General features: G+C 36.0%; 1 long non-coding RNA gene across 1 annotated transcript; it reads right to left on the bottom strand.

Annotated features, from left to right (window-relative positions):
• Positions 1-31,868: 31,868 nt before the first annotated feature.
• Positions 31,869-61,619, bottom strand: LOC103103445 (uncharacterized). Its single transcript, XR_008917576.1, has 3 exons — positions 60,078-61,619; positions 56,547-56,596; positions 31,869-36,806 (listed from the first exon to the last, which is right to left on the bottom strand). It is a non-coding gene; the product is annotated as an uncharacterized LOC103103445 (long non-coding RNA).
• Between the last annotated feature and the right edge of the window lie 10,470 nt (positions 61,620-72,089).

Genomic DNA, 72,089 nt, shown 5'->3' with positions numbered 1-72,089 from the left:
CCTCCTTGGACTGTCCAACTTGTTGAAAAAAGCCAGATGATATGCATATTAATCAATCTATAATTAGAAAACATTATTTTCAGTCAGTTAACAAGCACTATGCTAAGCTATAGGCAACTAGATGGTGCAGTGCACCTGGAATCAAGGAAACATCTTCCTGAGTTCAAATCTAGTCTCAGACATTTATTGACTGTGTGAGATGATTCAAATCACTCAACCCTATTTGCCTCAATCTTTTTACTGTAAAATGAGCTAGAGAAGAAAATGGCAAACCATTCAAGTATTTTTGGCAAGAAAACCCCAAATGAGATTGTGAAGAATTGGATCAGATTGAAAAGGACTGAACAACAAATTCTAAGCTATGAAGATCATTAAAAAACAAGTCCCTAACCTCAAAGAGTTTACTTTAAAAAAAATAAATGTACAATTGTGATTATAACTAGTTGTTTGATTGCCTGTCCTCCAATCCTTTCCACAACCCCTTTGTAATCTGTGTTTTAATCCCATTTTTCTATTAAAATTACTCTTTCAAAGGTTTCAGAAGTTTTTTTATTGTAAAATGCGATTGTGTTTTCTCTGTGTTTATTTCCTTCATCCCTCAGAGCCGTTGGATGTGGTTGATGATTCCTTCTTACTTGATACTCTCCATACTTGGCTTCTATAAGATCACACATGCCTTTCTGTTCTTAATCCTCTGACTGTGTTTTCCTCTAACCAAAAGAAACAAGTATGAGGAATTCAGAGAAACATGGAAAGATTTAGATCATAGGATCATAGATTTAGAATCAAAAAGGAACATTGAAAGTAATTTAGCTCAACCCTTTCATTTTACAAATAATGAAACTGAAATCATAAGAATTTAACTGAATCAAAACAATACAATATCAGTAAAGCTAAAGATTATAATGTGCATCATGACTACAACAATGAAAATGTAGTCAAAACCAAAGTAATTAGAATCACCAGTCTCATAGATTTAGAGTTAGATGGGACTGTAGAAGTCATTAAGTCCAACCTCCTTTTTAAAAAAAATGAGGAAATTGAGGTATACAGAAATTAAATAATTTATGTAGGGTTACACACCTTGTACTATATGATGTAAAATCTGAATCCACTTCTTCCTGGCTAAATCCAGCACTCAATATACTACATTATGCTGGGTTTCTGCTATCTCAGTCACCATTCTTCTCTAAATACAGATTTGGGAAGCTTTAATCATGTAATGTGATCAATATAGGATGCCATTGCTAAGGGTGTCAGATTGGCTTGAATATTTTTCTTTGTAAAAAAGCCCTATTAAATGGTAGATAGAAAGATAACTATCTATTTTTAGCATCATTATCTTTGAACTGCAAGAGTGGGCTATGTAAATGTTGTCATAGATTCTACTTATAGGCTAATATGCATTAATAGAAAGTTTCCTCACTAGGAGATCCTTATAATAATGAAATTGAAGGTTGGAATGCACACAAACACACATTTTGTCTTAAGGGAATTAAGAAGGGTTCTAGATTCCAGCCAATAAAGTTAGTTGTAATGACTATGGTGGAAAAACACAAAGCATTCGTTTTTGTTTGGTTGGTTTTTTCCCAAGGAGCACATTGCCATAAGATAATGAAAAGGGCCTATAGTTGAGGTGTTCATGTGTAGCATGAGATGACACTACGTATGTCATATAGGCACTGTGATACTGAGCTGATTTTAAAATTATCTGCCAGGAATAAATCTAAAAGGAGTCTTTTGGGGGATATACTCCATTTTATTTATATTTTTAGTTATACCAGTTTATTGCAAGCTCATAATACAATACCATGAAAAAAATGCAGAATAGCATTCCATGGCCTCTGAATGGTTCTCTGAGGAAAAGAGATAGAGGATGGGAAAACATCTAATAGATTATTATATCAGTATGAATTTTATAAGAATCTCTGGGAGCAAATTTTAGTAAGGTAAATAGAATCACAATATGAAGGATGCTTTAAAATAAGAAGGAAAAAAGATTGGTGGGTGAGGAAGTACATCATAAGTTTTCACAGAATCAAAAGAGGCATGTTGAGCTTATATGCTTCCATAAAGAAACATCTGTTTTGGTTTTAGACCCTGGTAGTACACCTTGGGTTTACTTGTTTAATATTGGAAGGGTTTTCCATTCAAAAGACTTCAGGCAAATGAAGCTAGTCATGGTTCTCCAAGAGAAAACAAGAATTTATCTAAATAAATATTTTGGTTTCAACTAACAGAACTTCTTCATACTAATGTCTCCATATTTCAAAATAGTTGCATTAATTGTCATGAGTCAAAGTATCTATTTGAAATGTGGTCCACTCTTTCAGTGGACTAGCTAGGATGATTAAACTGAGGTTCAGAGATATCAAAAGACTTTCCCAGTTTTCAATTTGAACCAAGACTCCAGCTCCACTGACCTGTACTTTGCCATCTCTCAGCACCTCATTTCTCTATAGTCTCTCAAAGATCCCTAAAGGGAATTCAACAATCACATTTATCAGTTCTCACTGCAACCAAGGATATATTTCATCTGGTTCTGGTGACTCGAAATGATAGAATACATCAAGAGAGTGTGACTATCTCCCCACGTTCCTTGGGTAATTGATCCCTGTTGATAACTGATACATGACTGAAATGGCTGAACATAATAAACACAGAATGATAACATGTTTTCAGATATAGTCAGTACATTAGGGTGTATGAGTATTCAGGGAAGCACCTCTGATGTTAGGAAGAGAGTGGGAGGAATGACAAAGAAGCAGCTTGTTACATGATGTTGTAACCAGCAGAGGAGCAGATAAAGTAGAGTGAGTCCAATCCAGTTTCTGCTTTTTATAAAGAAAGGCATTGGGTGGAGTTCCTTACTTTTCCTTCATCCTTTCATTCAGAAAGTACAGCAGACTTAGGGAGGCAGTGGCCATCAGGATTTGAGCTAGAGGCAATAGTGATAAGATTAGAAGTGAGGAGCTTTTCCTGACAGGGGCATCTTGTTGCTTGGAGTTGAAACCAGAAAGAGTAGCAGATGAAAAGTGGAGGAGCAGATGCTTTTTCACCATAGATTATAAAGGGATGATACTGAATTTAGGAAAATGAATTGTTAATGTCTTACACAGTGAGCGAAATTTGTTATAGCATTTAATGAAAGTACAGATTTTTTAAAAACACATCTCAGTTCATGACATTGGCTCAATTCTGTTTTGATACTGCAATACATCAGGCACATGTGAGTCACAACAGGAAAGATGTACCAGAAAAGATGTAGTCTCAATGAAATTAATTAATTTTTAAAAAAGTTTTATAGAACTGTGTAAGAATAACTGCAAATTAAGTAGTTATTATGAGTAGAATTTTTTTTAATTATTCTAGTAGGTTTACAAGCATAGAACTACACATGAAATTCATTCCCTCCATCTCTCATAAGAAAGTAAAGAAGTTGGAGTCAGAAATGTACAAAATGCTACAAGAGGTCATCGATGTGGTTAATTAGATAGAAACAAGGCTTTTGTGGATTCGAGTCTCCATAATGGGTTGTAATGAGATGGGGAGTGACCATGAAAATCTTTTGTACTACATACATACATAGACACTCTCTGTTATCTTGGAGCAAAAAGTTTGAGAGACTTGTCAAGTTTGTGGATATTAGGCATTCATCTTTTACAGAAAGACAAGTTTTATCAACTTGCTGATCTTTTTTGGTGATGACAAGTGGCTGTCAGGAGTATGCTACCTAAAAACATTTTTGAAGAAAAACAAACATGTCATCACAGAAAAAATAAAGTTTTAACAAAGGAGTTTTTGTTTGAAAGAAATGTAATATGAATAGAATAGTTTGAAATTTTCAAATTTGATATGGTTTTATGAGTGGAAATTACATTAAAGTATTCATTGCCATCTATGTTTCTGTTCCTGCCTAAGGGGCCATAAAGTCTTTCTATCAGATTTGCAATTGAAACCTTTATTTGTTCTCTCCTCTAATAGAGGGAATTCTCGAAAGCAGAGATGATCTTGTTGCACAATGGTCATGTAATTATGCTATTGAAAAAATATAAACATGTAATCTATAAGACATTTCCTATTTAATACTTTTAAAACTTAGAACTCTCTAACCTGTTCTAAACGAAGAGCTTTAAGTGGTGTTTGAATCCACTCATTCACAATATAAAATTGAAAAATGTACTGAATAGTTTGCAAGAACAATTGATTGACATAAGGGAAGATGAGGATTTACTAGCTGGATGGAATTTTTTAAAAATGAGCATCTAATATCCACAGCCAATGTTACACTTCTTCAATTTGAATTTACGTATCTTTATGAGGTACATTTTTTTCTGATGAAGGATAACCTTTGTGAGTTTAGGGACTGTCATTTTTTGTCTCTGTCTCTAGTGACTATCTAGCATGATGTCTATTTGAATCTATTGATTGGTTGACTAAATAATTGTTATAGCAGTCATAAAAACCAAGAATTAAAGTTAGCTGATATTGAAACTAACATTTCAGATCACTTAATCATGGTATTAAAACAAGTTTTTAAATTACTTTAAAATAAATATGATTTTTAAAATGTTACATGATCATAGTTTCTTCCAGTATGTCTTGTCCAAACCTTTCCCAAAGAGCCTATATTGTCCTATAAGAAATTGTATTTTTAAAAACAAAACTGATTAGTACATCAAAAAAGTCTGAAAATATATTAATTAAGCAATAGCTTTAGATTTCACACTTGCAAAGGAATAGGGTGATATGTCTTCATATATCCCTTCTCTCCAACCATGATGGATTTTTATAATTTGACAACATTCCTTTTTAACTTTTATGTATATGATTGATCTTACTATTTACATTGTTATAATTATTGTATATATTATTTTCCTGTTTATTATTTCTGTTTCTATCATTTCTTAAAGCACGCTACTATTCTATTGCATTCATGTACCCCTAATGCCTTATCTATTCCCTAATCACTGGGAATCTATTTTGTTTCAAATGCTTTGCTCTCACAAAAATGTTGCTATAACTATCTTGGATCTTTCTGTATATGGGAACTATATATGGGAACTTTCTTGTTATCAATGACCTCATTGGTATATAAAACTAGTAATGATATCTGCAAGTCAAAGGTTGTGAATATATTAATTATTTTAGTTAGTAATTTAATTTAAATTTACTTACATGATTTTAAGCTGTTTTCCAAAATGATTGTACTGATTCATAGTTCCACCAACAATGCACTAGTGTGTCTATCTGATGATTGCCATCTTTTTTTTCCTTTTTAAATATATTTTATTTAATCATTTCCAAGCATTATTCGTTAAAGACATAGATCATTTTCTTTTCCTCCCCCCCCCACCCCCCATAGCCGACGCGTAAGTCCACTGGGCATTAGATGTTTTCTTGATTTGAACCCATTGCTTTGTTGATAGTATTTGCATTAGAGTGTTCATTTAGAGTCTATCCTCTGTCATGTCCCCTCAACCTCTGTATTCAGGCAGTTGCTTTTTCTCGGTGTTTCCACTCCCGTAGTTTATCCTTTGCTTATGAATGGTGTTTTTTTCTCCTGGATCCCTGCAAGTTGTTCAGGGACATTACACCGCCACTAATGGAGAAGTCCATTACGTTCGATTATACCACAGTGTATTAGTCTCTGAGTACAATGTTCTCCTGGTTCTGCTCCTCTCGCTCTGCATCACTTCCTGGAGGTTGTTCCAGTCTCCATGGAACTTCTCCACTTTATTATTCCTTTTAGCACAATAGTACTCCATCACCAACATATACCACAGTTTGTTCAGCCATTCCCCAATTGATGGGCATCCCCTCGTTTTCCAGTTTTGGGCCACCACAAAGAGCACAGCTATGAATATTTTTGTACAAGTCTTTGTGTCCATTATCTCTTTGGGGTACAGACCCAGCAGTGCTATGGCTGGGTCAAAGGGTAGATATTCTTTTGTCGCCCTTTGGGCATAGTTCCAAATTGCCCTCCAGAATGGTTGGATCAATTCACAACTCCACCAGATTGCCATCTTTTATCTTCTTTGCTTATTTGCTAGGTATAAGGTGAAATTTTAGGTTTCCCTTCAGGTTTTGATTTTGCATTTTTCTTATTAGAACATTATTATTATTATTATTACTATAACATTCTTTCTTGTGATTGTTAATAGTTTACAAAGCTTTTGAGAATATTTTTTTAAAATCCCCTTTAACCACTTTTCTATTAAAGAATGGCTTTAAAACACATTTTCAAAGGTGTTGAAACATTTAATTATATTGTTTTCACATATTATTCATAATTTAAAATTTTTAAATTTTAAATAAATTAAAATTTTAAATTAAATTTAAATAAAATTTTAAATTTTTTAAATTAAAATATTGTAATTTATACTTTAAACTTATATTTATATATTTTATAGTGTATATGATTTATTGGTAGAGCAATGCATTTATATAATTTAATTTAATTAGATTTCTGTAGAACACAGTCCCAGTTTCTTGTAGATGAATCCCCTGACTTCTTAGAGTTTCCATGACCAGCTGCAGCATCCCAGCTGTAATACTGGCTCCAAAGTCATCACTATGGTTTGAATTCTCAGATCCTGAGGATCACTTACTTCAGTCAGGGTAAAGGAGAGAGCAAGGAGATGAGCACATTTCCCCTCTCACTGGTTCAGTTCATGGCATATGTGGTGAATTGTTTAATCTTCATCTTTTGAATTCAGCAGATTTGGAAGTGACCAGTTTTGTTTCGGTAGTTTCAAAGACCTAGGCAACCAATCAAAGTATACTACCACCACCTACATGGTAGAAAAATTAAGAGGATTCATTGTTAAGCAAGTCCCAAAGGCCCCTCAAAGATGCCTCTAAATTAGGCAAATTGGGCATGCTCATATATACCTGGATTTTACACATGCACACACTACATACATACAAAAATATATATGTATGTGTGCTCATAAATATATCCACACATTTCATATGCATGCATATATATAGTCTACAGAGTATTAGACCTATAGTCAGGAACACTTGAGTTTAAAAAAAAAATCTTCCTCAGACACTTCTTTGGTGTCTTATCCTGGATAAGTCCATTATCTCTGTCTGCCTAAATTTCTACATCTGTAAAATTGAAATAATAAAAACTACCACTCATAGTTCTACAGATAAAATGAGATGTTAGTTGTAAAATACTTTGTAAAACTTAAAGCACTATATAAATGTTTTCTATTACTATCTATTAGATATAATCATATATATTAGCTATTATATATAATATACACACATATCTATAAGCTCTTGAGGAACAACTGATATAATTTCTAACATACACACATATATAATTTATATCACTTGCTCCTCAAGAATTTCACTCTGGTTGAATACACAGCCATTTGGGATTTCAATATCTGATTGTCACAGAGTCAGTGACAAGAAAAGTTTGTAAACCTGAGATAATGTTGTCCTAAGGGGGATTTTTTTCCTCCTTCAGAGGTTTTAAAAATAAATTATAAATGGAATTGCATTCAGAATTTTTTCTGTGTGTAACACTTTAAGATAGACTGATAAAGAGGAAAAGCCTATAAAATTAGATTATCAGGATGGTAAAGGACCTCAAGTTCATGACAGAGAATTGTTTGAAGAAATTAGTCATATTTAGTTTGGAGATAAGTGAACTGGAGGGAGGCAGAGTCCACTTATCAATTTCTTCAAGTATTTAAAGTACTATTCTGGAGGGAAAAGGTGGATGGAGGAAAGATTTAGGTTTATCCTGCTTGTCCACAAAAGCTGCAAAACTAGGCTATTTGTTAGTGGAAATTTCAAAGACTACAAACTGAAGCTTGCTATAAAGAAAATATTTCCTCCAAAATAGTTTTTCACAAATGGCTTGGACTAGAGAAGGAAACTGTCTATTTCCCCTCATGGTAGGTTTCCTCAACTAAGGCTGGATGACCATTTTTTTTTAATGTTGTAGTGGGAATTCTTTAGTCGGGTATAGGTGGAACCACAGAGTTCCTGAACTCCCTTCTGGCCCTCGGATTCTGTGAGATGGAAGTAATTCAAAGGATAGATTTCTTGGTCCTCATTTATTTGAGGGTAACTTAGATCTTATTTAAAGTCTAGAGAATGGAATAAGTAACTTTTCCAGATCCTTTCCAAGTCTATGATTTTACAATTTTATGACCAAGTTCACAGAATTTCTGATCATTCCATCCTTGCTGGAAACAATGTAAAGACTGCCTTTCTTTTTCTGTTGGCATTTGTACGTCCAGCTGGGTTGAAAAGCACACCAACGCAATGGCAGCTGTGTAAATTACAACTGCCAGAAAGGTAAGGAAAGCTCTCACATTCCTTTTGAATCTCAAGGAAAGGTGCTGTACAATTTTGGTTTCAGGCCTGGGAGGTGTGAGGGCTCCTATTTCATTGGGATCACTTTGCCCGCATTTAGCAGTAATCAGGGAAGGGAGAATACTCTGCCAAGTGGAAAACCCACTCAGACCTTGTGGGATTTGAGTTTAGCTCTCATAAAACAACATTTTGATGAGTTGTGTGTAAATGAATCAGAAACATATGGATTCAATTTCCTTTGAAGTGCATGTGGGTTGAAATTTTTTTAATGTGTGTGGTGGTTGGGTATGTGTCAAAGCTGAAATGTTAAAAAATATATAGTCTACGATGCTTTGCAGAACATAAAGCACCCCTTGGTTTTCCCCACCAGAGCAATTGTTGCATACTGGGAAGCCAATTCAGTGATCCTAAAGCCAAAAGTATACAATGGATCTGGCCCAGCAGAGCTGGGGTCATTGGGATATTATGGATACCCTTAGAAAAAGGACTTTAAGCAGGCACAACATTGGAGGGGGAAAGACTATACTATGTTGATGATAACAATTAAACCATCCATTCTGCTCTATGGACTTTTAAATGAGGTATTTGCACTCTATTTTGAAACTAATTTAATTGCACATAGAGGACATTCTGCAGGTCTTGGCTTAGTTAAGGACTCTGTCTCCTCTCTTTTACATTTTAAGAGCCCTTTGGGGACAGAGTTCACTGGCAAAAAAAAAAATAATGAAAGTGATGCTTGCGGTAATTGAGGCTTTGCTAGTGGATATTGAGCCAATAAACTCTTTTGGGGTGGGGTAAATTGCCTCCCCCTCATCACTGTATATTTCCATAACTGCTGGAAAGAGTCAGTGTACTTCCCAAAGTGAACATTTTCCCCCTTTACTTCCCAGTAGGATCAGATCTATTCATAGTCTCACCATACACATTGCTCAAAAAAAGGTTATACTCTGATATAAACCAGGACTCGGTGGCAGGTTGATTGAGATTTACTAGTTAATTTTGAAGTTTTACCTGCTTGATTTCCAAGCTGCCAGCCAGCAGAAGAGGTACCGTCTCCCTATGACACCTCCCCAGGACTCTCAATGGGGAGAACATGGTTGGCCATCTCTGACTTTCCCTTTCTACTGCAGCTTACAGGGTTCCCAAAAGGAGGGGAATTCAGCCAACTCTGAGCAATTCTCCAAAACAATCCAGGCTGATCTCTTCCTCCTTGTTCCGTTCTGGCCCCAGTTCATTTTCTATCTCATCCAAGACAGATGTATATATTGATACGACAGTTCAAAGGAACATCCATCCAACTGAATATCAGAGAACAGACAATTAGCATTCTTCATCCAGATGTTTATTTTTTGTTTTATGGATAAATAGGTTGAACTCTTTCAAATGATTTTGTACATTATTAAATAAACTTTGTAATATGCCAGGGCTTGCTGCCATCAACACTATGTCATCTATAAACAGGAGCATCTGTAGGACTTCGCCCTCTTTGAAAAGGATCTGAGCATTTTGGAATACTACAAGCTCAACATTAATCAACAGGTCCTTCTACCATGTGAAATTAGTACTGGCCAGCTTCACTATCAGGGGCAAACAACTTTATATCTCCCTGTTCCATTCCTTGCTTGATAGTTAGAATCGGAGGATCATGGAGGAAGGAAAGGAAAGGGAACGAGCATTTGTTAAATACCTACTATGTGCCAGGAACTGTGCTATGAACTTTACAGATATTATCTCATTTGATCTTCACAACACTCCTATGAGGTAAGTTGATTCCCATTTTACAGGTGAGGAAACTGAGGCCAAAAAAAGATTAAATGACTTGCTGAGAGTAATTAAGTCAGCAAGTATATATGCTAATATTTGAACTCCGGTCTTCCTGATTCCTAGTTGGGAGCTCAATCCTGCCTTGGTATCACCATTATTGCATCTTTCAAGAAATCTTATATGACTGAAATATATACATGGGAGATGCTTCACTGAAGAGGAGCCCTTAAAAATGATTCTATGTGTTCCTATTAAATCATTATCATCATTACTAGCATATACATATATATGTATATATATATATATATATATACACACTCTAATTTTTACAAAGAGTTTTACCTATATTGCCACATTTGAAACTTACAACAAACCCAGAAGCAAGACACCATTATTATCTTTTGTGGATGAGAAAACTGAAGTTGAGAGATAAAGTGACTTGGTCTGGGTTACTCTGGTAGTCAATGATAGAGACAGGATTTTAACTCAGATCTTTCTGACTCGAGGTCCAGTATTCTATTCATTATAGCAACTGAGTGTCTTGGTTTTTTGTTTAATATGCAGTGAACAATAATAATGGAAAGTTCCATTCTTCAGGCAGTATACAATGATGATCCGGTCTTCTACAGAATTTAATTTCTTCTATTTCCTCATGTAGCACAGAGGAGACTGTGACACTAAACTTGAAATGTAATGATTCCATTGTTGTTGATTGAGACAAGGTTTGTTATAGAAATCTTTTTTCCCAGTTTCATCTGTTTCTTGTGCTTGAATGTAATCTTTAAATACTCTTGGGATGACTTGCCTTAAATGGCGTCTCTCACTAAGTTTTCTGTAAATTTGTTTTTCCTTCTATTGCTATTTTATGAGGTGATGTTAGTCATCATTTTCCCAACCACCACCCCCAACTAGTGCTATTATTTCTTATAAATTCCTATTTGACAAGATCAGGCATGAGGAAATGCATTTTTTATATTATCCAATTTTTGTTATGTTCAGAACATAGTGACTTCTCTTCTTGTAGAAAGTATTCATGCAATATAAGAATGAAATATATTTGTGGTCTAGACTTCTTTGTTTCTAAAACCTGAATAATCTTTTCCCAAACATTTTGAATTGTCCTTCTCTATTCTATCTCTGTATGAAAACCACATTTAAAGAATCTCAATTGAATTTGGAAAGTCTTGGTTTTTTTCTACTTTTCAGAATGTTTCTACCTCCACATCCTCAGGTTCTGAAAGACTTGGTAAATATAATCATTGAATCATTCTCAGTGGCGGTAAAAAGATCATAGAATGCAAGAGATGGACACCGGATTAGAAACAGTCAAATTCCCAACTTTCAAAAAAAGGATGAAATTGGAATCTGGAAACTCCGAGTCAATAAACTTGACTTCTATTGATAGAAAAATTTGAGGACATTTTATTAAACGGATAATGAGAGAACAGATGTAAAGTAAGTGATCACAAAAAGCCAAAGTGGGTTCATCAAGAACAAGTCATGTCAGACTAACATTATAAAAAACAAACAAACCTTACCTTCTGTCTTAAAATCAATACTGTATATTGGTCTCAAGGTAGAAGAGCAGTAAGGGCTAAGCAATGGGGGTATCCTAGGGGAGGGGGATCAAAAAACTTGCCCAGGTCAAAAATCTAGGAAATGTCTAAGGTCATATTTGCACTCAGGACTTCTTGTTACAAGGTCTGGCTTTCAATCTACTGTGCCACCTCGCTGCCCTCATAACATTGTGCTCTAATACAGAGTACCTAAATGCATAAGTTAAAGGAATACTGTTTAACTAGATCATTAACCTAGATTTTAGCAACATCTCTCCTACTATTGTACTGAACAAGATGTGTGTGTGTGTAGACTAGATGACAGATTCAGAACCAGCTGCATGGATAGATCTAAAGTATAGTCACAAATTCCTTGGTATCATGTCAGAAGGAAATCTGTAGGGGCACACTGACAGCATTTTCAACTGCTTAACCTATTTATTCAGAACTTTTACAAGGTCATATACAAGGTGTTCCTTTCAAATCAACATATATCAGAAAGCTACTACCATGGATGATAAAGACTGAAAAGTATCTTGTCAATCCTAGAACACTTGGGAAGAATCTAATCAGATAAAATATACTGGGGCTCATCAAATCAATGTCGCAAAAACAAAAAAGAGGAATGATTAGACAACAGTTTTAAAATTAGTCTGAGAGTTGTAGAGGACTATAAACATGTCATTAGGCAACAATATGGAATGGCAGCCAAAAACCTAGTGCAATCTTGTGCTAGATCAAAAGAGATACTGAGTGCAGAGGAGTCATACTTCTGCTATACCCTGTTCTGGTCACACCACATGGGGGATCGGTGTTCTGGACATCCTATTTTTAAGAAGGTACTTGTAAAATTAGAGAGGGTCTAGAGTGGGCAACCAGAAGGGTGAAAAGTCCTGAAACCCTTCTATATAAGGATCTATTGAACAAACTGAGAATGGGTGATCCCAATGGGGAGAGGGACATGGAAGCACTCTTCAAGTATTTTAAATGTTCAAGTATTAAATATGTTGAATCTGCTCTACTTAACCTGAGAGGGTAAAAAAAAAGGAGCAGTAGGTAGAAGGAACAAAGTGACAAATTTAGATTTAATGTAAAGTAAAGCCCTTTAACTATTTCAGCTCTCTTTAAGTAGAGTGGGATTGTCTTAGAAGGTAAGGGCTTCCCCACTTAGTGGAGATATTCAAGCCAAGATTTGATAGATATTCTTGTCCAGGGACAGGATGTATGAAATGTCTTATGAGGTTTCTTATAATTCAAATTCCACAAAATCCTTTATTTTCCTCTCCAAGGAGAACCTGTGAACTATCTTTTCATTTAGTTATGATTTCCCTTTGTCTTTTGGTTTCATATATAGCAAAAATGTCAATATTGATTTGATTTATTTCCTCTAGTACTATGCCACCTCATTGGTCTTTGGGCATGGTTCTCACTTGGGAGATAACAACCTGTCAGACTTGACAGGTTATATAGAATTCAATCCACTGTTGGATCACCCGACATGATAAGCAATAGTAATGAATAAGCTTCATAGGGCACACAAATGACAATCTGACGACTCATGCATTGTTATCCTCCCTTATATAGTGCATTCTGGGAAGGCAGGCTTTTGAGGAGGTAAAAATAACAACACATATGATTCAAAGGTAACAACATGTACAATTCAAAATTAACAACATATATTCTTCAAACTAATTTTGTTAAGTCTATTTGAATTTCTGTGAGGTAATTATATATTGATAGTACTATATTTTTAAGTTTAAGTATTATATTTTGAAAATCTATTTTGAAAATATTTCTGACTTTCCCCCTCTACAATATTGTGTTCTAGGTGAAACCAACTTTCTATATTTTCAAAAAAATCCCTGCTCAAGAGCTTTTGCATTTAAGTATTACAAAATCACAGGATTCTTGACTATACAGATTAGTTTCCTTTTCATTTGACCACGATTCTTCTTTCTGACACCAGAATCACTTAAATTTCTGTCTTGCTATGGTAAAAGTTATTCTGGAGATGATAAAAAGTTTTATGTACTTCTTATATTTAGAATTTTAAAATGAACAGAACACCATACCAAGTAGAAATATGTGTAGATTTTTTTGTATTTTTAAAAGTAACTATACAAATTCTTATTCTTATTACTTTTTAATTTTTTATATTTGCTTAGCATATATCAAGGATGAAAATTACAATCCAAGCAATTATAATATAGGCATATGACAAATTAGGCATACTTGAGAGATATTGTAGGTTTTGTTCCAGACTACTGCAATAAAGTAAATATTACAATAAAATCACACAAATTTTTTGGTTTCCTGGTACATAAAAATTTCTGTTTATACTATGCTATAGCCTATTAAGTATGAAATTGTATTATATAAAAATGCATATAACTTAATTGAAAATAAGTTATTGCTAAGAAATGCTAAACACCATCTGAGCCTTCAGTAAGTCATAATTGTTTTGCTTGTGATGGGTCTTGCCTCAATGTTGATGTATGCTGACTGATCATGTTGGTGGTTGCTGGGGGCTGGGGTGGCTGTGGCAATTTCCTAAAATAAGACATAAATGAAATTTGCTGAATATCAATTTCTACTCTACCTTTCACTTAGACACTTAGAGTCTATTGTAGAGTTATTAATTGGCTTAATTTCAATATTGTTGTATCTCAGTAAATAGGCCAAAGGAGAGGGAGAAAAATGGAAATTATTCAGTAAAACAGTCAGAACACATATAACATTTACTAAGTTTTCCATTTTACATAGGCACAATTCATGATATCCCAAAACAATTATAATATTGACTTCAAAGATCACTGACTAGAAATCACCATAACAGATATAATAATAATAATGAAAAAGTTTGAAATATTGTTAGAACTACCAAAATGTGATGCAGAAATAGATGTGAGCACATGCTGTTGGGAAAAGAGTACCAATAGACTCCATGATGCAGGATTGCCATAAACCTTCAATGTGTTTATTAAAAAAAAAAAAAGCTCAATATCTGCCAAGTGTGATAAAGCAAAACAAAATAAAATTAGGTATGGCTGTAATTGGGAAGTTGAAGGAAACCTTAGAGATGAACATAAAAAGAATAGTGTACTCCTAGAAAATACAGAGACAATTTCCAAATCAAAATGAATATTTGTAGAATTAATATTTTATGTTTTCCAGGTTAAATATCAATACAATTTCTTAATATATTTATTTTCGGATATTTTGCAATCCATGTTCTCTTTCTCCTCCCCATCCCTCCTTCTTCTCTAGGAAGGCAGGTAATATGATATAGATTGTACATAAATGATCTTATAATATGTATTTTCATGTTTGTTAGGTTATGAAAGGAGACACATATTGCTTACTTTAGGGAAAAATTCATGGAGGAAATAAAGTACAGAATGGCATGTTTCAATTAGCATTCAGACTCTGTTCTATCTAAGGTGGTGGATATCTTTTTTTTGTTTTTGTTTTTGTTATGAGTCTCATGGAGTTGTCCTGAATCCTTGTCATATAGAGAGTGCAGAACTAATATTAAAATAATATCTTAATCTTACACATAACAGCACTCAACTCAGCAGTGCAGAGAGCAACCTATCCATGTCTTCTCATCTTGGGCAATTCGTGTGTTCCCAAATCCTCCCTGGAAGATCATCAACTCAACAGTGATAGTCTTCACCTAAGTCTCTTACATTCCGTGGGCATTAGTATAACAAAAAGGTTGCCCTTTTTTGAATATCATTCTACTATTTTTCCTGATCTTAAATCTCATAGATACTATTATTTGAACCCTTTATGTGCAAGTGGAGAGATGAGATAGCTAAGTAGTAAACTGGCTTACAATACAAACACAGTCACAAAATATTACAGAAACAGGGTAGAAGACTGAAAACTGAGAAGAAATGTGGAGAGAGAATGAATTTATTGAAAGCTGCCTTGACATTATCCCATGAAGTTTGTAGATGAAACTGGGGGTGGGGTGGGCCAGGTGGGAAAGAACTTAATAGATAGACTTAAACAATAAAATAATTTGCTAAAATTTCCTGAACTCTTGATGACAGTGTTACCTAACAGTCCCTGATATGAGGAGGTAAAAATGGCATTTAAAAAATGAATCCTAAAATTAGCTAAACCAGACTAAAATATTCACAGGTAAAATCTGTTCTGGAGGTGAAACATTAGAAAATTTTCTGTAAGCCTGGCTAATAAATTATTCCATCAAAAACCTTTTATACCAAACTAAGCATATGTCCATTTTATTGTGGGCTCTGGTATGATGAAAGACCTCTTTCTCCATGGTTTCCTTTAGGTAAACTTCAGAATTTCTGTCTGAAAATCCCTTCTAACCATCATTTTAAATTTTTGTCTTTGACATACGTTAGGCAAATAGGAAAAAAAATTAAAAAGTAATGAGGAGGGTTCCCAACAGCTTTGAGAGAATTCCACATATGTGCTAATTAGTGATTCCATCTGAAAATATTCCCAGAAAGCTGGATGGGTAGAGCAGACTGGGATAAATAATGCAAACGCCCTATGGCACTGTCACAAATACCCCAATCAGTGCTGTGTGTGATTTCAGTGAGACTCTCCAAGTTCTGCACCTGAGAATAAAACATTAATGAAGTAAAGCTGTAAAAAACAAACCTCTGGGTCCAATACACCTTCACCTCCTCCCCAACTCCCACCCTGACTCTTTTGGTTCAGGCTGAGCAGTCTTTACAGGGGTTAGATTCCAGGTGACATCCCTCCTCCTCCTACCTACCACCCACCCTCCACTGCGCTCTTTCCTGCATTTTTTATAAAGTGAAATGGATCTTATATCTAGGTTGCTGATGCGGGTGAAATTTGCAATTTTCATTCAAAAGTTTGTCCAGTCCCATAATCACAAGTCCTTGATTAGTTACAAGAAGAGGCAATAGCTCGAGTCTCAAATACCAATAAAGTACTCTCAGATTACAGAGACTGCAACCTCTGGACGTTCCTTTTGTGAAATGACAAGCCTGCTGCTTTAGTTTCCTGACACAATGCCCAACTGTGAGTATTTTTTTTCCTTTTTTTAGTACAATTGAGTTTCATCAGACAGACCATAAATACTGTGGATTGAATTGCATTCAGTAAAATCAATGGAAAAACTAACACCAGCTCCCTTCATAAATGAGGGGTAAATAGCACTATTAGGGTAATTTCTGGTTTTAATGCTCTCAGCTAACACCTGAAGACTATGATTTGAAAGTTGCAGTGTAGATATTAGGAGAAACACCTAGATGCTTTACTGAGAAGTGCCATAGAAATGACAGAATAAATTGTCCAATTTTCCTTCCTAAAAACACAAGCATGAATAGTCACATGAGCACATTTGTGATATGTGTGACTATATTTTGTTAGAGATATTTCTGCTTCTACATCTCCTTTAGAGCTGTAAAAGTGTGCAGCAAAAGAAGAGGAAATAAGTGGTCTATAATCAGGAGGACAGTATTGCTTAGTCAATAAGAGCACTGAACTTGGCATCCGGAAGATTTAGGTTCAAATCCTGCATCTCTTGCTTCCTGGCTATAAGACCATGAGAAAAATCACCTAACATCTCAGACCCTCATTTCACCATCTAGAAAATGTTTCTAGTAATACCTGCTGTCCATAGTTCACACGATCTTTATAGAGCAAAAATGAGATCATATAGGCAAAAGACCATATACATTTTAGTAATTATTATTAAGTCCAAATGCTTGAATCAACATAAAGAGAACTCCTTAAGAATTTAAAGCTATTGGAAATGGAACTTCATCAATTCCCTGTCATTTAATTAGGTTCACACAGAATTAAGAATCTAAAGTTACAACAACAGTCATCTAATCACATTGGGAGTATTGTGGACGGTTCTATGCATTACATTTTAGAAAGGACATGGATAATAAACAGGAGAGAATCTAGAGAGCAGCTACTAGTGTGTTATCTAGAGTTTATGCAATGGGAGGAAGGGTTAAAGGAACTGGAGGTATTTACCAGAAGAAGAGCAAACTAAATTAGGTCTTGTCATGTTTCTACTCTCAAGGAATTTACATTTCAATAGGGAAAACCTATAAATTAAGAATAGTATATGACAACTAGAGATGAGATCTAAATAGATTCTTTTTTGCTCTAGTGAGAGATTGCTAAAAATCTCAGCACTGTCATCTTTCCAGTATATAAGTTTTATAATTATATCTTTATTCTGAACTGCCCATTTCTTTTCATTCCACATAATCCAATAAATTTCCAAATCTTGCCATTTCCACCTTAATAGTATCGCTCACATCTGACACAGCTACCACCTTATTTCATTCCTTAGAATCTCTTACCTAAATTATGGGATGATTCTCCAGTGGTTCTCCCTGCCCTAAGTATATCCCCACTTCAGTCTAACCTACACACTGCTGCCAGTGATTTCATCTAAACTGAAATCTGACCACATAATTCCATTACTCAATAAAATCTAGTGGCTTCCTATTGTTTCTAGGATAAAACGAACTCCTTTGTTCAGCTTGGAAAGCCCAATACAGCCTACTTCCAATCTATCTTTCAATCATTACTGGACATTACTTTCCTTCCTGCACATTGTGATCCTACAAACTGCCCTATCTCTTCTTCACTCATCACCTTCATCTCCCTTCTCCATGTCCTTTAACTGATATGCTAAGCATGTACTCTCTCTTTCCCTCTGCCTCATAGAATCCCTCACTTCCTTTAAAATTGAGCTCAGGCACCTTCTTCTGCATGGTCTTGCAAAGATTGGCCATGTACTAGGTCATAAAAACATTGCAAGCAAATGAAGGAAATAAGAAAAAATAAATGTAATTTTTCAGACCACAATGCAATAAAAATGATGATCAATAAGGGATTATGGAAAGGCAGATTTAAGATTATTTGGAAACTAAATAATCTAATTCTTCAAAACTGGTGGATTAAAGAACAAATTAAAGAAACTGATTTCATTGAAGAGAATGACAATGAGGAAACAACTTATCAAAATCTATGGGATGTACCCAAAAATAGTACTCAGGGGAAAATTTATGTCCCTCAGTGCATATATCAACAAATTAGAGAGGGAAGAGGTAAATGAATTGGGCATACAACTTAAAAAACTAGAAAGAGAACAATTTAAAATCCCCAAATAAACACTAAATTGGAAATCATAAAAATCAAAGGAGAAATTAGTAAAATTTAAAGCAAAAGAATTATTGAAGTATTGGTTATTCTAAAAAAAAGAAAGAAGAAAACTAAATTAACAGTATAAAAAACAACAGGGCAACCTCACCTCTAATGAAGAGGATATTAAGGTAATTATTAAGACATATTTTGCCCAATTAAATGACAATAAATATGACAATCTAGGTGAAATGGATGAATATATACAAAAATATAAATTGCCTAGATTAACAGAAAAGGAAATAGAATACTTAAATAATCCAATATCAGAAAAAAAATTGAACAAGCATCAAGGAACTCACTATGAAAAAATCCTCAGGGCCAGATGGATTCACAAGTGAATTCTATCATATTTAAAAAACAACTCATGCCAATACTATACAAACTATTTGACATAATAAGCAATGAAGGGGTCCTACAAAATTCATTTTATGATGCAAATATGGCACTAGTTCCAAAGCCAGGCAGACTAAAAACAGAGAAAGAAAACTACAGACCAATCTCCTTAATGGTCTACAAAAATCTTAAAATAGAATACTAGCAAAAAGATTCCAGCAAGTCATCACTAGAGTTCACTATGAAAAGGTGGGATTTACACCAGGAATGCAAAGATGGTTCAGTTTTGGGAAAACCATCAACATAATTGACCATATCAACAATCAAAACAATAGAAATCACATGATTATCTCAATAGATGAAGAAAAAGCCTTTTATCAAAATACAACACTCATTCCTATTAAAAACACTAGAAAGTCTAGGAATAGATGGGCCCTTCATGAATATAATAAACATTATATGTTTAAAACAATCAGCAAGCGTCATCTGCAATGGGGATAAATTAGAAACCTTCCCAATAATTTCAAGTGAAACAAAGATGACCATTATCACCTCTATTATTTAACATTGTACTAGAAACACTAGCAATAGCAATTAGAAAAGAAAAAGGAATTGAAGGGATTAAAACAGGCAATGAGGAGACTAAACTCTCACTCTTTGAAGATGATATGATGGTGTACTTAAAGAATCCTAGAGAATCAACTAAAAACCTAGTGGAAAAAATCAACGACTTTAGCAAAGTTGCAAGATACAAAATAAATCTACATAAATCATTAGCATTTCTATATATTTCCAACAACTCGGCAGCAAGAGTTAGAAAGAAAAATTCCATTTAAAACCAATCTAGACAATATAAAATATTTAGCAATCTATTTACTAAGACAAACACAGGAACTAATAACAGAACTACAAAACACTTTCAACACAATTAAAACTATATCTAAATAATTGGGAAAACATTAATTGCTCATGGGTAGGATGAGCTAATATAATAAAAATGACAATCCCCCCAAATTAATTTACTTATATAGAGTCATACCTTCTAAACTACCAAGAAGCTTTTTTACAGAATTAGAAAAAATATAGCAAAGTTCATTTGGAAGAATAAAAGATCAAGAATATCAAGGGAACTAATGAAAAAAAAAATGTGAAGGATGGGGACCTAGCAGTACTGGATCTTAAACTGTACTATAAAGCAATGGTCATCAAAATAATCTGATACTGGCTAAGAGATAGAAGGGAGAATCAGACTTGGGATAAATGACCTCACCAAATCAGTGTATGATAAACCCAGGTATCTTAGCTTTTAGGATAAGAACCCACTATTATTTGACAAAAACTGCTGGGAAAATTAGAAAACAGTATGGGAGATATTAGGTATTGATCAACATCTCACACCCTACACCAAGATAAATTCAGAAAGGGTCAATGACTTAAATGTAAAGAAGAAAACTATAAGTATGGTGAACAGAGAATAGTATACCTGTCAGATCTATGGGAAAGGAAAGGTTTTAAGATCAAGCAAGAGTTAGAAAAATACAAAATGTAAAATCAATAATTTTGATTACATTAAATTAAAAATGTTTTGTACAAACAAAACCAATGTAACCAAAATTAGAAGGGAAGCAACAAATTGGGAAAAAAATTATAACAAAAACCTCTGACAAAGATCTAATTACTCAAATTTACAAGGAGCTAAATCAATTGTACAAAAAAATCCAGGCGTCCCCTAATTGATATATGGGCAAGGGACATGAATAGGCAGTTTTCAGATAAAGAAATCAAAACTATCTATAAGCACATGAAAAAGTGGTCTAAATCTCTTATAATTAGAGAAATGCAAATCAAAACAGCTCTGAGGTACTACCTCACAAGCAAAAAAATAATCAATCCTGGAGGGGATGTGGCAAAATTGGGACATTAATGCATTGCTGGTGGACTTGTGAATTGATACAACCATTCTAGAGGGCAATTTGGAACTATGCCCAAAGGGCACTAAAAGACTGCCTACCCTTTGATCCAGCCATACCACTGATGGGTTTGTACCCCAAAGAGATAATAGGGAAAATATGTGTGTAAAAATAGTTATAGCCACGCTCTTTGTGGTGGCAAAAAATTGGAAAATGAGGGGCTGTCCTTTAGTTGGGGAGTGATTTAACAAGTTGTGGTATTTGTTGATGATGGAATACTAGTTTGCTAAAAGGAATAATTAACCAAAGAAATTCCACGTGAACTGGAATGACCTCCAGAAATTGATGCAGAGTGAAAGGAACAGAACCAGGAGAATATAGACACAGAGAGGGATACACTATGGCACAAGTATATGGAGTATAATGGAATTCTCTACTAGCAATAATCCAGGACAATTCTTAGGGACTTATGAGAAAGAACACTATCCACATGCAGAGAAAGAACTGTGGGAATAGAAACCCAGAAGAAAAACAATTGCTTGATCACATGGGTTGATGGGGATATGACTGGGGATGTAGACCCTAAACAATTACTCTATTACAAATATTAACAATATGGAAATGGGTTTTGATCAATGATACATGTAAAACCCAGTGGAACTGTGCGTGCTGAAGGGAAGGGGGTAGGGTTTGGGAGGGAAAGAACATGAATCATGTAACCATGGAAAAATATTCTAAATTAATTAATTAAATAAATAAACTTTCAAGAAAATGAAACCCTGAATTCAAATATGACCTCAGACACTTACTAGTTGTGTGACCACAGGCTACTTATTTAACTTCTGTTTTCCTCAGGTTCCTTAACTGTAAAATGGGGATAAGTAAATAACTCATAGGGATATGAAGGTCAAATGAGATAATATTTTTTAAGCATTTAGCACAATGCCCAGAACATAATAGGTACTATATAAATGCATATGCCCTTCTCTCCATTTTATGTGTCCTCCTGTAAAAGAGAGAATCTGCAATGCCTGCATAGGACATCATCTGTCAATCAAAACATAACATACCTTTGGAATGTTCCCAGGAGAAACAGTTGGGGAGCCAAGAAAGCAGCTGAACAAGGAGACTTGCTTTTGGGGCTAGGCGGAGAGGCTTCTGACTGGACCCCTCTTAACTTCTGTCCTAAATTGGGGGAAACTTGTTTTTGAGCCAGGCTGAGAGGCCTGGACCTTATTTAGCTTCTGACCTTAGGCTGAGAGATCCTGGTGACTTCTGGAGCATGGGGAGAAGTTTTTGAACTAACTTTTGTCTAGTGTGGCTGATGGTGGTGGCTGAATCTGAAGAACTGATTGTATATCTGAGATTTGAGTTTGAAGAAAAAGAAAGAAGAAATATTTGTCCTCTTATCTCTCTCTGACTGTCTCTGATAGTAACTGATGGCCATACTCCCAATACCTTCCTAACTCCTTGTATAGATTAGGGAAACCCCCATCCCTCTTACCTCATCTTCTATCCTTGTCCTATCTTCCCCAATAAACCTCCTTACCTGAGAAATTAGGAGAAAAGAGTATTTCCTCTGAGACCTCATAGTTCACTCTGGGAAGGAGAGGGGAAGGGTGAAAGCTGAAAGGATTTTGAAGAGGGCGGTGAAACATGGAGGGTAGGTAAAAATCTTGATCCATAAGCCATCTAGTAGTGATCCATAGACACCCTCTGGTAGTATCTCTCTACCTCTCAGAAGTATCTCTATCTCCTATTATCTTCTTTATTACTATAGAAACACCAGTATCCATTTATTACAACTGGCATCTCTAAGACTGACTGTACCTCACAATCCTTTGAAAGACAGAGTAGAAAAGAGTGAAGATGTTTAAACAAGTTATTTGTAGAGTTGTGGTGATGGCTGTCATTGCTTGTTTCTGGGTCTACAACATACTTTACAGTAAAATGACCCACATGATCTCTGAATCTATTGATTACATAGGCAATCTAACCATGTCTTTTTTGCAGTTGCCATTCTAAACTGACCCTATACTCTGGCAGGTCCTGATTCAAGTTTATGTGCTCTTTATGGCTGTCCTTCAAACTTTGACCCAAATGAAAAAGATCTTTAGATTTGTCATTCCCCTGAAGGCAGAAAAGATACTGGCTATTGATAACAACCTGAAAAGCATGATTAAGATCCTGTTTGAGGAATTGATTAAAGAAAAAGGGCTAGATCAGGTTATGGGCAAAGACAATGTACAGACAGACAGTGTATCTGAGGAAAAGACAGCTAAAGTCACTGATAAGGGAAATGAAGGTGACAAGGATGCTGTGTCTGTTATTGAACTAGAGAAAATCTGTCCATTAAAAAAGGTCACCAAGCTATCCAGTACTGCTATCCAGGAAACTTAAATACAGGAACTTAAATCCCTAAAAAAATGTTTCCCAAAATTTGTAGAACATCCTTTCAAATCTCCAAAGGAACTGAAACGTGCTTTTAGGATTTTTGAATCTGATTTTGAGGATGCTGTGTTTCTCCTGTCAGAACTGTTCAGCCCCCATGAATAGAGACAATTCCTAGAAAAGACAAGATCTCATAGTAACCTGACTAGCTGGCCTACTGTGGATCAAAGGGTAGATATGGACTTTACTAACCCTGTTGTAACAGAACTGCCATTTTACCAATACCCTCCTAACCCCTTGTATAGATTAGGGAAAACCACATCCCTCTTACCTCATCCTCCATCCTGTCCTGTCTTCACCAATAAACCTCCTTACTTGAGAAAGAGAACAAGAGTATCTTCTCTAAACCTCACAGTTCATCTTGAGTTACATAGAAGGTGGCTGACTAAAAGGGGGGAAGGGAAAGGAGGCAGGAGGGAGTGGGTAGAAAATGGGTGGCATTTTGGAGGAGGAGGGTAGGCAATATCTTGATCTATTAGCCATCCAGGATAATCAATAGGCAACCCTCTAGTATTCCTTTATTACACTCCCTCCCAAATTACCTTATATTTATATGTTTGGATTTCAACATAATTAGAGAAGGAAATGGCAAAGAACTCCAGTATCTTTGTCAAGTGATCCCAAACAGTATCCCGAAGAGTCAGACCTAACTGAAACAACTGAACAATAATTTGTATTCAAATTAATATATTGATTTTTAAAGATTTACATAAATATATTTATATCTTTACATTTACTATTTATATCAATAATATTTATACAAATTATATATTAATAGACACTTGTATTTATTCTTTAAATTTATGCTGCACACTTTTGCATATGCTTTTGTCTCTCTGTTAAAATACTGTCCTTAATTCAACTTGAGTTTCTTTCATTCATTCTTTGTCCTTTTATCTCTAACACTTAGCACAGATTTAATAATACTCATTGACTGAGAGAATTCCTGGACGTTGTGTTTTATGTTATATATGTGAAAGCAAGAGTGAAAATAAATTACTGCAGAATTATTTTGCATCGATTTATTAATTGTTCTGCATTTTACTTCATGTTATCTCTGTGGAAGTGGAATAACCTTGTATAGGCAGGTCATCCTGGAACAGAACAAGTATAGACAAACAAATGAACATCCATACAAAGAAAATTGAGTTATATTCAATGATACATACTCTTGAAGGTTTAGGATATTTAGCTGATATAAAATATTATATTCTAGGAATGTAAAAAAAAAGTATCTTTCAGAAGTTAACAGATTTAGAAATGGGAATTTTTTTTTAACCTTTACCTTCCGTCTTGGAGTCAATACTAAGTATTGGCTCCAAGGCAGAAGAGTGGTAAGGGCTAGGCAATGGGGGTCAAGTGACTTGCCCAGGGTCACACAGCTAGGAAGTGGCTGAGGCCAGATTTGAACCTAGGACCTCCCGTCTCTAGGACTGGCTCTCAATCCACTGAGCTACCCAGCTGCCCCCAGAAATGGGAATTTTTAACTTGCTACAAAAATGGTCAGCTATTACAAGGAATAGAATTGATCTGTTCTTTTTTTAATTTAAATTAATTTATTTAGTCAATTTATAACATTATTTCTTGGTTACAAGAATCATATTTTTCCCTCCCTCCCCTACTCCTACCCTTCCAATAGCTGACAAGCAATTTCACTGGGTATTACATGTGTCCTTGATCAAAACCTATTTCCATGTTATTGGTGTTTGGATTAGGATGTTCATCTAGAGTATACATCCCCAACCATACCCCCTCAACCCATGTATTGAAGCAGTTGTTTTTCTTCTGTGTTTCTGCTCACACAGTTTTTCCTCTGAATATGGATAGTGTTTTTTCTCATAGATCCCTCCAAGTTGTTCAGGATCACTGCATTGCCACTAATAGTAAAGTCTATTACATTCGATTGTACCACAGTGTATCAGTCTCTGTGTACAATGTTTTCCTGGTTCTGCTCCTTTCACTCTGTATCACTTCCTGGAGGTTGTTCCAGTCCCCATGGAATTCCTCCACTTTATTATTCCTTTAAGCACAATAGTATTCCATCACCAACATATACCACAATTTGTTCAGCCATTCCCCAATCGAAGGGCATCCCCTCATTTTACAATTTTTGCCACCACAAAGAGCACAGCTATGAATATTATTGTACAAGTCTTTTTCCTTATTAACAATTGATCTGTTCTGTGAGCACCTCATATCAGTGATTTCCAACACTCCTGGGTCTGACCTTAGAAGACTCATTTCTAAGTAGGTAGGACACTGTGTAGTGTCCTCTCCCTTTTAAATGATATACACAGAACACAGTGATGGTTTTTGTTTCCTGTAAATAAGTGAAATCCGCGTAATGTCTTACAAATAATTTATGTTTCATATGGTACTCCTCTATAGCTAATGTGTGATGCTACTTAATGAAGCAAAGTCATAATCTCTGACCTATACGTTGATCCTCCAATGTGAGAGTGAGAAATTCTGTTGTTGTTTAGTCACTTTAGTGCATCCAATTTTTTGTGACCTCAGTTGGAGTTTTCTTGGCAAAGATACTAGAGTTGTTTGCTATTTCCTTCTCTAGCTAATTTTACAGATAAGAAAACTAAGACAAACAGGTTCAAGTAACTTGTTCAGGATTACACAGCTAGTAAGTATCTGAGGTTAGATTGCAGGAAGATGAGTCTTCCCAGTTTCAGGTATTGTAGCATTCTATCTGCTGTGCCACCTAACTGTCCTATTGCTGTTGTTTATTAATCTCAGTATGTCCAATGCTTTTTAAAAACACAATGATTATTATATTTTCAGGTTGTCACACCTCCAGACAGCAAAAATGTTTTTGGAATAGGGGAGACTGTCATGGCAAAGCCAAAAAAAGGGCAGTTTCCACCTGTACTTGAAAGGACAGCTGAGATGGATGATTCCTTGAAGACCCATCTGTGCATAATAATACTAATTCACACATACATGTCTTCTGTCATGTCATGGGGACTGAAAATATGTATTGCATGAAAGCGCTGGTATAAGCTATGGCAGACTATTTACTGGGGAGTGGGAAAGAGCGAGAGAATCTGAATCCCCAAATGTATGCACAACTCTTCATAACCCAATTTGGAGATTTTCTTGGAAAGTTCTAGTTCACCACAAATAGAGCATTGATTGATCCAGGTAAGAGGCAGCATAGGGATCAATAGGATCTTGGTTTCAAGTCCAACCTTCCATATTTGCTAGCTGTGTGACCAAGAGCAAGTCACTTGACCTATTCAATACTCAGTTTCTTCATCTGTCAATGGAAAAAATACTTTTAGTATCATATTCTTTGTATCAGGATCCAGTGGATTAATACTAAGCTATTTTTATTATTTCTGTGTTAGTTTTGTTATTATTTAACAACTCTGGTCCTTTTTTTCCTCACCTCTCCAATGACATGTTTAACATAGATGATCAATAATATTCCTTCCCACTCAAAATCTTATAATTCTGAGAATTTCCATAATTGCATTGCAGATAAATCTGATGGTACCTAGGTTTGAATTCTGCTTTTATCTACCATCCACATGACTGTTGCAACTTCATGATCACCCTCATCCCCAAATTCAACAAGTTGCCAAGTCTTGTTGGCTTTATCTCTATAACAACAGTAGCATTAGTCTCCTCCTTTTCATTCACATTGTCACCATGCCAGTTGAAGTCTTCATTATCTTCATTGCCTCTCTCAACTTCAGGACTTGAATTTTTAATAATCCTCTCACAAAGAACTACTTATTTACAATGGTCCTAACTGGTCTTCCTACCTCAAATCACTTTCTCCTCCAGCCATCCTTCACATAGCTGCCAAAGTACTCTTCCTAAGGAAGCTCTGACCTAATCCTAGAGGTACTCTCTTCTTTCCCATGTTTTAGAGTATCTAGTTTCCTTCAAATCCCAGCTCAAGAACTATCTCCTAAGAGAGCCTCTCTTAATCTTCAACTGTCAGTACCAATTTCTGAAACATCCTTACATTTGTGTGTGTGTGTGTGTGTGTGTGTGTGTGTGTGTGTGTGTTTATAGCTCTTCAAGAGAGTTGCAGAAATAATCCATGGAAAATCTTTGCAAAACTTAAAACATGATATAAAAACATGGCATATGATGAATATGGAAATATACATTGCGTGATAGCACATATTCAACATATTAAATTGTTTACTATCACAGGGAGGTAGGAAGCGAGAGATGGAGGGAGAAAATTTGGAACTTAAAATATGAGAAAATGAATGTTAAAAATTGTTTCTACATGTAATTGGGAAAATATTACTAAAATTTACATTTACAAGGATCCGTGGAGAAGGAAATGGTAAACTGCTACAGTATCTTTCCAAGAAAACCCCAGGTATAGCTATAGTCCACAGGGTGATGAAGAGTCAAACACTTCTAAACAAATGAAAACCATATAGACTAAATATATAATTTGAGACTATACAATTCTTTTCAAGACTTTAAGTTTCTAGGCAACTACATACTATATTGTGAGTTTCCTCACTGAATTCCCAATAGCAATGAAATATAGATATGGCCCAAAACCCTGTACATATATTGTATGCACTGTATGTGTTTGTCTCCCTAGACCTAGATAGATGTAAGCTGCTTGAGGTATTCAAAGGACTGTTTCATTTTTAGCTTTGTATCTTCCATACCTAGTCTAGTCCCTAGCACAAATAATGCAATTAACAAATTCTAATTGATTGATTAACCCTGGCCAACATTTCTGAGTTTTGATTTCTCCATTAAAAAAAAAAAAAGATTTAGGGTGCGGCATTAATGGAGCTCTAGGACTAACTTTAAATCCTGTGATGCTTAGATTAAGTAAAAGCTAAAGGCTAGTCTAGCTAAATTCTCTTGGTCTTTCCAATTTTCCCATTTTATTATGCTATAATTACCCTGATAACATAGAACCTTTCCCTATCCCCCTTAATGCTAGTGACTTTCCATTGTGGATTATCTACAATGTGTGTATCTTGTTCATAGTTGTTTTCACTTTGTTTCCTGCATCAGACAATGAGCTCCTTGACAGCAGGAACTGTCCTTTACTTTTCTTTGTATCCCCAGCCTTAAAGTAGTTGCTTAATAAAATGCTTGTTCACTAACTGCTTGAGATATCCTAAATCAAAATCCCCTATTAATGAATTGATCTGGGAAACCAATCTAAGTTATCTCTGTGATTTTGTTCTTCCTGCCAGTGTAAAGGTGTTGTTCAGAATAGAGAAAGATCTGGAGAACTTAAACTACGAGGATCAAATTCTGGCACATTCCTCACCCTATCATGGTATTGAACTGCATGCCACTTTTTCCTTTTAGCATACCCTAGAACATTCTGCCATACTTTTTATACATAAGAGAATCAGCCATGATTTAAGGTTCAATGCAGTGGTCATATGTCAATGATGTAGCTCAAACCTTTAGACACCTGATTATTAGCTCTGATCTTTTAGGACTCACCTATGAGATTTGGGTCTAAGCAATAGCTCTGACCCAGGGTCATGCCAGTTCATTTGTATGAACTAGGAAATCCAAATGCTTCCATTTATGGTCATAATTAGTTGGATGTTTCTGATCAAGTACTTAAAGGATCAGTGTCAGTTCAGGACTACATTCTTCATGCAACAGACATCTTAAACCTCTTCTGAACAATACTATATATATATATATATATATACTGAAGGGCATTTATAGGAGAAAGGGAAAGGAATAAGCATTTATATAGTTTTCTTATATACTAGGCACACTTCTATGCACTTTACAAATATTTGATTCTCATTCAATACTAAAGTAGATGCTATTATCATTCTCATTTGGCATATGAGGAAACTGAGGCAAACAGAAGTTAAATAACTTGCTCATTGCCCAAAGCTGGCAAATGTCTGAGGCCTGATGTGAACTCAGGGCTACCTGACTCCAGACCCAAGACTCTATCCACTGTACCAACTAGCTATGTATGTACTAATTTAGGAAAAAGTGAAAACCTCACAATCTTTCCTCAGGTCCTAACTTTTGTGGACTGAAATTATTTCAGGGAATTAATCTTTATAGTCTGAAAGGTTTTTGGTGAAAGCAAATTCATAGTACATTAGAAAGAATTCTGGATCTTAAATCTGAGGACCAGGGTTCAAATCCAACCTCTGACATATACTACTTGTATGACCTTGGGCAAGTCCTTACTCTGAGTTTCAGTTTCCTCATCTGTAAAAAGAAAGTTGACCTAGCTAGCCTTAGAGATCCCTTTCAGTTTTAGATTGATTATCACTTTTGGTTTATATTCACCAGGAAAAAATATTGACTACATAAATCAAAAGCAGTTGTTTCCTTTATACAGTTGCCTTTAAAATTGCTTCATTATCTTAGTAATAATGTAACTGCTTAAATATTTCTCTATGAAATTCTAGTTAAAAGAGAGGTTGGCTTATCTTTATATATATATGTGTATCTTTATAACTGACAGTTTTCATATCCATCGAGAGATGGGGGAGGCAGGGGGAAGCTTCTGATGGAGTTCTGCTAACTCATTAGTAGACAAGAGAACTCAAAGTGGTTTGAAGATGAGATTTCTGCGCAGTCCCTCCCCCACTCCCCACCCCCTTTATGAATACCCAGAGGGGAGAGATACCCTATCCTGGATACTTACAGGATGACATCCATCAGACAGGTAATTACTCATCTGTCTTAATGCCTCCTTTTAAGTTTGTCCATAAGAAGTCTCTTATCCCCTAAGTCAAAGGCCTCTCTAAAATCAATAAAACCAAGCCCTATTGGGCCACCAGCCAGTTCATTTTCCACCTCTTAACAAGGCAGTGGTTATTAAATGCCCTGCTTTAAAACCCAAGTGGGGTCATCAGACTTTCATGATGAGATTAATCCATCAATGGTGCATGTGTTAACTTTGCAGTTTCTTTGATATGAGCGATAAAGTAAATAATGGTCCATGGCTTTCCAATAGGAGGGAAACATGTTCCAGAAGCTGAAATATAAAAATGGGGATAATTCTTAGAAAGAGATATCTTGCCAGTAAGAAAGGTGTTTCATTATATTCTCCCATTCAATGTTTGAAATGTGGCACTTGTATAAATTTTAGAAAGATAGATATACAAAGCCCAGCATTTATGTTCAGTGCTATATTAAGTAGTAGGGATATAGATACAAATAAGAGGTAGTCTCTGCCCTCAAGGACAAAAGTCAATACATAAAATGGAGCTGGAAAAAAGGCAGGAAAGGTGTGCTGCAGGATGGTAAGGAAATGGGTGGAAATAGAAACCGTTTCCTGCAAATTACATTTACTACAGTTGAGGGACACTGAGAAAAGGTTCAAATTTTAGTTGGGTGAGAGATGAGGAATATGGAAGAAGTATAAACAGCATGGTGAGGAGATGAATATACATGAGGTTCATCTAACTGGCTCCTGTTTGAATAATAGATATTTTAAAACTATTTATTCCTTTTCTTCTTTGAATTCTTGCGTTAAAGAATGGCCACCACTTAATGTAATAATTGTCCGTATCTTGCTCTTTTTTATAGCAATTGAATTCTAGTCATAAGTCTGCATAAGGAAATCAAATCAAAGAGAAAAATTATAGAAACAGATGAAGTGGCAGCAAATATTACATAATTTCACCTTAAAGGCACCTAAAATTGTGAAAACTCAATTTGCAAGGTTGGGAAATGATTACTGTCTCTCTTGAGATATCATCATAACACCAAGAGTCATGAGCATGGGCAAAGAGAAGCCAGGATGTCATTTCTTATGATGCTTAGGTTCTAGGGTTCATTCTTAACTAAGGGGGAATTTCCTGGATATTTCTGAGAAAATTATGTTTGATAGAGTGAAGATTTATTGGCATGAAGGCCACTAGAGATGGGGGTGACAAGTTGCTGCTTGTGGTCCAAATGAAGAGAACAGTGGTACAGTCATGCTATCTCCAGGTCTAAGAGCCTTGGTAGAGTTGGGATGACCATAGATCATAGCTGAAAGGCAACAAGTGATGCTTTAGTAAATTACTGTCCTGCTTTGAGATGTTTCCCAAGAGGTTTTTGAAGACTTTCATGAGTCAGAAAACATTGAACCTTATATTTTTACTAATAGGCAATAAGTCCTAAAGAGATTATTTCTCTCCCCCTGATGTGCTAGCCAAAAGGAGAGGTATCATAGGGAAATCTCCTTGGAACCTCGAAGAGTTGTACCCTTTTGTTCAAAGAATGATTCTATTATTGAACTCTTTTTAATGATGTATATTGTTTTTAATTTATATTGCAAATGCTTTTGCTATTAGATTTGTGGGTTTTTCATAGTCCATGAATAATATTATATTGGCACTGGTGGAAGCTTGGGTCATGATTTACAAAACTGATTACCCAAAACAGCTCACTCTAAACTTGGGGAAAACAGCAAGGATTTCCAGAGGAAGAAATATTTGCGGGGCCCAGATATATTTACTTGGTTCCAAAAGGATCTTTATTTTGTTGGTTAGTGAATTCTCTCCATCAATATATTAAACAACTCTTTTAGGCTTTATAGTCAAGTCAACAAGGACACTTCCTATTTGTCAGACACTATGCTAAATGCTAGGATTACCAAAAAATGACTAAAAACGGAAGTTCTTGCTCTCTACAAATTCATCATTCTCACATCCAACAAGGTGATCAACCTCTCTAACTTAGCTTGGCTAATTCTCAGTCAATAAACACAATGGCCTGTCATCTAGATACCCTTGAAGCTATTCCATTTTGGTAAGATCTGCCAAACCAGAGTTGGTGCTCCAATGGCTTAGTCTTCTAGAAATCTCGTGCACTTCGATGACAGAAGTTTTAGAGGAAGGTGGTAGTGTTGCAAGAAACTTTGAAGTCATTAGTGATTTGTTTAAGTGTCTTAACTCCAGAGATGGATGTGTTATATCCAGTAATTGAATTTATATCCTATGTCTAAGTTCAGCATTAGGTTGTTCTAACACATGACCAACTGACGCTCTTTTAGCTTTGATTTCTGTGTTGTTTTTGTTGTTGTTGTTTCAGCTGGTGCAGCATTTGTGGTTTTCCATGTCTGGTCTCTAATCCTCATTATTGTTTCATCAAAGTGAAGCCATAATAAGCAAATGTAGGTATATCAACATCCAGAAAGTACTACCCTGAGTTTATGAGACTAATAAACCGGGTTAAAAATTTACAACTTGATCACCTGACATTTTACCTGCTGGACACTTCTGCTAATTGGCACCACTGCTACCATATCTCAAGGGGAACTAAAATTCATGGGGCAGTAGGGGCTGACAATAGAAGGTTAAATCAGCAGGAGCCCAGGTCAGAGCACTGAAATCAATAAGCAGATTTGGCTCATTGACTCAAGTCTTTAGAGCTATTTGGAAGAAAAGGGAATTGATGAATAAATGTTGGTGAGGGCAGAGAAGGCAGAATCTGTGAACCAAGCTATCGAAAGACATAAGACAGAAAGATGAAATGAGTATAATCATTGAATTTTAGAATAATCTCCCTCACATACTCCAAATCCACCCTTCCTCCAAATATCCCTCTTTCTTCAGATTGGATCTCTATTGTATCAGATTCCCAGGTTCGTGAATGCAGAATTATCCTCAAATCTTAGGCTTCTCTTTCTTTCTATATACAATTAATTGACTAAATCTTACTGATTTTATCTGCACAATATCTCTTGCACCTGTTTACTTCTCTCTACTCAAAGAGCCATCATTCTAGGCTTAAATTCGTATTTGATCTTTCTCACACTTCTATAATAACCTCCTAAGTCTTTTACCTCTTCTAGTTTTTTTATTTCTCTGATGTACTCTCTTTAACAGTTGCCAAAATAATCTTTCTAAGGCACAAGTCTGACCATGTAACACCTTTGGTTGTAAACCTTAATACATCCCTCTCCCTGGTCACTCCATTGCTTAAAGGATAAAATATAAGCTCCTTAGATTAGAATCTTAGGAGACATTCCTAATGTGGTTGCCATTGACTTTCCCAATCTTATTTTATACTCTTACTTTTCATGAACTTTTCCACTTCCATATATTTCTATTTTATTTTCCCTATACTTCTTCATTTCTATCTCTCTTACCTCCCTTCAGTATTCAACTTAAAAGTAACCTCTTGTATGGAGATTTTCTAGATTTCTCCCATTTGCTTTCTCCTGTATGAAATTTCCTTGTGTTATATATCTTTGTGTGCATACAGTATTGTCCATCAAGTATAACACTTTCAAGGTCATCGACTGCTTCTCATTTTTGTCTTCATGCCAGATTTATTAAAATTCTGACACAACATAGGGAGAACATATTCAAGGCAAGAAAGCCAAGGAATGGGTAAGTTGGAAAAACAACAATTTTTTGTTTCTATAATGAATGTGATTATTACAGAGAGGTACAGGAAGATTTAAATTAACTGATGTAGAGTGAAATAAGCAGAATCAGGAATATATAATGGATACAACAATATAAGTGAAAGCACCAATAATGAAACAATCCATACCAAATTCTATGAACACATAATAACAAAATTTGGCCCCAATAAAGAGATACAAAGGCCCATTTTTTTGCATAGTTGGAGGAAATTAGATTTATTGCAGAATATAATGCCCATCTTTTTATGGGTTGGTTATACTGATTTCTTCTTTTTTATTCCCTTCTCTGAAAAATGGCACTCTAGGAGAAACAAAGGAGAGAAAATATAGATGACTTTAAAAGAACAGATCAATATCCATTTTCCCTCATTTTAATTTTTTTCACAATGTCTTACAATGATTGACCACTTAGTAAGTGTTAACTCATTAGAATTATATCACAGAGAGTAGAAGGATCAAGATAATCCAAGTCCTTCATCTTCTTACTGAAGAAATTAAGAGCCCATAAGACTAAATAAATTCTCCAGAATGAAACTCTTTGTAAAGACAGAAGTGAAATTTGAATCCATGTTTTCTGACTTCCTGCACAGAGATTATTCCATTAAACTACTGCTGCTAAAGTCAAAATGCAACCAAGAAAGATAGACAGAGTCAAAAAGCCAGAAGGAAGTTTAGACAAAAGTGAATTTAAAGATCTAGGATGGAAAAGTGACAATCAGTTGATGTCAACTCTGTCTTTCTGGACATAACAAGGTATTGGAGGTACCGGGCAGCCCTGTCTTTCCTGCCCTTGGGATGGTCAAACTCTAATACCTCAGAAAGCCATGATATCTAAGATTAATCAAATGATTAAAATGTATTATGATGATATCCCCGAAAAAATGTATAATCTCACCCTGCTTTTTAAGTCATTAAGGTCTGAGTTATGTCCAGTATAGTTTTAGTATTGTTTGTACTTTATTGTATTATAACTCACTGGTTAAATTTATAATCACATATAACATTAAGTCAATTTCCCATAATATTGGAAAAAGTACAAAATTTCATTCCTTGACCATTCACAAGTACAGAGTTGAGGTACATTTTGATCCTATGGAATGCACTAGTTCCAGGTAGCATCTTTTGTTCTTTCTACTACTACAATAAGATTTGTAATCTTATTCTTTCAGATATTCTCTCTAATCTAACCATGTCCAGCCCACTCTGACTTTTATTTATAACTTTCCATGTTTCCAATAGAGGATCCACTCAACACACCAAGGATCTTCCTTCCTTTCTTCTGACATAGCAAGGACATTTATGTATCACTTGCTCACACTATCCTGAGCTGCTTGAAGACAGTTAGGTGGTGCAGAGAATAGAGTGTTTGTTGAGTCAAGTCAGAAAGACCTCAGTTCAAATCTGACCTCAGACCTTACTAGGTACATGACCTTGGATAAGTCACTTAACCCAGTTAGGATAAAATATTTGTAAAAGTGTTTAGCACAGTGCCTGGAATATCATATCATACATTCTCAATAAATGCCTGCCCTTCTTGCCCCTTATTTACCTATTTTCTCCATCCTGCCATGTGACTTATCTTAATCTTGCCATATGACTAGCTTATTTTCAGACAATCAATGCTTATAATTGCCATGAACGATAAATGTTCACATATCAGTGGTAAAAAAGTATTAGAAAGCTTAATGCGAAACACAATATGTCTTGTTTCTAGCTTCTTAGAATTGGTAAGAAGTCATATGGAGATTAGGATTTGGAAACTGAGGTTGGGTTTGCCTACCTCAACTCTTTGTATTCCTCTTACTTTGTAATCTGAGGGACAATAGGAGATAAAGATAATAGTAGGGCTGAATATGAATGGAACAAGTTAAGATTTTATAGGAAAAATAACTTTTCCATGCTAGTAGAAAATACTTCTATTTTAGGCAAGTAGAGATATATAATTATCAACCCAGAAAATCCAGACTCCTAAATCCACTTTGGGAGTCCCTTTCACCTAGTTCAATTGTTTAAAAAGTCATAGAAACATAGCTTTAGAATAAGAAGAGACTTAGAGTCCATTGAGTCCAATCCCTTCACTTTGCAGATGAGGAAGTTGAGGGCCAAAGGGGTTATTACTTGACTTTTCCAGGGCCATACACTGTGAATGGTCATGGTAGGATTTGAACCAAGGTATTCCTAATTCCAACTACAGCACTATATCCCCTATGATAAGTTCTTTTAGAAATTGCTGGTCATAGATTTAATTTTGTTCCAAGGCACAAAAATGTGACAGAAAGAACTGGGCTACCATTTCTATCACTAAACAGTTATATGGTTTGGGGAAAAGTTGGTTCTCTTTAATTTTGTTTCCTCATATTTCAAGTAGAGAAATTCATTATTATATTGAGGTTGTATTAAAGGATTTGCATGACCCTAAAATACTATGATCCCATTCATTTTTTTCATCTAATATGAAAAAGTGTGCTATAGTGAAAAAGAGTATTGAATCTTGATTCAGAAGATCTAGGTTCAAATCCTGAGTCTGCTACTTATTACTTCTGTAACTTTGGACAAGTTATTACCATATATTTATTTGTTCTGGAGATTCATATTGGCTTCATCTCTCAAATTTTGGCAATGAACTAGATGATTTGATCTCTCAGTTACTTTTAAGCAATGAAAACTATATCCTCAACTCTTTAAATAAATATATATTTTGACTTAGCCCTTTTGTACAATTTTGCAATACAGGCAAATGACCAATGGCTGTTTCATTTTGTCCCCATATTAAACCTGAGCTATAAGACTAGTCTGAGTCAAACCTGGTTTCTTATAATCAGTCGACTGCAAGAGCTGGCAGGTTCTATCAAGTTGGGAAGGCATTTAGCAGGGGTATGCTGGTAAATGCTTAATAGAAGATCTCTGAAAAACAGTGTAACACACTTTTAAGCTTTTTCTGCAACATTAACACTTTCTTAAGTCAAGGTAAGCAACAAAGCAATAAACCAAGCCCTGATTTGTAGTAAATAGGGATCTGGGAGATGTAAATATTCACCCCCAAAATTTAACAATGGCTCTTAGAGCTGGCTCCAGGACACCTCTGGCATTGAGATGGCAATCTAGTGGCAGACTATGCCTACTTTGGGACCAAACTAGTTGACCTCACAAAGGCTCATCATCATGGATGGGATGAAAATTTTTTAAAGTTTATTGCATCTATCAGTCTACATATAGAAAATGTGAGTACTGTGATAAAACCACAAAGCCTTGAATTAAAGACATCAATCACATGACACAAGGCTCTCAAATAGATGTATGGGCACATTTTATGGGTGTTTTCCTCCCTACTCATAATATATTGGAACTTCACTCTCCAACAGGAACCAAAGTCTTATCTCCAACTCCCCTTTTAATCTCCTGGTTCAGAAGGCAGAGATGGAACTGGTTAATTTAACAGGTCAAAAAAAAAACAAAAAAACACCAGTTCTTATCTATGTAAATATTGAATCCCTCAAGTAGAATGGAAGCTCCCTGAGGTTTAAGAACTGTTGTTCATCTTGTCTTTGAATTGTGTCCCCAGAACCTAGTATAGTGCCTTGGTTATGGTGTTTAATAGTGTTTGTTGAATTAAAGTAATTGTCTTATGCAGAACTCACTGAAATAAAATCTCTACTCTGAGGGGCAGATAGGTAACTCAGTGGATTGAAAGTCAGGCCTTGAGATGGGAAGTCCTGGATTCAAATATAGTCACTTCCTCACTGTGTGACCCTGGGCAAGTCACTTAACCACCATTGTCCAGCCCTTACCTCTCTTCTGTCTTAGAGCTAATACAAAGGATCAATTCTAAGAAGGAAGGTAAAGATTTTTTTAAATCCTACTCTGATTGCCAAAGACCTAAAGAACTTCAGTCACTTATAGTGTTTGCTAAGATTCCCATCAAATGTCTCAGTTGTGATCCCTTAGCATATGCTTTGCACCAAGATATTGTGGCATTCCCTTTTTGGTTCTCCTGAAATTTTGTGTATATTGGATTCTTTATGCCTATAATTCTCAGCCCTGAGAAAACAGAGAAATCGGTACGTTGTCCCTTGGTCATGTCTCATCACAGTACTTAATAGCAACTCCTTACAGTGAGGCTATGTTGACACTTCTCCATGTATGTTACTCATCTATTTCCATCACTCTTAAGCAGGGCTCCTCTGGGCAGCATTCCCTTGCTGGGGACATTCAGAACTCCTTGATGTTAGTGAAGACACTTCTTCTATCCATGGTCATCTCTTAATACAGTACCAAACAAAGAATCCAACTCTGAGTTTCTCCCTTGGGTTACAATCCTGCTTATCCTTAGTCATGGGGAAACATGTCCAGCAACCAATAAACTATGGCCCCTTATGACTTCCAAGTGAGTCTCCCTTCTTAATATCAGCTTAGTTCAGGAAGAATTCCACCCTCTCCTATACATTCTCCTCAGCATCTGAGAAGCAAACTGCATATTTCAGCAACTCTCATAACTTTAGTTCAGGGGCTCTTAACCTTTTATTGAATCATGAACCCTTTTGGCAGTCAGGCAAAGCCTATGGACTTCTTCTTGGAATAATATCATCAAATGAATAATACAAAACATATTGGAATACAAAGGAAACTAATTATATTGAAATTCACCTGTAATCTTTCTTTCCCATCCAAGTTCACTGATGCCCTATAACCTTCCCATAGATCCAAGCCCTAAAGGCTCAGAAGGATCCTCATTCCTACCATCCTTCCTCTAATTTCCCACCACTATCAATTGACTCTTTGGCCACAGGAGTCCCTGTAGAATCAACTGGATAAGGTTATTCAAATGACCTGCACTAAGCTATCAACTACAGATTAGGGAAGATGAGAGGCGGGTGAAGATGTCAAACATAGAATGACCTCATCTAGCAGAAAGAATATAGCTTTATTACCCTTCCTATATCTTTATTTGAGAAACTAAAATATTCCTGGTCAGATTATAGAAGAATAGAGCACAGATGAGGACGAATTTCTTCCTCACTACACTGTGTGCTATGCTGACCTGTTTCCCAAAGCTGGTCATACAATGATATGAAATAACATCCTACCAGGCAGGTATCTCTTATTATAATCCCTCTTCCTCTCAAATGCCAAGGTAAGTTTTAAAAGCATAAATCTGACCCTGCCATCCCCTTGATGAATGAAGTCCAGGAGCTCTCTATTACTCTCAGCTTCAAATATAAAGAGCTTCATATGATATTTAAAGGGCAGTGGTTAGGTGGCACACAGAGAGAATAGAATGCTAGCTGTGGAGTCAGGAAGATTCATCATCTGAGTTCAAATCTGGACTCAGATACTTCTTAGCTATGTGACTCTAGGCAAGTCACTTAATCCTTAACACTGTTTGCTTCAGTTTCCTCCTCTGTCAAATGAGCTGAAGAAACAAAGGGCAAACCACTCTAAAATCTTTGTCAAGAAAACCCAAAATAGGGTCCCAAAGAATCAAAAATGACTGAATAAGAACAACATGACATTTAAAGCTGTTCATTCTCTGGCACTTTCCTTCTATTCTGGTCTTATACTTTACTCCCTCCCTGTTCTTTAGGATTCAGCCAAATTGGTCTACTTGTCTTGCACCCATGGCACATACCTCCTTGCCTTTGCACTGTCTGCCCCCTGGCTAGGAATGTTCTGTCTCCTTTCTTTATACTGCTTAATTTCTCTTGCTTTTCTCAATACAGCTCTCAAATCTCACCTTCTCCAGGAGGTCTTTGGCAGTCTTCCACCCCACCAGACTCCTCAATTGTTAGTTTCCTATTTTTTCTCAGATTTTCTTCTATCTATTTTATATATTAGTACCTGACCTGCATGAGGACTGGAATTGTCTTTGCTTTTCTTTGTCTCCCCAGTGCTTACACAGTACCTGGCACAGATTTAGCACTTAAATGTTTGTTGACTAGAATTCTGAAGCAATCTTACAAATATTAACTTGCAAAATGGCATTTAGGCCATACAATCTGCATTGACCCATTCTTCCTCATACTCCTCATCACCCAGATTTTCTCTGCATACTGCCAAGCCCCCCTGCCCTTTCTCCCCTTGGTACAACAAAAGTACAAAGATGCACCAATAAAACAGATGCTAATTCTGCATCTATGAATTGTTTATGATATTTATCATCCTAGGTTCATTCTGAAAGATTCATAATGTCATCAAAGTGGTTGCTCCTCTCCACACACAGCCCCACTCCTACCCTAGGTGTACAGGCACAAATACTAAAGCCAGGCAGTGAGGGAGATAAATTAGCCCTTGGTCTCTCCCCTCTGGAGCCCTTTATAAGACAGAAGAGGTTTAGAACAATCAGGACCAGGGATGCTACTGGCGTCATCCCACTCTCCCACTCCTGCTGATGGACAGATAATTTTGCTAATATACTCTATGGAACTTGAAAAATCCATTCTCATGTATATTGTAAAGGCAGAAGTGATGAAAAATTCATATTAGTATTGATAATGACGTCCCAGGAACAATGAGGGAGCAGGGACTGAAAGAGAATTGCATTTTTTAAAGGAGGGGGGAAGAGTATCATTGTTGGGATGACAGTAGTTTCCGGCATTAGAAGGTTCTTCAGTAACTTATCTTTGTTAAGTAGTCTACATGGCAATAAATACCAATAAATTAGAGATGGCAGAATATAATGACTGTCCTCCCAAACCAGCCTGCTTTAAATGTGCTTCACGTTTATAAAGAAGTGGACTTGCAATATTAATGCATTCCTATATTTATAAGTCTATATGCATTAGAAAATCAACTTGGGAGATGGCTTTGTTAGAGATGGCTAAAGAAAACTTTTAAGTCAAGAACTCTCATCTATTGCAAGGATACTCTTGGTCAAGGTCAACAATGAGTCAATAAGTATTTATTAGGTACCTACTGAGTACTAAGCACTGTGCTGCAGTGTAAAAGATACAAGTACAAAAAAATGAAACAATCTTTACTGGAAAAGTTGTTCCAGTTTCTAATTCTGGTTACATTCTAATAACAGGGACAAGTACATGTAATAATGTATAAAGCACAAGGCAGTTAGGTGGCTTACTGGATAGAGTGCCAAGCCTAGAGATATGAGGTCTTGGGTTCAAATATGGATTCAGATACATCCTAGCTGTGTGACCCTGGACAAGTAATTTAATTCCAATTGCCTAGCCTTTACCTCTCTTCTTCCTTTTACTTATACTTTTATCTGTACATCTGCATATCTGTACTGATTGATTCTAAGACAGAAGGTAAAGGTTTGTAATGAAATAGAGTATAAAGCATGATCATAAAGGGAATAAATAAAAAATTGCTAAATACAAGGTAGGACAGAGGAAGACATCAAATTTATTCAATGGTATTTGTAACAGCTCTTCTAGTATCCAGATAGAACCCTGCCCTCTGGAATGCCCTAATCCTGACCCTCAAGACATAGCCAAGCACAAAAAGGAAAGTGGGTCACAGACTACAGCACTGAAAGCATACCTAGGGCATGTCTACCCTATATTTAATGGTACCCTCTAGAGACTGATCTTGCACTTTTAAGAAGGAAGGGTCAGTTTGGGATTCCACAAAATCCAAAAAAAAAAGATGATTGGTCCATGATTAGGTATATAAGACTATGAGAATGGCAGAGTACCAGCTGGCAGAGATTATAAACTAGGGGGGTAGTACTCTTTTATTTAATCAATGCTTAAAAAAACATAGACATACAAATGTTATCATCTGGCAATTTACCTCATAACTTTCTGAATAAGTCGCAACACTGAATTATGATAAGGTTACTACACAACTAACAAAGGCCACATGTCACACAGCACACATAGCCAGAAGATGGTTCAGTAGCAATAGTGCCGTGGCCTCTTCCAAAGGTCTTGGGACTCTCTGGTGCAGAATCAATGATTTTCCATTCCATGTGTATGCTTCCCGATCAGGTGCTTTCCTTCCAAGTGAGCCATTGCTCTCTAGATACTAAGCATCCACCTGCGTTTTCTATACAGTTCTCCACACATGGTTTTGGCTTATCTATTTTTCCCACTGGTAGGTGTTTATATTTATGGGAGAATTTGCCTGAGATTTATGGGGCAAATAATTTTTTATTAATTTTCTTACTACGTTGTTTTGTTAAATGCCTTTACTCAGTACTAAGTATGCCCTCTGGCTATAAATATAAACACATGTAAGGGAACTCGGGAGCTATAATTTTGAATGGCTAGAGACCCATAGATAATTTAAAGTTGAGGTTGACTATAAAGGAGAACCCATGACTTAAGTAGAGGTACTTCTGTATGTATATGTATATTCACACATATAGGTAGACATGTGTATCTTGTATATATATATATATACACATAAGTACATACATTCCTGTGAATATATTTATATGTGCATGATCCACATATACTTTCTTTTTTTTTAAATCCTTACCTTCCATCTTGGAGTCAATACTGTGTATTGGTTCCAAGGCAGAAGAGTAATAAGGGCTAGGCAATGGGGGTTAAGTGACTTGCCCAGGGTCACACAGCTGGGAAGTGTCTGAAGCCAGATTTGAACCCAAGATCTCCAATCTCTAGGCTTGGCTCTCAATCTACTAAGCCACCTAGTTGCCTCCCCCCCCCCACACACACACACATACTTTCAAAGATCTGGAAGTGAGTCCTACTGTGTTCCAACTCACTAAGACCTGTGACACTCCAGACAAGGTTGGAGATGGGCAGCCAAAGTCTTGCTCCAGAAAAGGAAACATAAGTCAGCCTCAGAGGAAAGATAAAAGCTCGTGTCATTGAATCTTCATACAATCTGGAGCCAGGACACCATTTCTGCCTTCTAGGCTACTAGAGGACACATGCCATTCTTTTGAATGAATGTGTTCTTGAACTGACCTTCTGCTATTTGAGACCTGAAAATTTCAAGTTATGAGTGTTTAAAAGACTCTTGATTCTGAAATTATGCTGCATTTAGCTTTCCCCTTGTCTTGCCTTTCACTCTTTCCCCTTGCTCTGATTGCTAGAAGGCAGGATGGGAGGGGGAGAGAGGAGGTGGAGACCCAGAACATCATCATTTCCACAGCCTCTGCCGGCTCCGTGTTGCCAATTCCAATTTGCTCAGAGTCCCACAAAGCAGATATAGGAAGGAAAGGGCCTGGGGCCATGGCATTATCACCCCCACGCTCCCCAGGGACAGACTGAGAGCTTATGGGGAGCTCTCCTCAGGAAAGATGGAAAGCAGCGTCTCAGGGGCCCAATTATTCACTGGAGCTGCCGAAGTGAGAAGATTTGTGTTTGTGGACTAGCTGGCCTAGAAATAGTAACCCATTCGTATACATTTGAGTCTGTTGGAAACAAAATTTGTCCTTAGAAGGAAAGAAAGCTCGACTAGTGAAAAAATCAAACTCCTGTGGGTTTCATGAAAGAATAGCCTAGATTGCACTTATAGATAGATAGATAGATAGATAGATAGATAGATAGATAGATAGATAGATAGATAGATAGATAGATAGAGATAGATAGATAGAGATATAGATGCAGATATATACATATATGACACAATTGAATGAAAAGGAAAATATTAGGAGTCATAGGAGCTGGGTTCAAATCCCAGCTCTGCTACATGCTACCTGTGTGACCCTGGGAATATCTTTACCCTCTCCAGGCTTCACATTGGAGATTAGCAATTGCCAAATAAGGAATTTGGGTGCTATGACCTCTTAGGTCCCTTCTATCTCTGCATTTATGATATCAGCCTATGAGTTTCACAGGAATAAAGACAATCTACATTCATATACACATGAGGAGTCTGACCTGGAGTCAGAAGAGCAGAGTTGAAGTAATTGACCCACCACTTAATTTGTATATCACCATCAGTGCCTTTTGGTAGGTATATCCCTATATCTGGAATACGTCCCCTCTCCCTTGTAGAATTTCTAATTCCCTTCAAAGAATAGCTCATCTGCCTTGTTCTTTAGCATATCTTTCCAGATCTTATGAGCTTCCTCTCTCTTTTGAAATGAATTTTCATTTCCTTGGATTCTTGAAATAATAACACTACAAAAAAGGTGAAAAGAGCCTTAAATATCATTTAGTACAATTTTCCCATTGTACAAATGAAGAAACTGAGCCCCAAAGAGTTTAAGTGATTTTCCTGTGGTCACATGAGCAGTAAGGACCAAGGCCGAGATTAAAATCAGTGTCTTTGGGCTCAACTTCACACTGCTGTAACAGGATGAAGAGCATAAGTTCCCTGAAGGCAGGCTGTTTTTATTTCATCTTTGAACCCTCAGTACCTAGCACACTGCCTCTCACAAAGTAAGTACTTAACAACAGATTATTATTTGATGAATTAAATTTAACTCTACTGTTGACCAGCAGAATGTTTTTGATCCTTGTCTGGGAGAACCACTGTGTGAAATAAGCACAAATGCCTCAAGTATCTGGGATTTCAACAGTGCAGAAGAACTCTGTTGTAGTCACTTCCTCCACCAACCCAGATCACAAGCCTCCTACAAAGAGTCCTGGGGAATTGTTTAAAGTAAAGAGAGGCTCTGATTTGCCCAGGGAAATGCCTCAAAGCCAGTAAGTGTCATAGTTCAGATTTGAATTCAGGGTTTACTGACTCTAAACCTAGCATTCTATTTATCATGCTTTTCTACCTTACTTGATTCCTTCATTGCCCCACTATATCCTCTCCCCTTCCTTACATTTCCTTCCCTTTCTATCCCTTTGCTTTCCTCCTTTTCTTCCACTACACCTCTCCCTTTTTCCTCCTTCTACTACTTTGTCATTCTCACTCCTTAACACATCCTCTGGGAAACTTAAAGATTTGAGACCTCTTAGTTTTGAAAAGAAAAACTGGAAAAGTTAGTTAATTGAAACAAATAACCTTCCATCTTGGAAGAATGGGAAATTAAGATCACAATGGGAATGTCAGCATTAAAGATCATAAAGATCCCCCTAGATAAGAAGGGAGATAGTAATAAAAGATCTAGGAACCATGAAAATTTCAAATCATGAGACTCAGATGAACTAAATCCTAAGCTATTAAGAGAAATGAAAGATGTAATTACTAAGCCACACAAGTCATCCAAGAATAGCAAGAGTTACTATAGGATTGGAGAAGGGGAAGTGTTGTCACATAGCTAGGTAGTGTCAAAGTTAGAAATAAAACAAAGAACTCCTGACCCTCAAGTCCAGTGTGATTTCTATTATTCTATAATCTCTGGACTAGCTACTATTCAAATGACAGAACTCAATGAGGAGTCATTAATGAGTTGATGTCATCATGGAAGAAGGTCTCCAATAGAGTTCCACAAGTCTCTGTCCTTGGCATGTGATATTCCAATTTTTATCACTGAATTAGATGAAGTTATCTGTATTAAATATGCATTAAATAGTAGGCCTATTAAATGTGATATTAACATGAATCTAGAAATGATAAGTACCATATTATCCAATGAAATCATTTATGTAAAGGAGTTTGCAAACCTTAAAGCACCATATATAAATGTCAGATGTTATTGAATGACAAAATCAAGATCCAAAAAGATCTCATTGGGCCAGTATGTAAAGCTAAATCTAATAGCATAGAGTTTAATAAAGATAATTGTGAAGTTCCAAACTTAGCTTTAAAAAAGTCACAAGCACAAGATAGTGAAAGCATAGTTACAGTAATCTGTGAGGAAAAGAGCTAGTGTCCTAAAATCTTAATATGTGTCAATTATATAACATGGTGGCCAAAATAAGCTGTTATGATCCTAGGTCATGAAGAGTGAAGCAAGCAGAATCAAGAGAATATTATATTGAGCAACAGAAATGTTGTTTGAAGAATGACTTGTGTATGTCCACCTACAGAGAAAGAACTAATAAATAAAAATAAGGCATAGTATTATCTATACATATATCTTTTTAGCAAACGATACCTTCTTTAATGGGGAGAGAAGAGAAAAGGAGGAGAGAGGGAGAGAGTTAACTGGGTATTTTAATGTAACAAACTAACAAATAAATAAATGCATGTTTTAAAAGTATATAAACAAGTAAAAGAAATTATGATCTCTCTGTACTCTCCTGCCTTTACATGGTCAGAAAAAATAGAACATTTAAATAACAGGCATTTTGTCTTACAAGGATACGTAATAGTCAATTATACTAACTGGTGAAGTAAATTCAAGTTTAGATTGCATTTGTTATATAATATATATTATAATTATCTAGATTATAGATATGTTACCCATACCTATATCTTGGATTTCATGGGATATATACATATAAATATATGTGCATTGAATTATTTACTTACAAATAATTCAGTCTTCATTAAATATATATTCATTGGATGTCTCATTCATGCATCTATACTAAAGTCTGGATTCCTCACCATAGCATTGAAGGTTATTTGCAGAGGATCAATTCTAGCATATTCTACCAAGTGGGAAAGGTTTCAATTACTGGTAAAGTAAAACGAAATCTGTATCTCCTATCTGTAGACCAGCTAACTAAAGATTAGAAAGATTCATCACCATCACACACACACACACACACACACATATTCACATAAACACATACACATACATACACATACACAGGCATGTAGGCAAACATATATGAATGTATATAGTTGCATATTCTACAGATGTTTCTAATAGCAAACAAATTCTATAACCTAGATCAAATATATGTACATATATACATACACACATACACATATCTGTATATGACTATTATGTTTATAGTTGTGCACATATGTTATAGATGTGTGAATGTATGCACTGTTTCTCTATACACTTATGCATAAAGGCATACATGTATTTTGTGCATATGTATTGTGTATGTATGCACACCTGCATGAACAACTCTCTAATACCAGTCACCACTAAATCACTGAGAGATTGCAATTGGAAGGGTGGGAAAGGGCCAGCACTAAGCCTACCATTCTAAGGACTAAAACTCCATGCATGACCTTGTTCTAGGTTTTAATGGTGCTATACAGTAAACTCAGACACCAGATCTCTCCTTGAGGAGTTAGAGAGTATCATAAAAATGCTACAAAGTCCTTCAGAAATCTCAGAGATAATATCCGCATCAAGTTGAGGTGATCAGAGAAGTCTACATGGAATAGATGGCCTGTGAACTTGTCTTTGAAGGGATAGATAGGAGCTCATTGGTGAAGACAGAAAGGAGATGTCATTCTTGGTGGCAGGAACAAAAGGAACAAAAATGTCCATTCTGGTCACAGCTTGGAATCTATCAAAGGGATTAGGAGAAGACAATTCTGGGAAGGTAGATTGGGACTGGGTTATAAAGGACTTAAAATGTTTTTAATTTATATAAACGATGAAGAGCCATTGAAAGTTTTAGAACAAAGGAATGGCAGGATTAAAAAGGTTTTTTTAGAGAGTCCATCTGTCAATAGTATGTGGGATAGATTCAAGTAAGAAGAGATTAAGATGAGAAAACCAATTAAGAAATTATAATAATTCAGGGATTGCATTATAAATTCCTGAACTAAGAACAGGGGGGATGGAAGGGAAAAGGTAGATGGATGCAGAGAGCATATGAAAGGAAGAATAGACTTCAAAGGACTTGATGACTGACTGGATATAAGAGAAAGGTAGAAAGATAGAAGTCAAAGATAACTTCAAGATTTTTCTATTGAAGTGACTGAGGGTTTGCAAGCTATTATAAATCTATTATAAAATATTATTATAGGGGGCAGCTGGGTAGCTCAGTGGATTGAGAACCAGGCCTAGAGACGGGAAGTCCTAGGTTCAAATCTGGCTTCAGCCACTTCCCAGCTGTGTGACCCTGGGCAAGTCACTTGACCCCCATTGCCTAGCCCTTACCACTCTTCTGCCTTGGAACCAATACACAGTATTGACTCCAAGATGGAAGGTAAGGGTTTTTATTAAAATATATATATATATATATATATATATATAATTATATGCTATTATTAAAATTTTAAAAGCCAGGAAGAATACATGATTTAGGAAGTGGTAGGAGATGGATATCACCAATTCAATTTTCAATGTTTTGAGAAGTATTTAAAAAAACTTTAAAGGGCTGGTAGAACATTGAGAAGTGTGTATGTTTGTGCACAAAACACCATCCACACACATCCACACGTATATACAAATGCACATTCACAGATGAGATATAGGTAAGGGGTAGCTTTAGCATTAGAATCATAAAGACCTAGGTTCAAGACTAGCTTTTGATATATACTGCCTTTCTGACTATGGTGAAGTCCTGTAATTTCTCAGGGTCCAATGCAACTTCTAAGGTAACAGCTGATCTCCATTGCTTAAGGGAGTTTCCCCATTGGAATTTCCCTAGAGCAATAAAATCAAAGACATAGATCAAATATATGTGTCCATTGGCTATTAAGTGTATATGTGTGTGTATGTTGTGATATGTAAATGTATATGCATGCATGTATATACATATATACAAACAGGCATGCAAACAACATAAGGACATAAAAATGCTTATCTCCAAACATGGCATCATGCTTCCTCACTTCTAGGACTGTATTAAATGTTCTTTTAGGACACACACACACACACACACACATGCACACAGACACAGATACACACATACAAACAGTTAATTATTGAAAATGTGTATCTCTCTGATATTGAAAGACTGTCTCTTTCAAGCAGGTGGTGGATTTAGATAACCCCAGAAGGAACTTATAAGTCTTCTGGGCCCTTGATCAAAATTTCCTTTTTAATTTGTAAAGAACAAAGATGATCCAAACTGAGAGTGATAGGGAGTCTAATGAGAGCTGGTCAGCCCTGCCTCGCTCTTGTGGAGTATGCAGATTTGATGAATATTTTCCAGTCACTGGCCATGTAAAGCCTTTGATCTCCCCACTACCCCAAAGTATTGCTGCTTTGATTTGACTTTAGCAATTGAGGGAGTTAGATGGCATTGTCTTCCCCTGGAAGAACTGGAAGCACCTTGGAGATCATCTGGTCTGACCCACTAGCACAGAAAAGTAAAGTGATTTGCCAAAGTTCTCACAGATCTAAAGCAAAACAGCTTGGAATGCAACTAGGCTCCTCTGTCTCCTGATCTAGTAGAAGTTATTCATGGGAATCCACACTAAATGCAGAGCACAATGAACCAGGATGGAATAATATATGTAAAGCTCTTTGGAATCCCCAGTGCATGAATGGAAGGATTCATGATTTCAGCACTGTGGGAAAATCATGGTGTGGGAACTTGTTCCACAAACAAGTTGCCTGAGGGACATGAAGGTTAAGTGATTTGACCAGTGTTCTGCTGCTGCTGCTGCTAATTATTATTATTAAATAACATTGAAAGTTTTATGAAGTGTTATGATGTTATTTGATCCACCAAGAACCCTTTAATATGTGAAAATTGAGGCTAAGTCACTCAGGATCATACTGTTAGTGTGTCAGAAGCAGGACTTGGACACACAACTTCCTAACTTCAAATACTACATATTCTCTATACTATCACATAAAATGATTAATTTAAAGCAGTACAGCAATATTTAAATGTCCTAGTATGGGGCAGTTAGGTAGCTCAGTGGATGAAGAGGAAAGGTTCAAGTCTGGCCTCAGACACTTCCTAGCTATGTGCCCTTGGACAAGTCACTTAACCCCAATTACTAGCCCCTACCACTCTTCTGCCCTGGAATAAATACTTAGTATTAATTCTAAGACATAAGGTAAATATATTGTAAAACAATAATAATTTGGTACATAATAATGAGGTACAAAAGAAATAACACTGAATTGATCATCAGGTAGCCATGGGGAATTTGATTGATCTCTCTGGGCTTCAGCTTCCTCGTTGTAAAATGAATTTGTTAGGCTAGATGGCTTCTATATATGAAACACAACTTTATTAAGTGCTTACAATGTGCCATCCACTGTGTGAGGTGCTGGTTTAAGTGAAATCCTAGACTTATCTCTCCATCTTATCTGTCTATTCATTTGTTAGTTTACTTTTTTTTACTTCAATTTTACTTGTTTGTTTCTGTCCATCAAATGTTTTTCTCATCTTCAAAGCACCTGCCCTTTAGAAATTTGTTAAAAAGAAAAATAAAACTTGTAAGAAAGATTCAAAGTCCAGTAAAGCAAATTGCCACATGAGTCACATCCAGAAATATCTCATTTTGCATTGTAAGGCTATCACCTTGCTGCCAAGATGGGAGTAGCATCCTTCAGTCTTCTGAAGATATGGTTTGTCATTGCACTGATCAAAGTTCTAGTCTTTCATAGTTGCTTTTCATTATAATTGTTCTCATTTCATACATTGTTCTTCTTGTCCTGCTCACTTTGCCCTGCATTAGCTCATAAGTCTTCCCAGTTTCCTCTGAAACTACCTATTTTGTTATTAATTATAGTATAACAATATTCCATTATATCCATATATCATAATTTATTTAGTTATTCCATGATAGTTGGCCTTCTAGTTAGTTTGCAGTTTAGAGGTATTAAAGAAAGAGCTGCTATAATTTGTTTTGGTAAATATTGGTCTTTTTCCTTTTTCTTTGATCTCTTTGAGGAATATGCCTAATAGTGGTATAGCTTAGTCAAAAGGTACACTGACTTCAGATATTTCCTAGCTCTATGACCCAAGGCAAATGACTTAACCCTAATTGCCTAGCCCTTACTACTCTTCTTCTTTGGAACTGATACCTAATATTAATTCTAAGAAAGAAGGTAAGGATTTTTTAAAAAGACATACACAATTTGGTAACTTTCTGAGTGAACGGCCAAAACAACTCACCATTTCACCAAAAATGCAGGTGTCTGTTATTCCAAAGCCCTTCCAACATTTGCCATCTTCCTCTTTTATGATTTTTGCCAATCTGATAGCTATGAGATAAAACTTTAGAGGATGAAATTGGTCACTAGATACAGAAGTTAGGACAGAAAAAGTGGGCAAAGATGACTCCAAGGTGGCTATACGTCTAGCATTTCAACAGCATTACTGATAGAAATTGAAAATGTGAGAGGAAGAAATAATTAGGAGTGATGTGTTTAATTTGGCAAAAATGAAGTTTAACATAATACCATATATTTATATAGCAGACATATCTGTTAGGTGGTTGGAGATATAGTTGTAGAATTCCAAGAAAAGAATGAGACTGTACCTATATCGTTGGAAGTTTTCAATATCCAAGTCAGTCAATAAGTCAACAAACATTTAAATGTCTCCTATGTGCCAGGCACTGTTCCACACACTAAGTTTAAAAAATATGGGGATGGGGGAAGTTAGATAGCTTAATGTTTTGAGAACCAGGCCCGGAGACAAGAAGTCCCAGGTTCAAATCTAGCCTTAGACAATTCTTACCTGTGTGATCTTGGGTAAGTCACTTAAGCCTCCACTGCCTAGCCCTTACCATTCTTGTATTGATTCTAAGACAAAAGGTAAGGTTTTAAAAACACACCTTGCCCTTAAGGAACTTATCATCTAAAGAGGGAAGACAATACACAAAAGAAAGCTGAAAAGCAAGTAAGGAAGAGGACTAAATTGGGAAAATAACCAATATGGGGCATGGTGAAAAATTCAGAGAAGTCCCAAAGTAGTGAAGCCAGTTGAGAAGTTGAGAAGCCAAATGAGATTATTTGACATGGGCTCCCTCCTTAATTTCAAGTTCACAATCCCACCCTTCAATTAGAAGGACAAAGTATGGCAATGAGGTGGAATTCTGGGACTGATGGCATTTTGCAGGAGTTTGGGGTTTTCCCAACAATTATTTTCCTGGGACATGGTAGTAAAATGAAAGAAGTCCCAAAGAAGTGTGACCAGGTGAGAAATGAGAAGGTGAATGAAGAAAAATTGGGAAAAAATTGATGATAAAGGGGGAAAGGGAATAGAAAGTAGAGTAAAGAGAGTAGAACTGAGCTTTAGAAAATGTCCATAGCCAAGGGTCAAGTATAAGAAAAACTTGAAGGAAAAATGAAAAAAAAAATTATTGGAAATACAGAAGGAAAGCCAAGATAGAATAATTTTCACATCTATGCCTTTCTACCAACACAAATGTCATATTAGTTCAGACCACTTTGGCCATGCCTGGGCTATGATTGTAGCTTTCTAATTGTCCTTCCAAGTTTTCAGTTTTTCCCTTTTCTCATCCACCCTCCAAACAGTGGTCAAAATCATTTTCCTAAAGCAAAGGTCTTAGTATGTCACTGGTTTGCTCAACTATATTGAGTGTTTGATTTAATTTTATCTAAAACATAAATTCCTTAGCTTGGCATTATAATTTTGTCACAATCTTGCTTCAGGCTACCTTTCCATACCTGTTTCATATCACTCTAATTTACAAACTTTACTTATAGCCACATTGTCCAACATGCTTTCTCTTCTAATCTGATATTATTACATCACCCAGATCACCTCCTATATTTAGTTCCCAATTGAGAACACATAGGAATGTTATAGCCAAATTCAAGGATTACCAGACTAAGACAAAAATATTACAAGCTGCTAAGAAGAAGTCATTCAGATACCATGGAACCACAGTTAGGATAACACAGGATCTGGCTTCATCTACACTGAAGGACCAGAAGGCATGGAAAGCAAGGGAACTGGGTCCATAACTAAGAATCAACTACCCAGCAAAACTGACTATATTCTTGTAGGGGAAATTATGGTTATTTAATAAAATAGAAGACTTCCAAGCATTTATAAAGAAAAGATCAGACTTAAACAGAAAATTTGAAGCCTAAACACAGAACTCAAGAGAATCGCCAAAAGATAATTAAGAAAGGGAAAAAACAACTTTTTTTAAAGAGATCAAAAAAAGTTCAAATGAATTGTAATCCTATAAGAAAGGATGATATTAGTAATTCTTAAAAATTGTTTTTATCACCTGGGTAGCTAGAAGAATTATACTTAGAGTGAACAGTGACAAACTGCATAGGATGAAATGTCAAAATATACATGTATATACATATACATGTGTATGTATGCATGCATGCATGTATGCATAAATATATTTAAAACTAGAGGTAAAAAAAGAGGTTAATACTGAGAAATGGGAAAAGAGACAAAATGGGGTAAATCTATCTTTCATAAAGAAGCACATGGCAGTATCTGGGGAGAATACCAATATAGTGGAAGAGTAAAGAGGTTGGAGACAAGAAATGCTTGATTCTTACCTGCATTGAAATTGACTCAAAGAGGGAAGAACAATCAGATTCATTAGGGTAGAGAATTGATTTGTGCCCTTTAGAGAAGTAGAAGGGTAACAAATGGACAGGTGGGGAGGGAAGGAATCCAAGGAGGGAGAATGTGGGAGCTAGTTTAAAAAGACCCAAAAGAAAAATAAGAGGGGAATAAGAAGGTTGGGGGGATAAAGGGAAGTAAAATAAGGGTGGTAATTATGGGGACTGGTTAAAAACAAAGCACTGGTGTAGAAGGAAATAGAGAAAGAAGAAAGGGCAGAACTAGGAGAGGAAATCAAAATGTTGGGGAATACACAGGTGGTAATCATAACTCTGAATGTGAATGGGATGAACTCACCCATAAAATGGAAGCAAATAGCAGAGTGGATTAGAAACCAAAATCCTACCATATAGTGTCTACACACATGAGGCAGGTAGACACACATAGGGTAAAGGTAAAAAGCTGGAGCAAAAACTATTGGGCATCAACTGAGAATAAGAAAGCAGGAGTCACAATCATGATATCTGACTAAGCCAAAGTAAAAATAGATCTAGTTAAAAGAGATAGGGAAGGTAATTACATCCTGATAAAAGGCAGTAAAGACAATGAAGAAATATCAGAACTCAACATGTATACACCAAATGGTATAGCATCCACATTTCTAATGGAGAAACTAGTGGAACACAAGGATAAAATAAATACTAAAACTATACTAATGGGAGATCTGAACCTTCCTCTATTGGATCTAAATCTATCAAAGCAAAAAATAAATAAGAAAGAATTAAGAGATGTGAATGAAATCGTAGAAAGATTAGCATAAATAGATATATGGAGAAAAATAAATAGGGACAAAAAGGAATAGACCTTCTTTTCAGCAGCACATGGTACATTCACAAATATTGACCAAATACTAGGGCATAGAAACAAGGCAAATAAGTGCAAAAGAGCAGGAATAATAAATGCAACCTTTTCAGATGATAATGCAATAAGAATAATAATTAGTAAGGGCACATGGAAAGGCAAATCAATAATTAATTGGAAGTCAAATAGTATGATTCTCCAAAATTGGTTAGTTAGAGAACAAATCATCAAAACAATTAATAATTTCATTGAAGAAAATGACAATAATGAAACATCCTTTCAAAATCTATGGGATGCAGCCAAAGCAGTACTCAGGGGGAAATTTGTATCCTTGAGTGCATACATTAGCAAATTAGGGAGGGCAGAGGTCAATGAATTGGGCATGCAAATTAAAAAACTAGAAAGTGACTAAATTAAAAATCCCTAGATGAAAATGAAATTAGAGATCCTAAAATTAAATGAGAAATTAATAAAATCAAAAGTAAAAGAACTATTGAATTAATAAATAAGAATAGAAGATGGTACTTTGAAAAAACAAATAATCATATAGTAGAGGTTATTGTTCAATTGTTTCAGTCATATATGCCTCAGTGAATTCATTTGAGGTATTCTTAGCAAAGATACTAGAGTGGTTTGACATTTCATTTTCCAACTTATTTTAAGTCCATGGATGTTTTTTCTCCTTCTTTTCCCCTCTGTATTCCCTGTGCCTTGGACCTAGTGAGAATTTAATAAATGCTTATTTAAATGAAATTGCTGTTCAAATCAAGAATGAGTATTTCAAAGATCTGATGAGTCTTATGAAATGGAGCAGAAAAGTCCAGGAATTAGCCATTGTAAATAAGAAAGGAAGTTTTATATCTTAGCCATCTCAGTCGATATTAAGTAATGATCAAGTTACAGCTCTCTTCCTGTGTTAGAAAGAAAAAAAATCAGAGTATCTAGTTGATATGGTGTATAGAGAACTAGACCTTGAGTCAGGAAAACCTGAGTTCACATCCAGATTCAGACACTTACTGGCTATGTGACCCTTGACAAATCTCTTAACCCTGTTTGTCTCAGTTCCTCATCTATAAAATGAACTGAAGAAGGAAATGACAAACCACTCCAGTATCTTTGCCAAGAAAACCCCAAATAGAGTCATAAAGAATCAAACATGACTAAAACAACTGAACAACAACAACAACAATGTCCATTTTTCCCTCTCTGGGTCTGTACTTTTATCTTTAAGATGTGTTAGAGTAGACTAGATACACTCCAGGGTCTCTTCCACTCCTACCATTCTGAAGCAATCATTGAACTTGATCCCAATTAAATAGAAGCAACTGCCAATGAAGTTTGTTTTTCATCTTCACTTAACATAGACTGTCAGTCATGTGTGGAAATATGGTTGGAACATGAGAGCACCTTGAGAAAATATTTATGTTCTTGCCCATGTGCATACATAGTACCTTCAGAATCACTTTCATGTAAGAGCAGTGAAATAAAGTTTGCAAAGAGAAACAATGATATGAGGAAAACTCCTCTTTGAATTTATTTGTATTGGGCTTCCTCTGAACTTAAACACTGAAAGAATACCATCTGGGTCCTGAAAGGGTACAACTGAAGGAAGAAGGGCAGTTTATTCAGCTGATGCATGTCCACAAAAGGACTGTCAAGAAAGCACGCCAAAAGGTTCACTTTCCTGATTGACCAATGATTTCTCCTTTAAGTCACAAGGGAGTAGAGTCAAGGGTCAAGTGAGAGCCATGACATTACACTAGAATTCTGCAGATGTCAATGGACTGACTAATGAAGGGAACTAAAATGTCTCTTGCTGAGAGCCTTCAGAGATGTTCTCTTCCCTTGCCAACTCCATCCACACTCTATGAACAAGGGAGAATATCTATGATTGGGAGGATTTCTGGAGTTGAATTAAGGACTGAATTAATCCCAAATTGCACAAATCCACTAGAAAATTCTCTTCTGATCACAATGAAGTCAGACCATTGAAACATTTTTAAAATGAATAATTGAGCTGGAAAGGAAATGAATGATTACTAAGTTGATAGTACCACAGAATAATTCATTCCTTGTGGTAGGGATGGTGTTTTAAATATACCAAGTATGTTCATATGTTGTGGCTCATTTTAAGCTCACAGAATAAACTGAGGCCATCATAGATTTAATGGGTTATATCAGATAACACTATAATAATAAACATAAGTTTCTTTACAATAGAGTCAAATACATATTTAGGATTGGAATGATACTTAAAGGTCATCTAATTCAATTCCCTTATTTTACAGATGAGGCCATTTATAGCCCAGAGATGAAATAATCTGCCCAAGATTATTTTAGTAGTAAGTGAAAGAGGTAGAATTTTTATACAAATCCCATGTCTCCAAATTCAGTACTCTTTCCCATTCAACTATTTTGTTTTTGCCCTTGTATCCCCAGCACCAAGCATAGTGCAGGCTACATTATAGGCAATTAATATATGCGTACAGATTGATTAATTGCAACAGAACTCTATTCTATTCAATAATTAATGAAGCAATTTAATAAAGAGATAATATAGTAAAGCTGACCTTTCAATCAGAATGAACTGGGTTCAAATCAAAACCATCTTCATTGCCTTAATACCTACCTCTCCTCAGACCACAATGGAGACAGACCAGGATACTGAGCCCCAAATACCTGGAAATAAGAGAAACATCTCTGATCACCACCTCAGCTTCCAGTTTGGTCCCTTTAGCCATTATTAAAGAGAATAATCCTTGTGGAGAAGTAGCCCTTCATCTTCAGCATATACATGAAGGGCTAAATAGATGTCCCTGATGGGCAGGAAAATCCCCTGAAATAGCTATAGCCACGAGACCAGTTTCTCTGCTTAAAGCCTAGGTCCTGAAACCATCTTCTAGGGGAGCAATTATTATACAATATGTAACCTGGCAACTGTTTCTTTAGGTGCCCCATCCTCTACTCCCTGCCCTCAGAGCAGAAAAACAACTGACTAAAGACCCAGGAAAGAAATATTCTTTCCCCCAAAGTCTTTGTCACTGTCAAATAGTTCAGCTTCAGAAGCACAGTTTTATCAGTGGAGATGACATTAAATAATATGCATTATAAATAGTTTTTCAATTATAGTCTAAAGACTATACAGCTAAAACCTCCTACAGTATATGTGTTGTCTCTCCTTAGGAGAATGTGAGCTCCTTGAGAAGCAAAAACTATCTTGCTTTTCTATCCCCAACATTTTGTATTTAATAAATGCTTATTTTTTCATTCATTCATTTATTCATTAAAATAAGCTTTGCCTCTGACACAAACTAGATTTGTAACCATGAGCAAATCATTTAACTTCCCTTTGATTCTGTTTTCTCATCTGTAAAATTAGAATCCAGATTCAATGACCTCTAAGACAATGGTTCCTAGAGGGTTTTCATATCATAGATTCTGATAATGTCTATGAACTTCTTCTCAGAGTAATGTTTCTAAATGCACACTAGATTTAGGATTACAAAGGAAATTAATCATATTGAAAAACAATTTTATATATACATACATATGTATATATAAATTGCTGGACTAAAAAAGTTTGGAAGTCCTTGCTCTAAGGTTTCTTCCAGCACTAAATCTCTGAGCTATAAGCCTGAATGACTTAAGGTCTCAGTGCTCCCAGGTAAGTCTCTAAAATCATAAATTTACAAAGTGGCCAATGTGAATCAGTTGGCAGGATTGTCCACACTTATGAAGTCACAAAACTGTACTTAAAAACAAACCAACAATATCTTTCATAAGGAGACTAAAAATTACAACAGATTAAGCAGCATATTTTGTCATCTCTACACCGTTTGGTCTGATGGTCTGAACTCAGCACCTCAAAAGCCATAGCCAAGCCCGAGGAGGGGCACAATGAATTCCTTTCCATAAATATCTCACCCTGTTCTCGTCATTCTAAAAGGAAGGGTTTGCTGTAAAAGACAAAATTCCTAAGGCATCAAACTACCTTTATTTTTTTTTAATGTTTGAGTTAAGTACAAATGCTCTGAAAACATAAGGATTCAATTTCTTTTAAACTGCACATAGACTTAAAAATGATGGTGGAATAGTATTCAGATGAACATGTTTGGGGTTTGGCTGAACACAAGACATTTGAAAAATAGATTGAGATGTTCAATGATCCCCAAACATGTCCTGGTTCACTCATCCTTGTTCAGGAGCATATGGCATCCTGCCATTAACGCGTAATAAAACATACATGTAGCCTGAGCTTCCAGGGTTGAAAAGCAGGGCTCCCAACATTTATCTTGCTGCCACCCACCTTACAGTCTCCAGGCTACTAAGCAGGAAAACAGCTGCCCTGCCTGATTTTCCCAAGTGTTTCATATTGTATTTTTAAATGATGTACAATTGATTTGGTGCCTTTGAACTTCCTCTAAACATCCAAACCACTTAGGATCATTAAGAAGCTTTCAGAATTCAGCATAGGTACCTCTTGAGCCCTCTTTACTACTCACTGTCGACTGCAGGCTGCCTCTGTCTCACATAGCCTGGGTGTTAGCCCATGGTTTATTACTGTAAATTGCTAACATTAGAAATGCTAAGTCGGGAAACTAAAGATGGAGAAAACTTAGCAAACAGGACCCTATCCTACCCTGCTCCAGTGGTTTCTGCTCAGGGTTGAAGCAGAAAAATGGAATGTGGGAGTTTAAAGACATCCTGCTCTCAGCTCACTTACCTACTCCCTTAATATGAAGGACAATGGTTTGGTTTTCTTTCCTTATTAGAGCTCAGCCATCCAATTTCTAGAAGACAGGCTAGCCTCCAATAACAACAAAATGATGGTATCAATTCTAATAGCTAGTGTTTGGAGTTTTAAGGTCACCGAGGGTTTTACATATATATAGGCATACCTCAGAGATATTGTAGGTTCAGCTCCAGACCATGACAATAAGCAAATATTGCAATAAAGTTAGACACACACATTTTTTGGCTTCCTAATGCATTGAAAGTTATGTTTACATTACAGCACAGTGTATTAAGTGTGCAATTTTATTATGTCTAAAAAATGTGAGTACCGTAATTAAAAAATACATTCTTGCTAAAAAAATTGCTAAGCATCATCTGAGCCTTCAGTAAGTTGTAATACTTTTGCTGGTGGACCATCTTGCCTTGATGTTGATGACTGCTAACTAATCTGGCAGATTGCTGCTAAAGGTTGAGGTAGCTGTGATAATTTCTTAAAATAATAATGAAGTTTGCTGCATCAATTGACTCTTTCACTTAAACACTTAGAAGCCATTGAAGAGTTATTAATTGACCTAATTTCAATATTGTTGTATATCAGGAAGTAGGGATACCTGAGGAAAGGAAGAAAGATGGGAAAGGCTGATTGGTGAAGCAGTTGGAACAGATACAAAGTTTATTGATTAAGTCTGCCCTCTTATATGGGCATGATTCATGGTGCCCCAAGATAACTGTAATTATAAAATTAAAGATTACTGATCACATGTATCCATAACAGATATATGAGATAAAAAATTTGAAGTAATATGAGAATTACCAAAAATGTAACACAGAGACATTATGTGAGCACTTGATATTGGAAAAATGGCACAGATAGACTTGTTCAATGCAGAATTGCCACAATTCTTCAATTTTGTAAAAAATGCAAAATCTGTGAAGTACAATAAAGCAAAGCACAATAGAAAAAGGCATGCCTGTATTATTCCATAGAATCTCAAAACAATTCTGAAGGTTAAGTGCCCTTAGTGTCCCTATTTTACATATTAGGAAACTAAAAGTTAAAGAGGTCAATAGACTTACCTATGATTAAATGGCAGTAGTTGCCTGAGGTATCATTCAAACTCAGGTATATGTGACTCCTGTAGGAATTAAATTTTAATGGCTTGACTAAAACATATGAAAATTATAAATAACATGGCAGTTGCTGATTTAAAGTATTGTTGCTCAAAGTCAAAATGGCTTTTAATAGTTTTTATTTACAAAAGAGGTGGAAAGAATGAAAGTAGAGAAATACAGAAAGGTAGAGAAGACATTTAGCCTATCTATCTGAATATTTCTTTGATGCTTGACTCAGCTAGGACTTGTTGACCTTCAGCTAGGATTAAACTCTCTCCAAAAGACAGGAAAGGAAAGCCAGCTATTCACTCACCTAAGTTCCCTCCAAGAGGTAAGTCAAGACTATGACTTGAGCTGAAGATTACTCCTGAGGTCAATTTTCTTCTTAAAGATGACTTTCTTCTTGAAGCCCACTTCCTTCTTGAAGCTGACTTTTTTAGCCCCAGAAATTCAGGGCCTTTTATGGTGGCTTCTTGTCTCTTCCCCTCTTCACAGGGGCCAATCACAGTTTCCAAATTGCCTAGACACTGGCAGTGTCTGTGGGATTTGCTTCTTGCCTTCTGGAGGGGTAAATTCTCATCAAAAGGGTTCACAGATTCCTGACTGATTGAGTTTCTGAGGGTGTGAATTCTCTAAGTGGTTTTTGAGCTCCTCCACTTAGTTCAAGCTTTTGTCAATTCAATCAAAAGGTAGAGAAAGGAGAGTTAATCTAGTGAGGTAATAAATAAGGGTACTTAATTTATTGTTAACCAAAGTGTTAACTCCAACTACACAAAGAGAATAAAGGATTCCCTTTTTTACAAGTGTAAACTCAGAATAGACAAAGAGAACCAAGAATTTTCTTTCACATGCCAAGGCCAGGGGTATATCCACTCTGCTAGTGAACTACTTCTCCAACTATTTCTGGAAAGTGGCAGCATATTTCATGACAATGTGATATTTTATCATTAAAAAAGTCTAGATTTCCACATGTAGACCCCTTGGCATAGCATATCCAAGGGATTGTCCAAGGTACTTCATTTGAATTACCACAGGGACTATTGAAAAGAGGGCAGTTGGCTCCAGAGTAAGTACTGTGAGTGGGTGCTTTAGGAGAGACAGAGAGACTGGATTGAAGGAAGGGAGGAAAGGAAGAAGGAAGGAAGGCTATATCATCATTATTATTATCTATACAGTCTGAAATTTATAAATTACTCAAGGCAATCTAACTCATTAAAGTCAATCAACATATATAGAATCCATTTGTAATCATTTTTAACAAGGAATTGCTCCCCTCTGAACCCTTTTGATTTTTCCTTCTTTTGAGACTGATAATAGTATTCATTTTGCTTGTATAAAATATTCATTTGGGGCCAGGGAAAGAGAAAAAAATTCACAGAGCAATTTTCTCTTAGAATCATAGACACAGAAGAGAACTTGGAAATCATCTAGTCCAACTATACACACAGAGAAATTTTCCTTGTAGTTGGGAGGTCAGACATTTTGTGTTAGAGCCTTTTCACTGACAGGAAGCTCTCTTACTCATGAGTCAGCCAACTGCACTGTTGAGCAGGCCTAATTGTTGAAGTTCTTACCATATCAAATGTGCCTCCCTATATCTACTTCCCTCTAGAGCTATATAAAATATCTAATCCCCCTTTCACATAACAGGATTTGACATTCAGGACTTTGAAGCTAGCTCCTGAATTTTGTTTTCTCTAAAGCCCTGACCAAAATATCCTTTACATTCTTGGGTGTGTGGCTGGGTGGACAGGCTGAGGTGGGGGAAGGGTGGAACAGAAGATTTGAGTGGAAGGAACTATGTTCTCAATAAACAGTCAAGTTTCAAAAAGTTGTTGGAGTCTGATCCTGAATGCTGTCAGTAGCCAGATCTTCATTTTCCCCTCCCAGCAAACAACTGTCAAAATTATAGGATCTCAGATTGGGAAGGGATGTCAGAAACCATTGAATTCAAGTCCTGACAAAATCATAAATGTCATCTACAACTTCCTCAATAAGTCACTACTCAAACAGCATCTGTTTAAAAAAAAACAAACAACCATCCATTGATGGGGAACTTGTTGTCTACTAAGGCAACTTATTTCCTTTTTGGACAAGATTTGATTATTAGGAAACTTTGCCTGAGGTGAATCCTAAATCATCCTCTCTGCAACATTCACCACTAGTTCTTCCCCCAGGTTCAAACAGAACAGATCTAATCTTTCACATGTCATCTTTTCAAATATTTTAAGAAAACTATCATGTCTCTTTTAAATCATTCCTTCTCCAGACTATGCATCTTCAGTTCCTTCAAATGGTCCTCTCATAATCCAAACTGTCAGTGTCATCAATTTGTAGTACTATATACAATCAGTTTGACCATCTGTGGTACATAATTCTAATATTTGTTATGTTTAATTATCTAATGGATATTGTGTGGAGTTTGGAGAAAGAAAGAATTGAAGAGAGAAAGAAAGGAAGAAAGAAAGGAAGAAAGAAAGAAAGAAAGAAAGAAAGAAAGAAAGAAAGAAAGAAAGAAAGAAAGAAAGAAAGAAAGAAAGAAAGAAAGAAAGAAAGAAAGAAAGAAAGAAAGAAAGAAAGAAAGAAAGAAAGAAAGAAAGAAAGAAAGAAAGAAAGAAAGAAAGAAAGAAAGAAAGAGGGAGGGAGGGAGGGAGGGAGGAAGGGAGGAAGGGAGGAAGGGAGGAAGGAGGGAAGGAGGGAAAGAGGGAGGAAAGAAAGATAAATTATCATCATTATTATTATTATCTATGAGTCTGAAATTCATAAACTTCTCAAGGCAATCTGCCTCATTAAAGTCACACCACCTTTATAAAATTTACTTGTAATCTCCATTTATTAACCCAGTAAAGTGAGTGAAATTGCTCTCCTCTGACCTCTTGTGATTGTTCCCTCTTTTGAGACTACCTTTGAAATTCTGGAGAAGTCACTTTAACTTTCTGAAATCTGGTCTCTGATACCTCCTAGCTGTGTGACCCTGAGTAAATCACTTAACCTTATTTGCCTAACCCCTGCCTTTCTGCCTTAGAGTTGTTACTAAGACAAAAAGTAAGAGTTTTTTTTTAAGTTTATATTTGATGGCTTCTAAAGTCCTTTATAGTTTTAATCTACCCTAAAGTCGCTCTACCCTCCTTGAAAGTTTTCTATTTCTGATCACTCCAGGCATTCATACAATGAACAGATATTCAACAGCAGCACAGAAAATGAGGTAGAGTGGATATCTCAGGAAGGTGCTGAATTCAGAGATAGAGAGACAGGTCCAGGGATAAGTGCAAGATAGTCAGGAAGTTATGAGGTGGCAGCAACCTAAAATGATCCAGGTGAATGTTTTCATGAACTTTTTTGCTGTTCTTTGTATGCTGCTTAAAGAAGAGATAATTTTATAGTCCTTAAATTTAAGCAGTTTGGTAGGATTCATACAGTCATTATGATACAAATCATTAGGATAACTTCTATAGGGATACCTGGATGTGGTGGTATCTGGAGGAAGGGAAGTAGGATATAATATCTATAGGACAGAAAGTTCAAACTACTATCTCCCTAAAAAAATGCCCAAATGAACTTCAATAGTAACTTTAACACAGGGTAGGGGCATTTCCATGCTCTTAGTAAACATCCAAAATAGCATAGTGCATTAGAAAGGGTATTAGATTTGGAGTCAAATGACCTACATTCAAATCCTGGCCCTGCTACTCATTAACTATGTAATCTTGAGCAAACCCTCCAAATTCCCTGTGCTTCTATTTCCTCACATGTAACATAAGAAAATCAAACTAGATAATATCTAAGATCCCTTCTAGCTCCAAATCTCTGACCAAGGTAACACAGGCTTTATAGATAATCAAATGACGTAACTTGGGGTCTCTATCCAAATTTGTACAATTGTTCATCTTTTCTAAATCCTAAAACACTATATAAACTCTCTAAAGCAAACTCGTTGTTAGTAGTTGTTCAGTCATTTTTCAGTTGTGTCTGACTTCATAACTCCATTTGAGTTTTCCTGGGTTAGATACTAGTGGTTTTCCATTTCCTTCTCTAGTTCATTTTATAGATGAGGAAACTAAGGCAAGCAGGGTTCAGTGACTTGCCCAGAGACATACACCTTCTAAGTGTCAGAAGTCATATTTGAACTCAGGATTCTAATCACTCTATCCAGTGAGCCACCTAAATGTTCTGTAGCAGTAGTTTGTAGTATGCATATAGAATTCTGCTAGCAGATTATAAGGTTCCTGCTTCATTTGTTTTCTTATCCCCCAAAGGGTCTTCCACAAAGTGTGAGAAGATGTAAAAAGATCTGTGATTTTCTTGGTGGGGGTCTCCTGGTAGGAGAGTTGCCTCTATGAAAGCAAATGCAATCCAATAGAATTGGGATTTGAACCAAAGTCTTTCTACCCACTATGATATACTGCCACAAATATCTGAGGCATGAATGAATGAATGAATGAATGAATGAATGAATGAATGAATGAATTCTACCTTCACTTTGTGTGGTATTGACCATACCTATCAGTGACTTCAGTACTTAAATGCTAAAGTATTTAATAGAACTGCCAAACAATCTGGTTAGAGTACCTCGTAATTAGTAACAAATAAGTGAGAAAGTATACTGATAAAGTAACCATTTTACAATCCCATGTCTTCTTTTAAGGCTGTAAATAAAAGAGAGAAAAGGAGAGGGAGAAAGTTGAAAAGTAACAATAATGACTGAGAGTAATAAAATTATTTGAAAATGTAAATGCTGATATTTATATATTATGGGTTTATAAATATTTTGCCATCTCTCAATCTCATTATCCCTACAGCCCCCTTCTAACTACCTATTTATTCCACAACTTTGCTCCAGGAAAGGAAGCAGTACTGGAAATAGCTAAAACTAATATGAGAAAGTATCTTCCAATAATCCTTAATATCAAACTTAATATCAATATAGATATCTCAGGGGAAAAAGTGAAAGTCAAATATACCGAGTTCCTGGATACTTAGTGGGTCTTAGATTTTAAATATGGAAAAATAATATATTTATATAAGAATTAAGGTCTACAAGGCATTTTATATATATATGTATATATGTATGTATGTATGTATGTATATGATCCCATTTAATCCAAACAACTGTAAAGTAGATGCCACTGACAATTAACATCTTCATTTGACATATGAGGAAATGGAGACTTATTGACTTGAGTTAGTCAATGAGCATTTATTAAGTCCTTAAAATACGTGACAATCTCTGAATTTTGTTCAGGGAATACAAAGGAAGACAAAAATAAAAAGAGCCTCTGCTTTTAGGCAGCTCCCATTCTAATAGGGGGAACAATATGTAAATAGCTAAGTTTGTATATGTACAAGTTCTGTATAGGTAAAACATATACAGAACAGATAGAAGTCAATCTCTAAGGGGAAGGCAAATAGATGGAGGGAACTGAAAAGGCCTCCTGTAAGAAGATGGGATTTGGGCTGGGTACTGAAGAAAGCTAGGGATGCCAGGAGACAAGGGTGAGGAGGGACACATTCCAAGTATGGGGCACAACCAGTATAAAAGTATGGTTGGGAGATGAAGGGTTATAGGCGAGGAACAGCAAATAGGGCAACATTTCCTTTTTAGATAGTCTGCTCCCATAGAGACCAGAAGCTTGACAGGGTCAGGGGATTTTAGCCTGGGAAGGGACCTTGAAAAAATCTAGTTCAATCTTCTCATTTGACAGGTGAGGAGAGTGAGACCCAAAAAAGGTGACTCTGCCATTGAGGCTGAAATTGCCTTGGATTTGACTGAGGAAGAGTCTCAGAAGAGTTGTCATAGTTAGGTTGGTTCTGTGAGGAAAATCTACGTGAAGAGACCCTGCCTACAGCAAAGCTGAAGTTGGAGGAATATGGTTCCTTGAGATGCCCCTGACAACCTATGGAAGAACATATTCTCTTGAAATAAATGCAATCTGTCTGCCAGCACTCTAATGTAAAGGGAAGTGCAAGCTTTGTAGAAATAATTAATCCTCCTTTTCTGCCACTGGGATAAACAAAGAAGGGGGGGGTGAGGGAGGGGAGAAATGGATGAGATAAAAAAATAAAATTCAAGGCAGATCAAAGGGGATGTGGCAAAGAATTCAGCAACTGTAACCCTTAAGCAAAGCCCAGTAATGAAGAAATGAGTCTTGGCAGCTTAGTCAATGGAATATTAAAAAAAATTAATCCAGAAGGTACATAGTGACCTAAAAATATAATAAAGCAAAATAAAGTAAATAGGATGAGATTAGAATTGAATGGCCAGGTAGGAAGTCATTCTCTGATGGGTCCTGACTATCTGAACCATATCAGAGAGGAAAACTCTGCCCATAAGTGGCTATGAAAAAGTTAACCCCCAAAATTGATTATGCAGAGTAATTTAACTTTTTAATTTTCTATTCACTCTCTTTTTTGTTAAAGCAAAGAATTGTATTTTAATTTAATACCCAAAGAGTTGTGCCAGCTATTGATAATAAGAACTTCAGCCAATTAGGATGTGGGAAGGTCCAGAAGACTCAGGGCTCATTTTCACAGACTTTGTTTCTCTAGTTAAAAATGAGACTTGCATTGAAGTCCAAGACCTCTAGTATAATATGCATTGAACTTTTTGTGAAATGGAGACTTTAATGCAATAGGGAATGAAACTAAAATCATTAAATTCATTCCACTTATCATTTTATAGAACATTTTTATCCAGACTGTCTAAGATCAGTAATGCCCTGGTATTAAACTGTAGCATCAAAGTCTGCTGTTATCTAAGTTTAATTTTTTTAAATTTCATTAAAGAAATTTTCTTTTAATTCTATAATATTCTTTAAATTCTATACCCTAGCAAGCTATACAAATTAGCAGTTAGCTATGGAATGGAATAAAAACCAATGGATTTGGAGTCAGAAGACCACTATTTAGTTTTGGCTCATCTAGTTTGTGAGTGATCATTGGGCAAATTGATTTACTTTTCTGTTCTTCAATTCCCACATCTATAGAAAGGGGTTATTAATACCTACCCTCCTTACCTCATGGAGCTAAGAAAATTCAATGAAATGATTTATGTAAAGCAAAATACCATACAGGTATGACATATAAATATAAATAAAATTTAAAAATATTTTGCTGATGTAATATATGAAATTTCCAGATCTTTTTGATACTAGGCAAATTACTTAACATCTCTGTGTTCCAGGCAGCTTTCTAAGACCAATAAATACTCATCTACCCTGTGCTTAAAGACCATCATGGGAGAGGAGCTCACCACCTCTGGAAGCAGCCAATTCTAGCCCACACCATCTCTTTCTACTTCATTGTTATAATTTGATATTACAACATCACTCATCTTACTCAGTCTAGAAAACAATGTTCTGAAAAATGATCAATGAATGAGTTTAAGGCTTCCAGTTTAATTGCCTATTACATCAGATACTTAATTTAAGAAATGTTTCCTGACATCATGCCTCAATCTGCTTCATTGCATCCACCCATTGCTCCTACATCTATTCTCTGGGGCCAAGTCTACTAAATTTAAGCCTTCTTATAGATGGTAACCTATCAAATACTTGGGGATATATTTCATATCCCCCCTTAAGTTTTCTTTTTTAATCTGATTTGAAAACCTCTCTTCCTTTAAATGATGCTCAAGATGGCACAGACTCAGAATTTTATTTCTATTATAAAATGTCACACCTGAAACCAAACATAACACTTCAGATATGACCAGATTATAGCAGGTCTTTAGGAATTTCTTTTATTTTTGGTCTGGACCTATGATTTATCAGTTTAGTGAATATTTAATTTTTTAAAAGCCTTTTACCAGAACAGAAGAGAACCAATTGCCCGAGGGTTAAAGTGATTTATTTGCCCATGTTCTGGAAGCCAATTTGTGTCAGAATCAGAATTTGAACCCATGTCTTTCTAATTCCAAGGCAGGTTCACTTTCCATCACTCTACACTACCTCTCAGAAAAACTCTTCACCTTATTTCTGGAAATTAGTCCTCTCTTAATGTAGCCTCAAATTGCATTAGTTTTCTTGGCTGCCATATCATATCCAGTTGTCTTGCTGTTCATTTACTTCTGTCTTTTAGCTGACCCTCTTTTTCTGTAGGCTGGAGTCAGACTTTTTTCCTGGAAATTTTGTCATTACCAGATAGGAAGAAAAAACTTGTCTTCAGTCTGTACCCACAGAGCAAGGGCTAATTCAAGACAATGGATGCAGGGCATTGACAGTGTTCTATTGACCTTACTACCTTTATCAAGTCAGCAAGCACTTTTTTTGAGCCCTTCCTCTGTGTCGGTCCCTGTGCTGAGAACTGGAAATACAAAGAAAGCCAAAAAACAGCCCCTGCCATCAAGTATTTCAGAATCCATTCTAGAAAGCACTGAAGCTTGTATACATTTGCAAGCATACCTATATGTTAGAATTATTTTTAATATAATTATGTTTGCATGTTTTCTCCCCCTAAAGAAAGTAAGTTTCTTGAGGGAAGGGGTACTGTGTATTTTATGTCTTTGTATATTTTATATGTTAGGAACTATGCTAGGGATGCAAATACAAGCAAAAAATAGTCCCTACCCTCAGGGGGTTTACATTCTAACAGGGTAACATATATTAGGAAGCTAAAAATGATAGGGATGAAGAGACTGATATCCAGTAGAGGGATATAATGGAGAAGTCTAGAATACAACTTGGAGAAAAACAAAGACATAGCTGGTTTGGGTGCTCTCCTTAAGTGCAGGATCTGAGAGGAGCCATCTAATTAAAGGGAGAGGGTATAGGAATGGAGTCTACACCATCTAGGAGGCAATGGAGCATTTGCTCAGTCACTTCAACTTCAACTTCAACAGCTACTTCTAATGTTATGATGATTGAATGGACCTTCTTTATAGGGACCATTTGTCCTTGCCCAAAGCTGGAGAGGTACTTCATCGGCACTTTAGGAATCTGTAGTCTCTTTATACCTTGGAGTATCAATTAAGCTTGGTCTCCATTAACATGGTATTTTAAAATCTGTGTTTACCCCAATGTCATTTAGAGATATCTAATGAAGATATTTCACAGAATCTTACAGAACCATATCATCTTAGAGCTGGAAGGGGGCCATCTAGTTCTATTTGTATTCTCTCAATAATATCCTCAAAAAACATCAACCAGATTTTGTGGGATGAGTAGCCACTTACTTCCTCTCCAAGAAGCCCAATGTACTTTCAGAAACTTCTAATCATTCAAATGTTTTTTTCTTAATTAAACCTAGCTGTACCTCCCTATACCTTCCATTCTAGGTCTCTCTTCTAGGACCAATAAAATAAGCCTAATCCCTCTTCCACCCTGACAAGACAGTCCATTAAATACCAGAAAACATCCAGTAGGGATTTAATGAATTTTCATCAAATTTATCATATCCCCTAGGTCTGTGATGGTGAACCTATGGCACATGTGCAGGAAGGGGCTACTCCCCTTCCCTCTCCACAGTGTCTGAAGACATTTTTCATATGACCTGCCCCTCTGCCCAGAAGCTCAATGGGAGCACTTCCTCCCTCCCCTGTCTGGGGTAAGACAGAGGGCTAACAGGTGGCATTAGGGTTGAAGTTTGGACACTTGATCTCTAAAAGTTTTGCCATCACTGCCCTAAGTCATCCTGGAGGCAGCTAGTTGGCACAGTAGATAAAATACTGGACTTAGAATCAGGAAGACTCATCTTCCTGAGTTCAAATCTGGCTTCAGACACTTAGTAGTTATGTGACTCCAGGCAAGTCACTTTAACCCTGTTGGCCTCAGTTTACTCATATGTAAAATGAGCTAGAGAAGGAAATGGTGAATCATTCCAGTCTCTTTGCCAGGATAATTCCAAATGGGATGATGAAGTGTTGAAAATGACTGAAACACCTGAACAACCAAAGTCATCCTATTTTTTTTCCTTTCAGTGATAATGAATGTATGGCATGGTTTTGAGACCTTCCTCATTCTGTTTACTCAACTCTGGATATTCTTACACTAGTAAATGTTCATTCTAAAATGTACCGTCAAGAAATGGAACTGAACTCCAGAACCCAGACAGTCTGACTAGGGCAGATTACAGCAAGAACAGACTCTCCCTTATTTTGACAATATACACTGCTATTAGCCAAGCCCAAGAGCAATTTCATTTTTGCAATTATCATATAACATTGCTAGTTCATATTGAGGATATCTGGAACTTTTTGAAAATTTTTGCTTTTTATTCTTGAGAGAGAGAGAGAGAGACAGACAGACAGACAGACAGACAAACAGATAGGGACAAAGAAACAGAGACAGAGAGAATATTTACATATACAGCAAAACAAAATAGAGTTTAATGTAATGTGAAAATGAGAATTTTTGTTTTATGTTATTAGTTTAAAATTATATAATAATTCCACATTACTTTCAAAACTGTCCTGCTTTTTGGTGCTTCCTTCTGAATTTCTTTCTATTCCTTCCTATTTTGTAAAAATGTTTTAATACTACCCATCTTGGGTGGAAATCCTTCCTAGATCCTTTTTCACAAAAATTGCCTAATGAATAAAAAATAATGAAATAGAAATATTTATTAAGTATTTTGCACTGAGTGGTGTGTAATCACAGATAATGTAAGAGGAGGTTTCTTCAAAAAATTGTTTACATGTGATTTAAAGTCCATATATCAGCTTTTGGCATTTGACAACATCATATCCTTTTTTTGTGATTCAATTTTCAAGTTACAAATGTTGGATGAGGCATCTGTTATTAGAAACTCTAGTCTTGGTCTTCTTTATCTAAAGTTTCACATCATCTAAACAATAAAAATAATATTTCATTAAAATATTCAAACAACTAGTAGCAAAAAGAATACTGTTTTATCCTGCAGCCTCCCAGGGATGTGCTAGAGGCAGAGCATCCTAGAGATCAAGAGAAAAGATTTGATGAAGTCATAAGATCTGGGCCACTCAAAGCCTTTGATCAAAGGACATTGGCTCAGCTCTGCTGTTTCCAGGAAATAGAGTGAGAAAAACAATGCCTAAGGCAACACAGTAGGGTGTTCTATATTTCTTGTGTGTTTACACACACACATACCCCTTTACAAAGAGGTGTATGACACTAGGCTTTTGATAAAAGTCAGGGTATGACCTAGAACCCTACTGCATCTTTGCATCTTTATGTGGGAGCAGCCAAGTTTCATAACAAGTCTTTCTAGATAGTTATTCCAATTCAGTACAATGCATACTACTGTTAACACCATCAACAATAAATAATAATAAATAGCTAATAATAAATAATAGCTAACATTTATAGAGTGTTTACTCTGTGCCAGGCACTGTGCTAAATACTTACCAATAATTAGCTCATTTGAACCTCATGATAACCTTTGGAGGTAGATGCTATTATTATCCTCATTGTTTAGACAGGGAAACTGAAACAGGTTAAATGACTTGCCCAGGGTCACATAGCTAATGAGTATCTGAACTTGGATTTGAACTCAGATCTTTCTGACATGAAACCACTGTACCACCTAAATGCTATTACTAAGAAGGAAAGAAAACCATTTATTAAATGCCCACTATATATTACTTAGGTCTTTCTGACTGGAGGTTGAGTGCTTTATCACTGAGTTACCTCTCTGTTACTGCTCTACTACTATTACTATCACTACTATTGCTGCTGCTGCTACTATTGTTGCTGTTGCTATTATTGTTATTGCTACTACAACTAATTTTGCTATTGTTACTACTACTACTAATGCTACTGCTACTACTAATACAAATAAGAAGAAAAAATTACTAATATTTCACATCTAAGCTTCATAATAAACCAAATAATAAAATAAGAATTATTTTGCCCATTTTACAGGTAAGGAAACTGAGAACTCAGAGAGGTTAAGTGACTCAATATCATACAGATAATAAATATTAAAGGCATGTTTGGGATGTAGGTCTTCCTAATCCCATTCCCTACATTCTCTCTGCTACCCTATTCCATGCCCTGCCAATTCCAAGCACTTTAGGATAACAAAAAAAGAAGTGAAAAGTAGTCCATAGTCTCAAGGAACGTACATTCTGCTGAGGCTAGTATTAATCCTGACGTCTCAGAAAGAAGCAATTGTAGTATTAATTAATGAATTAGTTGGTCAACAAATTTTTACTAAGTGGCTACCATAGTCACCTCTCTAATTGTAGATTCCTGGATGATGATGGAGACAATCTCTCAGGCACCTGGTATTCATGTTAAGGATAATGTGTTACATTTATCCGAGGGCAGGGAATTCTCTAGCTCGCATACCAAATGATATTTGGGCTAAGTTGGCTTGCCAGTCAACAAATATTTATGAGGTGCTTACAATG

Source organism: Monodelphis domestica, chromosome 3 (genome assembly GCF_027887165.1).
Source record: "Monodelphis domestica isolate mMonDom1 chromosome 3, mMonDom1.pri, whole genome shotgun sequence".
Lineage (NCBI taxonomy): Eukaryota > Metazoa > Chordata > Mammalia > Didelphimorphia > Didelphidae > Monodelphis > Monodelphis domestica.
Note: the sequence above shows the minus strand (reverse complement) of the source record. Positions and strands in the feature narration are given on the sequence as shown.